The sequence below is a fragment of the Panicum virgatum genome, chromosome 8N (genome assembly GCF_016808335.1).
Source record: "Panicum virgatum strain AP13 chromosome 8N, P.virgatum_v5, whole genome shotgun sequence".
Lineage (NCBI taxonomy): Eukaryota > Viridiplantae > Streptophyta > Magnoliopsida > Poales > Poaceae > Panicum > Panicum virgatum.
In genome coordinates this window covers 49,066,315-49,138,403 of record NC_053152.1, presented here as the reverse complement: position 1 = coordinate 49,138,403, position 72,089 = coordinate 49,066,315, and the positions used below count along the sequence as shown (strand labels likewise).

The 72,089-nt window shown below is 45.8% G+C and overlaps 3 protein-coding genes and 2 pseudogenes across 3 annotated transcripts; 1 reads left to right on the top strand and 4 right to left on the bottom strand.

Moving 5' to 3' along the window:
* Window positions 1–21,048: 21,048 nt before the first annotated feature.
* Window positions 21,049–21,938, top strand: LOC120685585 (CASP-like protein 4U1). The gene is made up of 2 exons (XM_039967593.1): window positions 21,049–21,517; window positions 21,590–21,938. The coding sequence occupies exons 1-2, from the start codon at window positions 21,242–21,244 to the stop codon at window positions 21,776–21,778; spliced, it is 465 nt and encodes a 154-aa protein (XP_039823527.1). The 5' UTR covers window positions 21,049–21,241; the 3' UTR covers window positions 21,779–21,938.
* A 12,548-nt stretch (window positions 21,939–34,486) lies between these two features.
* LOC120685215 lies at window positions 34,487–35,793 on the bottom strand (annotated as a pseudogene).
* Window positions 35,794–37,129: 1,336 nt separating this feature from the next.
* Window positions 37,130–51,662, bottom strand: LOC120685214 (annotated as a pseudogene).
* An 8,121-nt stretch (window positions 51,663–59,783) lies between these two features.
* Window positions 59,784–60,665, bottom strand: LOC120685212 (uncharacterized mitochondrial protein AtMg00810-like). Its single transcript, XM_039967026.1, has one exon. The coding sequence runs from the start codon at window positions 60,663–60,665 to the stop codon at window positions 59,784–59,786; it is 882 nt and encodes a 293-aa protein (XP_039822960.1).
* A 2,268-nt stretch (window positions 60,666–62,933) lies between these two features.
* LOC120685211 lies at window positions 62,934–63,326 on the bottom strand. The gene has a single exon (XM_039967025.1). The coding sequence runs from the start codon at window positions 63,324–63,326 to the stop codon at window positions 62,934–62,936; it is 393 nt and encodes a 130-aa protein (XP_039822959.1).
* Window positions 63,327–72,089: the final 8,763 nt, after the last annotated feature.

The following is a 72,089-nucleotide window of genomic DNA, read 5'->3' as shown; positions in this document are numbered from 1 at the left end:
AACCACTACGAGAAGTTATGAAGAACATTGCCATTGGATAAATCAAGCCAAAGGAGGAGGAAGAAGAGAATGCAAATCCATCTACTCAAGTAGAAGCCTCTTCTAAGGATGACTCCAAGGTTGAAGAAGAGACTACACCAATAAATCATCATGATGAGTCATCCGATGAAGAAGATGTTGCTTCTCATCCTCCTTAAGATGTCCAAGATGGGCAAGTAGTTCAAGAACAACTTCCATTTGATGACACCCACATCACAAGTGAATAAGCCCAAGCTCAAGCTCAAGATGTTGAACCACTAGAAGATCCTTCAACTCAATCACAAGAGAGGCCAACAAGAACTTCAAGGAACCATCCCATTGACTTGGTCATGGGTGACCCTTCCGGTGGAGTAAGAACTCGTAGACATCAATATGCCTCTTTTTGTGAACATTACTCGTTTATTTCTTGCTTGGAACCCACAAACATAGATGAAGTACTTGAGGACCCGTATTGGGTAATGGCAATGCAAGAAGAGCTCAACAACTTCACCCGCAATGAAGTTTGGGTTCTTGAAGAGCGTCCTCAAGGCAAGAACATCATTGGAACCAAGTGGGTCTTCCGCAACAAACAAGATGAACATGGTGTGGTGGTTCAAAACAAGGCAAGACTTATGGCTAAGGGCTTTGCACAAGTTGAAGGGTTGGACTTTGGTGAAACATTTGCCCCCGTTGCAAGACTTGAAGCCATTCGTATCCTTCTAGCATATGATTCACATCATAACATGAAACTATTTCAAATGGATGTGAAGAGTGCTTTCTTAAATGGCTTTATTAATGAGTTAGTGTTTGTTGAACAACCTCCCGGGTTTGAGGACCCTAGATATCCTAATCATGTTTATAGGTTGCACAAGGCATTCTACGGGCTCAAGCAAGCGCCTAGGGCTTGGTATGAACGCCTTCGTGACTTCCTCCTCAACAAGGGCTTCAAGATCGGGAGGGTGGATACTACATTGTTCACAAGAATCATCAATGAAGAACTATTCATATGTCAAATTTATGTTGATGATATCATTTTTGGTTCAACTAACCCTACTCTTTGCAAAGAATTCGGAGAAATGATGGCTAGAGAATTCGAGATGTCCTTGATCGGTGAGCTCAACTTCTTCCTTGGATTTCAAATCAAGCAATTAAAGGAAGGGGCCTTCATCCATCAAGAAAAATATACAAGAGATATCCTCAAGAAATTCAAGATGGATGATTGCAAGCCGATCAAGACTCCAATGCCAACCAATGGACATCTTGACTTAGATGAGGGAGGTAAATCGGTTGACCAAACTCTTTATCGTTCTATGATTGGGTCGCTTCTTTACCTAACCGCATCTAGGCCCGATATCATATTTAGTGTATGTTTGTGTGCTCACTTTCAAGAAAATCCTAAGGAGTCACACCTTAGTGCCGTTAAAAGGATCCTTAGATATCTCAAACATACACCTAGCATAGGCTTGTGGTACCCCAAAGGCGCTAGTTTTACACTCTTGGGATACTCGGATTCGGACTTTTCCAGATGCTGTGTGGATCGCAAGAGCACATCGGGTGGGTGCCACTTGTTAGGGCGTTCCTCGGTCTCTTGGTCTTCTAAGAAACAAAATTATGTGGCCTTGTCAACCGTGGAGGCGGAATACATTGCCGCCGGGGCTTGTTGTGCTCAAATCCTCTATATGAAGCAAAGCCTTTTGGACTATGGTGTGGTATTAGATCGGATCCCGCTCTTTTGTGATAACGAGAGTGCCGTAAAAATTGCTAATAACCCATTTCAACACCCTCGCACAAAGCACATAGATATTCGCCATCACTTTCTAAGAGATCATGTGTCAAGGAATGATATCACACTTTGTGGTGTTCGTTCCGAAGATCAATTGGTGGATATCTTCACAAAACCTCTAGATGAGAGCACTTTTTGTAGGTTGCGAAGTGAGCTTAACGTACTAGATGCTTCTAACGTCATGTAATTGCCTTGTCATATAGATGCATTTCATATGTACATACTAGGGGATTGTCTAACCTTGTCAAGATAGTGATGAACATGGGTCATGCATGAGCCGGTGGTTCCTTGTTTCGCTCATGGCATGTAGAAAGGTTCATCATGAAGAAGCTTGTCGAGGGTTCAAACTTGACAAGATAGATTTAAATTTATGCAATGCATTCTTCTTGTCATATAGCGTGCATTCATGTTTAAATTCCCGCTGTGCATTGGCATTGCATCATGCTAGTAGCATCACAATAGAGCAAATCACACTTCGAGAATGATATTCATGTCATATATGATATATCAACTCCATAAGAGTCATAAGATCAATGTTGCGCTTTCATGTCTATTGAGTCATGTCCTAGCGAACTTAAAGTTTCAATCTCTAAGTTCATAGGCCGTATGACTCATACATTTCTTGGATCTTGTGTTTATCCTCACTTGGTTCTTAATTTGCCTATGTTAAGTAAAAGCTTGCGCTCATCTATAAGTATGAGTGTTTGAGGGGAGAGGTTGTCTCTCGAAAATGGTCCAATTTAAGTGTTTATGGCTTTGGTTCTTAAGAAATTGGATCACGAATAGAGTTTGTAGTTCAGCAAAAGCTTTCCTCTATCACCGGTTTAACCGACCTAGACCACCTGTCTATCCGGTGCCTCCCAGATGCACCGGTGCCTAGGGTGCGGTCCAACCGGTTCAACTTTGCATCTCTGGAGCCCAAATCATCGTCTCTGTACACAACCACGGTGTTTGCACCGATGACCACCGAATACACCGGTGACCCCGACCCTTTCATCCGGTGCCACTCTCCTTTGACTCGATTCGATTCAGTTCAAAACCATTCAAAATTGCACCGCGGCTCTTCACATCTGACCCACCGGTGCATCTGGTGCAGTTAGGGTTTCGGGCCGCACGTTCATTTTCATTTATTCTTTCTCGTGGGCTCCGCGCGTCAGTTATCCTTTCGCCCCACCTTCGTCCTCCTCCTGCAACCACCGCGCGCCACCCATCCACCCGACCACCGCCGCGCATCCACGCTTCGCCGCCGTGCCACCCCACATTCTCCGCCGCGCGGCTCCGCCACGCCTGGGCTGCTGCCGCGCCTAACCCTAGTGCTTCCCTTGCATTTGCCGCCAGCCCTGCTCCACCGCGCGCCACCACCACCTCTTAGTGCCGCCGCATGCCAGTGCGCCCCTGGATCGAGATCCAGTTCGTCCATCTCATTTCCACCCCGAGCTTCGCCCTTCAGGTGCTCGACAATTTGCCTCAAGGCAATTTTCGCGCCGTTCTCTTCCGAGTTCTTCGTGGTATGCTTTGCTCCGCTTCTACCTTCACATATTCTCTCTAGAGCATTTAGTGGACAGTAGTGCACACACACATCCATAATTTACTCACACATAGGCATTCTTGTGCACTTTTTGTTCACATCTCTGCACATACTCCTTTCACTCACACTTGTGCACATGTGTTGACACTAGGAGCTCACCCTCTCACACCTCACTTTAGTGTCACTCCACTAAACTCTTTGAGCTACAGTTCATCCACTCGATGCACTTTTTTAGGCTCAATCATATCCATGCTTTGCTTAGGATCTCTCATCTCTAGTGTATGATTCTAGTACTGTTATATTACTTCCTGCCTTAATTCTAGAATCTTCCACCATTCTCTCTGACAGATGGCAGGCGATAAGAAAGGAAAAGGGAAGGCAGTTGTTGAGGGGAAGAAGAAGAGATCTCGCGACGAACGCGAGTGGGACCGTGCACTAGCAGCAGTAGATGCAGCAGATCAGCCACAGAGGTCACTGAGGATCAGAGGCTCAGAGGCTGAGGCAGAAAGGCAGGGGGACCCACAACCCTCACCACAGCTACGCCGCACAGCGCGTACTCGCCCTACAGAGATAGCTCAGCCCACATCGCCTCCTCGTGGTGGTCCACGGACCCGAGGGGGTGCAGCTCAGAGGCGAGGGGCTCGCACTCAACCACAGCAGCAGTCCGAGCAGCAGTTAGGGGGTGACACAGAGGCAGAGGGTGACACACAGACTGGAGATCAGCCCGACCGTGACAGTTCCTCTGATAGTTACAGAGTTGATATCATTGATCTCAGAGGGATGCCGTCGCACAAGATCCGGCGCTTTCATTTTGTCACTTCTCAGGTCTGGTTTCCGGCGCAGAGAGAGCGGCTCGTTGACCACTGGTTCTTCACACGGATACAGATGGCGTTCTACTACACCTACTGTAAGTTGGGCGTCAAGTTCAACGAGCACAGGAGACTTCACTGGGGTTCTCTCAGAGTGTCAGCAGGAGGAGTCCCTATTCTCCCACTCTTTGAGGTGTACCCCGGACTATGTGCACTAGTCAGTGACAGGGACAGATATGTCCGTGAGTGGGTCCGGGTCTTCTACGCCACCTTGTTTGTTGACAAGGACCGTCAGTTCATCGAGTTAATGTTCCAGGGGAGGCACTGCACACTGACACGCCATATGTTGGCTACCTTACTTGGAGTTCCACACACCGACGAGCCCCACTCTCTACACCACCTGACTTACGGTGACATTGACCCTCCCCGTCACCCTCACCAGCCGTACCCACCTCCGGATGCCGAGGCCAGCAGACTGTTCGTTCAGCCGTTCCTGCCAGGGACACCGAGGGTACCAGACAGGCTCACACCACTCGCCAAGACAGTTCACCTCGTTCTTCGGTGGAGTCTGCTCTATAGGCTAGGATACAACGAGGGGATCACAGCTCTGCAGTAGTGGCTTCTTCTCAACATCTTGACATGCAGACAGTTTGATATAGTAGATCTCTTTATCTATGAGTTAGAGGAGGTGATCTATGACGGGATGACAGCTCACCGTCAGCAGCCGTTCGCGCACTGGATCAGCTGGATCCTAGCTCAGCTTGGGGAGAACGCCTATATGGACGAACTACAGCACTCGAGGTCGGTCTTCAAGGAGTACACACCACCTGCTCCTCGAGATGGCAGGTTAGGACCGAGGGGCTAGCGCCAAGCACAAAGGACTCTTGACGAGCGTGCTATTGCCGAGGGCAGAGTCCGAGATGAGGAGAGGGCTACCGATGACGCCGCTTTGGACGAGGCAGAGGCCCAGCTGCCCGGGTTCTTTACTTTTGACATGGACGACTCGGAGCACGACGAGGACTACACTCCCACTATCTCCGTCCCCTGAGCTACTCACGATGACGAGGCCGGCACCTCACATGGTCCAGCACTTGCTCCACCAGTTACAGCTGCCCAGGTGTCTCAGCTAGATTCACTTGCCGCTCTCCTCCAGGTACTTACAAAGGAGCAGCGCTCACAGAGGGAGATTCAGAACCGGGTGCTAGCAGAGCAGGCACGCCAGGCAGAGGCTCAGATGCTCATCTTCCAAGAGTTGAGGCAGTAGCAGGAGGCCATGAGGCAGCAGCTACTTCTTCAGTCCCAGCAGCAGCAACAGTCGGTCACGTTCTTCTCTGGCTGTTTTGGGACACTTTACCGCCGCTTGGGTCTGCCAGAGCCTCAGCTTCCTACTACACAGCAACTCCAGTTCGACCCGTCAGGACCTCCTCCTCTGATCGGCGAGTTCGTGTAGACACCCCTGGCCTCGTACCCGATGTCTCCACTACTTCAGACCGGGGTGTTTGCCACTCCAGCTCCAGCTCCAGGACATCAGCAGTATGGGATAACCGAGGAGCAGCGGGTCCTTTTTCAGTCACAGCAACAGTTTCTTCACAGCTTTCAACACCCGTCTGCTCAGTCTCTGCCAGTTACCACTCTCAAGTTCGAGCCGATCCGGCCGACAGCTGTTCGTTCTTCTTCGGCGATCACCCTTCCAGTCTCGTCGGCTCCTCTGATGGATTCCACCAGTATTGTCACGGAGGCAGCCACGTCTTCAGCTCCACTTACCTCTTCAGCTCCTTCCATGACTTCGACCGTCACGCCTACCATCTCCTCCGACGACTCGGACGCCGACCCCGACCGCTTCATCGTCGCGCCCAGCCAGCCGACTCCGTCCTCTCCACCCCAGGGGTAGAGCTTCAGCTTCGCCTTCCTTTTTGCTGCTTTGTTGCCAAAGGGGGAGATAGATAGGGGGAGCAGGGGGTTTGTGGCGTGATTTGGACCTTTCATGGCTTTTGATGTATCAGACATGTCGTTTGGATATTGTGTATGCTCTCGTGTTGACATGTTTCTACATGTGCCTTTATTTCAGTTATCGCATGCTTGTTTGTTTCCTTGCTTATCTCGTATCTTGCATGTGTTGTAGCGCTTTCGATTTCATATTTCGCTATCTCTAATTTGTATTGTCATCAATAACCAAAAAGGGGGAGATTGAAGCGCATCTAGGCCCGTAGATGCAATCGGTAAGTTTTGGTGATTAATGACGACTGTATGCGACTAACGTGTGTTTGGAAGGAAATAATCTTTGCAAGTTAAGTTTCATATGAAATGTGAAAGGAGACCCCTCAAAATTCATGATCAAACGATTCACGGACTCAAATTTTCAAGAATAAGGACCATTCTAGTTTCAAGTGTCACAAGGAGATGAAGGACACTTGATTTAGTTTGAGTTTTATAGATTTAAGTTAGTGATCGTACTATTAAGAGGGATTCTCGGGTTAGTAGCTTGACTCAAGTTGATATGGCCTTAGAAATAATGCACACTTGCTAGATTCAGTTCAAGATAGCTCAAAGAAGTCAAGAAAAATACTTGGAAGAACAACAACTCAAACAAAGAATCAACTTCAACTCAATTCAGCTGAAAACAGGCAGATGCAGTTGCACCGGATACACTGGTGCCTCAGCACTGGTCCATCCGATGGAAACTGGAAACATCGGTGACATGCCACCGGTGCATCCGGGCAGTGCAGCAGGAGTTGGGTGATAAATAGACAGTGTCACCGGATACTACGGTGACCCTGTGACAAAGCACCGGTCTATACACATAGTCATTACTCAGAGAGCTTGTTTTTGGGGTGACCTAAATGAAAGCACCGGTGACCTAAATGAAAGCACCGGTGCATTGACATAGCTATTCATCAGAGACACTGCAGTTGGATTTCAAGGAATCTCTTCAGCACCGGATACACCAGTGCATCTCTGATAGTCTGTGCACTGATTCAGATGTCAACGGCTACTATTTGGCTTCAGTGTGACCGGATACACCGGTGCTATGGCCTCGGTCTATTCGGTGCCTGCGACTTTTGTGCAGATTGTTCCCAACGGCTAGGGGTCCTCTCCACTCTATATAAGTCGACCTCCTAGCTCATTTGTGGTGCCTTTGACGCATTGAATACCTGAGGCCACCCTAGAGAAGAAGAGAGAAGTGTTTGGAGCCATTGATTGAAGATCTAGTCTTTGCAAGTGATCAAACAAGAAGAAATCAACCATTCTTTGAGTAGCAAGCGTGCTAGTGCTTAGAGCCATCTCAGTGAGGGTCAAGTGAAGCCTTGAGAGCTTGTTACTCTTGGTGTTTGACGGCACCTAGACGATCTTGGTGATCGGGTGTCTCTTGGTGAGCTTTTAGAGATTGTGGGAGCCCCAAGAGAAGGCGATTGTACATGGTGTGAAGCTCGCCATTCTGGAGATGGAGAAAGAGCATTCTTAGTGAAGACTTGCTTCTTGGTGATGCAAGAGAGCGATACCCTTAGTGGGTGCCCCAATGTGGATTAGGGGGGAGCGTCAACTCCTCGATACCACGGAAAAAAATCCGGTTGTCCCGTGTCCCTCTCATTTCCATTACTAGCATTTCATATCGCTAAAGCTTGTTCTTGTGCTTGTTTGATCTCTCATTGCCTAGATTTACTACTTGCTAGTTTGCTCTCTTGACTAGGTTGCATATTTGTTAGTGTGATCTTTCTTAAGAATGATGAACATGTTAGTGTTTTATCCTACCTAATTTGATTATGCTAGTGTGCTCTAGTTGATTGAATCAGACTTGTAGATTGGGCAACACTAGTCTAGGATAAAGACTCGATAGAAATTCAAAAAAGTCCCAATTCAACCCCCCTTTTTGGGCCTCGATCCTTTCACTGAATAAACAGTGTGATTCATTTCATCTTTTCATGTTTCAGTATTTGCCAATGGGCTGGTCACCCGTTATGTATGCAGCTTAATTTGATGTAATACCGTCCATTCGTTACTCCCTTTTAACTTGATTCTCCTAGTGAAATCGGTATCTCTTTTGTTGTTGTCTCTTTCAAATACACCACTCCATCAACTTAGCTTGTTTTTGGTTCCAAATTCACCACCATTCGATGATCATGCTTTTGGTTTCAAAGTCACCAACTGTAAAATTTTGCAGCTAAGTTTATTTTTGTATTTTGGGGATATAAAGTACTACTAGCTTTTTTGTGTGTTTTCCGATAATATAGATTGGTCTGCAAGCAACAAAAGTAAAGTGCAGTAAAGATTTAATTCGATTTTCACCCCAATAAAAACATAAAGTTAGCAAAGTAGCACCTAAAAAAATCTACAAGAGATGACAGGCTTAAGTCACTAATTCTTCTTGCTCTTATAGTCTTATAGTGGAGGAATAGGTGAATTTTTTTATTATACTAGTCCTTATCAAAATATAGTTAGCTATTCTATACTATTCCGTATCGAATGTTATATAGAACTTTCTTTGGTCGCATGTGAAGTATAGAGGCTCACGTGTGAAGTATTTGGACCTTTAATTAACTACTACTGATATTGGATGTTTGATTCAAGTGAAACGGTAATAGGTAACAAAGTCACCTTTTTTACCAGTAGGAAAAGGACATACGATATTTCTTCAGCTTCCAATTGATCAAGGTGAAGCACTTGCCCATTATATTATGGCTCCACACTTGCGCCTCCTGAAAACCTTATAATAATGTACCTATCTTTGTCATTCGTCCTGATCTTGAAAACATACACATCAGCAACGTGTGAAAAGTAACAAAATTAGAGAAATAACTAGACTCCAAAACACAAGCTTTACAATCTTTCGCTGACCCCAAAACGGCATGTTCTTCGTCCTCGACACCTATGTTATATAAAAAATGGCATAATAACAATTATGAATTTCGGAGTCGAAGGCCCCCCAAAAGGCCCAAATCTTGTTTTGCCATCATCTTCGTCAATGTCCGATCTTGTTTTAACTCTGGCGTCATGAACCATAAGTTCTTTTTATTTGTGCCAGCAGCACTGACTTGACCAGCAACACGTCCCATGCGTAAATTCTCTTTTGATAAGAGGATTTGTTGATTCCATTGGATAAAACATTTTGCTCTGTAACAAAATATTGCTCTTCATATCCATTTACCTTAAGCTAGTTATTACTAACAAAATAACGCTAGCTTGGATCATCGTGGCTGCTTGACAAGAGGAGCATTAATATTCCTTTTCTCTGTATAATAGCAGTGGGCTCTGACGGTCAAGAAGCCGACACGTCCCAAAGCAAGGCAAGAGAGGAGCCGGTTTGTGTCCAGTGATTTGCTCTCGGCATCATTGGAAAGGCCGATTATCTGGTCCGTAAGCTGACTTGTGTGATTAGGTGACAATTGCAGGCAGCAAACACAAAATAAAATTGAGAACATGCGAGGAGCATGGGAGTCCGAAAGGAGGACGAGCTATCACAGCATTATCAACGCCCAGTATGAGTTTTAGCATTGCTTCAGAGGCGCATTGGTGTTTCTTTAGAAAACAAGAAACACACGCAAATCTATGGAGTCAAGAAGTATTGAGGGCCAAAACCACATGTAGCTGTCACTAAACACTCCAAAAATTCTAGGGAGAGTGGGTGACAAGAGCTTGGTACCATTACTTACTCCTTTTTTCAGAAAATGAAAAACAGTAGCACCTATGTGCACAGCCCTGATAAACCAATGCTCTGATCATTCAGCACATTGCAATGGAGTAGTTTGCACTGAGAAACCTCACAATGGCCATCCAACGTCTGAAGCCACTGTATCACTCTACTTGTCCCTCCCAAAAGAAACACGACACGAAAACAAGGTTTACTTGCACCTGTCATTTCCCACTCCTTTATCAGCCCTGCATATAGTGGTAGAGGAAGAAGAACACCAAAGAAGACACAAGCCACGGAGTCAAATCTATCGCTCCAGCATGCCTGCAGGTCAAAGCAATGGTAGTTAGGGCGACCAGAACCATAACAAAATTTGGATATATGTGTCAAACAGAACAATAGCTTGCTAACTTGTTGTTTTCTTTAAGCTGAGCCTCCACTTGCTTAAGCAACCTCGAGTTCCTATCCATTACATCTGAAAGCCTGTCAAGCTTCATTGACACCCTTTGATAGATATCTCCTGTCTTCTCCTGGACTTTCCTTTTCTGCTCCCCCTGAGTTTCAGCAAACAATATTTGTAGTCATTGTTATATTGTGATCCAAATTCTGATGGGAGATTGTTGGAATTTAGGCTTGGCCCATTAAGGCCCATGTGGTGCAAACTTTTAATCCCACATTGCTAGTAGAAGTTGAGGAGACCACGTGAGTCTCCTATATATCTAACCCATAGGCTTCACCGGAGAATATCAATCCTATTATTTCTCTTGTAAGCCGCCGCTAGGTGTTGTACACAAACACCCGATATAGTGAAGTTCTTGCTGGCTGGCACCCGTGGTTTTTACCCTTCGCATTGGAGGGGCTTTCCACGTTAAATCCTCGTGTCTTTCTACGGTTTGATCTTTCTATTTTTCATCGTTTTGTTCGCCGTCGCTTCTAACAAGTGGTACCAGAGCCGTGGTTTCAAGTTAGGGTTTCGTGATGGCGTCGATGAAGTATGATCTACCGATGTTGGACTACAAGACAAGGTTCTCGCTGTGGCAAGTCAAGATGAGAGCTATTCTGGCACAAACCAATGATCTTGATGAGGTGCTGGAAAAATTTGGGAAGAAAAAGAAGGATGAGTGGACCGATGAGGAGAAGCGCAAGGACCGTAAGGCTCTTTCTCTTATTCAGCTTCATCTATCTAATGATATTCTACAAGAAGTGCTACAGGAAAAGACTGCTGCAGAATTGTGGCTAAAACTGGAATCGATCTGGATGTCGAAGGATCTTACCAGTAAATTGCATATGAAGTTGAAGCTGTACACGCTTAAGATGCAGGAGGGTGATTCGGTGATGGGTCACCTATCTATCTTCAAGGAGATCGTTGCTGACCTAGGGTCGATGGAGGTTAAGTATGAAGATGAGGACTTAGATCTTCTTTTATTATGCTCTTTGCCAAGTTCTTATGCAAGTTTCCGTGACACCATACTATTAAGCCGTGATGAACTAACCCTTGCAAAAGTTTGTGAACCACTCCAGTCTAAGGAGAAGATGAAAGGCATGGTGCAGACAGATGGCTCATCCTCTAGGGGCGACGCTTTGCATGTCAGAGGCAGATCAGAGCAAAGATCCTCAAGTGATAACAACGATCGTGGCAAGAGCAATGATGGTAGAGGCCGCTCCCAGTCCAAAGGTCCCAAGAAGAAATTCTGTAAGTATTGCAAGAAGAAATCTCATATGATTGAGGATTGCTGGAAATTGCAGAATAAGGAGAAGAAGAAAAATAAATCTGATGGTAAGGCTAGTGTTGCTTCTGCTGGTGAAAACTCTGAGTCAGATTGTTTGGTTGTCTTTGCTGGTTGTGTTGCTGGTCATGATGAGTAGATTCTTGATTCTGCATGTTCTTTTCATATCTGCACTAATAGAGATTGGTTTAGTTCCTATGAGTCTTTGCAGAACGGTGATTTTGTGCGCATGGGAGATGATAACCCGTGTGAGATTATTGGCATTGGCTCTGTTCAGATCAAGACCCATGATGGCATGATTCGCATACTGAAGAATGTAAGGCACATACCAGGGATGAAAAGAAATCTGATCTCGTTAAGCACACTTGATAAAGAAGGACTCAAATACACCGGTTCAGGTGGAGTTGTGAAGGTATCTAAAGGTTCTCTTGTATGTTTGCTGGGTGATCTCAATCCTTCAAATTTATATGTTCTCAGAGGTTGTACTTTGCATGGTTCTGTTTCTGCTGCTAATGTTGCTAATGCTGAACCTAGTAAAACTGACCTTTGGCATATGCATCTTGGACACATGAGTGAACTCGGTATGGCAGAATTGATGAAGAGAAACTTGCTGGATGGCTGCATTCTGAGTGGCAAGAAGTTCTGTGAGCATTGTGTATTTGGTAAGCGTAAGAGGGTCAAATTCAATACCTCTGTTCATACCACAAAAGGTACACTTGATTATGTTCATGCTGATTTGTGGGGTCCTTCACGTAAGCCTTCATATGGTGGTGCTCGTTATATGCTTACCATTATTGATGATTACTCTAGAAGAGTCTGGCCTTATTTTCTAAAAAGCAAAGATGATACTTTTGCTGCTTTTATAGAATGGAAAGTTATGATAGAAAGGCAAACTGAGAAGAAGGTCAAGGTGCTTCGAACTGATAATGGTGGAGAGTTCTGTTCGGATGCTTTTGATGATTATTGCAGAAAAGAAGGCATTGTTAGGCATCACACCATACCATACACTCCTCAGCAGAATGGTGTGGCCGAGCGTATGAACAGGACTATCATCTCGAAGGCTCGTTGCATGCTGTCCAATGCCCATATGAACAAGCGTTTTTGGGCTGAGGCTGCTAATACAACATGTTATTTGATCAACAGATCGCCTTCTATTCCACTCAACAAGAAGACTCCTATTGAGGTATGGTCTGGTAGACCTGCAGATTATTCACACTTGAGAGTTTTTGGCTGCACTGCTTATGCTCATGTTGATAATGAAAAATTAGAGCCTAGAGCTATTAAATGTCTGTTTCTTGGTTATGGTTCGGGAGTCAAAGGATATAAATTGTGGAATCCTGAAACTAGAAAGACTTTCATGAGCAGAAGTGTTGTTTTCAATGAATCTGTGATGTTTACTGACAGTTTGTCCACAGATGATGCTTTAGTTGAGAAATTGCAGTCACAAGTTAGTGTGCAGGTGGAGCTTATGGATGACCAGGAAAATGAAGTTGTTGGTAATGATGTTTCAGATAGTGTTCCTGATACTGTTCAGCACTCACCTCCAGTTTCACAGTCTGATTTGCAGCATGAGGAGGATGTATATTTACCTATTGCTCTTCGCGGATCAAAGAGGAGTTATGGACCTCCAAACCGTTTAATTGAGGAGTGTAATCTGACTTATTATGCTTTGAGTTGTGCTGAACAGGTGGAGGATGCTAGTGAGCCAGCAACATATTCTGAAGCCATTGATTCTGTTGATAAGGAGAAGTGGATCTCAGCTATGCAGGAGGAGATGCAGTCTCTTGAGAAGAATGGCACATGTGAGATTGTAAGCTTGCCTGAGAAAAAGAAGATTGTTCGCTGCAAATGGGTCTTCAAGAGAAAGGAGGGTTTGTCTTCTAGTGAGCCTCCAAGATTTAAGGCAAAGTTAGTTGCAAAGGGTTTCAGTCAGATTCCTGGTGTTGACTATAATGATGTGTTCTCTCCTGTTGTGAAGCATAGCTCAATTCGGACTTTCTTTAGTATTGTTGCTATGCATGATCTTGAGCTTGAGCAGTTAGATGTGAAGACTGCATTTTTACATGGAGAGCTTGAGGAGAAAATTTACATGGATCAGCCAGAAGGATTCATAGTGCCAAGCAAAGAGAATTATGTTTGCAAATTAAAGAAGTCTTTGTATGGTCTGAAATAGTCTCCTCGTCAGTGGTATAAGAGGTTTGATTCATTTATGTTGTTACATGGTTTTAAAAGATTTGAATATGATAGCTGTGTTTACATTAAGATTGTTGAGGAACCACCTATATACTTGTTGTTATATGTTGATGACATGCTTATTGCTGCCAAGAGTAGAAAAGAAATCACTACAGTAAAGAAATATTTTGTAGTGAATTTGATATGAAGGATCTTGGTGTTGCTAAGAAAATTCTAGGTATGGAGATTACTAGAGATAGAAAATCTGATTTATTATTTCTTAGTCAGCATAATTACATTAACAAGGTTCTTCAGCGTTTCAATATGCATGATTCAAAGTCAGTTAGTACTCCTATTGCACCTCACTTTAAATTATCAGCTGCTCAGTGCCCTAGTTCTGAGGAGGATGTTGAATATATGTCAAAAGTCCCATATTCTAGTGCTGTTGGTTCTTTGATGTATGTCATGGTTTGCTCTCGCCCAGATTTATCATATGCTATGAGTTTGGTTAGCAGATACATGTCTAATTCTGGTAAAGAACACTGGAAGGCAGTTCAGTGGATTTTCAGGTACCTCAGAGGAACAGCAGATTCTTGTTTGAAGTTTGGGAGAACTGATCAGGGACTCATTGGTTATGTGGATTCAGATTATGCTGCTGATTTGGATAGGCGCAGGTCACTCACAGGTTATGTGTTCACTGTTAGCAGTTGTGCTGTGAGTTGGAAGACTACTTTGCAACCTGTTGTTGCTATGTCTACCACAGAAGCAGAATATATGGCTATTGCTGAAGCGTGCAAGGAGTCAGTTTGGCTGAAAGGTTTGTTTGCTGAGCTGTGTGGAGTTGATTCTTGCATTGATCTATTCTGTGATAGTCAAAGTGCTATTTGCCTCACTAAAGATCAGATGTTTCATGAAAGGACAAAGCATATTGATGTCAGGTACCATTATGTTCGTGATGTTATTTCACAAGGTAAATTGAAGGTATGCAAGATCAGTACTCATGATAATCCAGCTGATATGATGACTAAACCAGTTCCTGTAGCTAAGTTTGAGCTTTGCTCAAGCTTAATTGGTTTGACAGTTTAGCCCAAGAGGCTATTTGGCGCCAGAAGTTCTGTTCTTTGTTGTGTTCAGGTGATGATTTTGATATGCTACAAGAAGGAATTTGTCTCAAGGTGGAGTATGTTATATTGTGATCCAAATTCTGATGGGAGATTGTTGGAATTTAGGCTTGGCCCATTAAGGCCATGTGGTGCAAACTTTTAATCCGACATTGCTAGTAGAAGTTGAGGAGACCACGTGAGTCTCCTATATATCTAACCCATAGACTTCACCGGAGAATATCAATCCTATTATTTTTCTTGTAAGCCGCCGCTAGGTGTTTTACACAAACACCCGATATAGTGAAGTTCTCGCTGGCTGGCGCCCGTGGTTTTTACCCTTCGCATTGGAGGGGTTTTCCACGTTAAATCCTCGTGTTTTTCTACGGTTTGATCTTTCTATTTTTCGTCGTTTTGTTCGTTGTCGCTTCTAACAATGTTTATGTTATATAAATAAAATCAGTCTGCATAACCAGATCATCACCTATATATTGTTGAGGTGCGCCCAAACAAAATATTCACCAATTTCAATCAAATTGAACAAATAAGGGAACCCCCAGAGAAAGAACAAACTTTCTGAAGAAAAAATAAAGCAGGTGGACGGACAATTCAGCGATTGCTTGCAGGTCCAACTCCAATAACACGGCCGATTAGTTTCGTGGATCATCATTAGATACGATGAGTAGACTCACAATTCTTGGTCCCAATCCAGCCATCCATGGCACTCAGGTCCGGTCGCCCAATTTGACATGGTCTGACCAGTCAGGTCCCAGAAGATGTTTCAATGTACATAGATAGGCACACTTTGCTATGCATATTCTCAGCACCCCTGAGTTCCAGAACACAAACTGTTTTCAGAAGAATCCAACCCGATCAACATGGCCGACTAATCCCGCAGACGGGCAAATAGCGCGGGCGGGCCAGTTATGGGAAAGAGCCGCCCCGTTTTGTTTGCTATGGCTGATCTTCTTTCCCTTTTTCTTCGCATTAATCCTGATGATGAGTCTATTGTACTTATTTTGTGTTAAAAAACTCTTGCATCGTTTCTCAAAAAAAAAAATTGTAACAATTTCGTAGCTAATATAGGAACATTTCCCGTATAATTTCGTTACTTCATAACTTCAATTTGCACCGTAAACATTTTTGGTGCACTCAACAAAAGATGCTCTGATTTTTTATGTTTAGACCAAGGCCGGCTTGTACTCCCATCCCATCATGCTCGATCGTGGTGATTCTTTTGCAGGTCCTAATGCTCACTGTCGTCGTTGGGATTACTGTATATTCCAATCGTCTCTCTTGGGATGGTCAAGCACGAAATAAAATGTCTGAATGCCTGAATCGTGTCATCTGCTGTTCTGGGGATTCTGTGGATGCCTTTGCCTTAAGTGCAAGTGGCAACACTGCAATTCGAGCAGAGAGTTCTCTCGCAGATGACAGAGAGTTGCTGTTAACTTGACAACCGAGCAGTGGCATACTTCTCTCATGAGTTGCTGTTCCAGTACGCCGGCGAGTCGGGGTTGTTATGGTCGATCGCCAGAGCGCCAGGGGCACCCGTGCCGCATCCGTGTGTTACGTCCGGGAGCGGGTAAGCCAGGAATCAGCAGGATGGCATCTGCGGCCTCCCGGCGACCGGCGAGGCCTCGTCGGAAGCCATGCCGGCAAGGTCTTCGCTCCACCGGAACGAGGACCTGTCATGCCATTGGGTGACGACCTCGGGCCGTCGAGGCGTGCGGCGGCGTCTCAGTGGCAACAAGACCAGACCAGCGCGGCCGTGTCTGCGTGGCTGCTCGGCGGGGACCAAGCTGCCGTGGCGGCGGCGTCTGGGCCGGGGACCTTGTTGCGGCGCATGCTGCTTTGGTCGCTGCAAGTAGCTAGGGGTCTGTCTGGGCAGGAACGCGGCGGCCCTGCCAGGCGGCGCGCGGCGCATGCTTTTGTCGCGCTAATGGAGCCAGCTAATCACGGCCACGCCGCCTTAGCTTGCCAACGAACGCGCGCAGTCGACGGCGTCGTGGTTCTCAAGAGGCCGGTTGGATGGATTGTGATCTGTAGACGATGCGTCCGTGAGACGAGCAGAGCAAGACAAGGAGGGGCCCGTGCAGGTGAGTTTGTTCCTTTCGAAATGCAGACGCGCGTGCGACTCTGAAGAAGCAAAGCCTCTGCACTGGTGTCGCTCTTGGAGTTCCTTCATTCGCTGCGAACGCGAGCACGTACGTTATTCAGAGTTTTTGAACATGACGCAGGCACTGCATCACTGTTGTGGCCTGTCGATGCTGCAGCCGGCAGCTGAGATCGGGTGTGATCCGTAGAAGATGCATCAGTGCAAGGACCCTGAAATGTTAGTGCTAATTACAAAATAAGAGCTCAATTTTCATGTATATCTATAATAGCAGCAGAAAGCATGCAACAGCAGATGCGGTTTCTTCATATTACATGTTCGCAAACTACAAATAGTCCAAGCTCATCACAGAGTTATTCCAGAAACTCAAGTAGCACACATTTTATTCTGACATGCACACTAGCCAAACGCTTAAACAAACATTAAACAAGCCTTCCCATAAGCAGAGGAAACATCAGCCCATGTTGTTGTTCTTGATCAAGAGATACAGTACCCTTCGCCGGCTCTAGACACAGACGTCCAGGTCTGCGATCTAGTAGCTAAGCAGTTCCATCTTCAAGAGATACAATACCCTTTATGTAAGCAAAAGGAAATAGCTTGTCAGTCAATCATGACAAGAAAACAGAGCACGAAAGGAAAACAGGGGAGAAATAAGTACGCAACGATATTCAAATGTCCAGCAAGTGGTCATACCTTGCGTAGTCACAGGAGTGTACAATCATCGCCAAGTGTAAACATCCAGGTCTTCTCCGTGCAGCTGTTGGTGCCGCTCTTGGAGTCCAGGCAGCCACTGCGAGGAGACATCTTGCATATCCTCTGTCAGAAACAGCTGGTGCAAGCTGTCCAGCCTCTCCACACACCTCAAGTTTGGACACCGCTGTGCACGCAGCCGTCTCACTTGGGGAATATTCGAGACCCTCTCTAGGCCTTTACATCGTGCAGCAATTACAAGCCTCTCAGAGAGGAACGGGAGGTTCTCCACCACCTTAATGCTGTCCATATTCAAGCTGGTGGCCTCCAGTCCAAGCTGCTGTGGGAGAGCTCTCAGCCTGGGGCACCTGTCAAGTACCAACCTCTTCAAACGTGGCAGCATCTGCATCCTTGGAGATAGGGCTTCCCCGCCCTTTTGCTTGGCAGCAACTCCGTCCTTTTGTAATTTTTTAATATACATTATGTTATAACTCATTTCATGTTTTTTCACTTTTTAATATTGAACCGTGGAGTAGGATAATTTCTGTGTTATATAACAGTAATAGCTGTTGTAGCTTTTTCCAAACCTCGTTATGAAGTCGTGAAATTTATAGGTTAAAATCTTGCTATATACTTACCCTATTCTCAAATACTCACTCCATCCTAAAATGCAAGGCATTCAAATATTTAAAATTTATCCTCAAATATAAGGCATTCTTGGCACATTTAAACAATCATTCATTTAATTCTCCTGTGAGTTGACATCATTAGTTTGGCTGATTGGTGGATTAGTTTAAGTGGGCTTCTAGTTATCTGCAAGAGTCATAAAAAACAACTAGGAAACAAAATACTCCATGTTAACTAACGGGTACATGCTTTTGCCAGTCTACCTAATCTGTCCTAAAATCTAGAATGCCTTCTATTTCATGATGGAGGGAATAACTATATCATTGTTGACCTTACTATTTAGATTTTGACGGCTTAATAATTTCAAAAATACTTAGTTACGTAAGATGAACATGTGATCAATATATTTGGCATAGATAACAGTTTTGAAATATTGTGTATTTATAAAGCATTTAAATAAGCATTAACAAAAAAGTGATCAAAGGTACGGTGGAATAGTAAAAAGTCAACAGTGGCAGTTATTTAAAAAAGTAGGGAAGTACTTATACAATTGGAAACTCAGTAGCTGTAGAGCTATTATTAGTTCTCTCTTCTCTCTGGTTGACCTAAGGTGCAGATTATACAAAAGCACAAAGCCAAGCTGTGTAGCTATATGCAATTCGCACGAGATGTTTAGCATGCAAATTTCGCATAGCAAACGCGAGGTTGAAAGGAATAGGTACTCATACGAGCCTTGGAGAGAGGGTATGAATTAGGCAACTTAAATACATAGCCTTCGGTTTTCACTATTTTGCATAAAGATAAACTAATCCATGCTAACTAGATATGCTTCTGGAGTTTATCTATTGTGCAAGCATTCCCACCAAACAAGTTTTGAAACCTAGAACTAATCCTCGCAAGATATACTATAAGAAAGTAGACACTCAATTTGAAAGTACGAAATGCGAAACGCAAAGATAAGGGAATGTAAACTCTCAACATGATGATTTATACCTTCGTATCGGTAGGCAAATGTTACCCCTTGTCCACGTTGGAGCTCCACTAAGGATTTGCTCCTGGTCACCAAGTCTCTCCCGGTTAAGGTCTTGGACTCGCCACTAAGACTTTCGCCAAGCCAGATGAGAAGGTTGCCACTAAGACAAGGCACACCACTCCCTCGTTTCTGGTCACCTTGACGCGGTCTTCACTATGGAACTTCTACACGGACTAAGGGATCTCCTCATCCCACACACGCAATCATTGTCGCCGCTCCACACCAAGCCGGAGGGTCAAAGACTAGTCGATGAGCTACTAAGGCCCCAAGGTTCCGGAGAACCAAGCTTACAAGGTTGGTTCACTCCAAGAACTAAGCACAAGGCAGCAACACCTTGATCTCACTCACTCTATGCCTATTCTAGCACTAATTATTCTTCTAAGCTTATGCTAATAGCCTTAAATGTTCACTTTAGCACCTTGGTGGCTTGAATGTGTTCTTGATGTGTCTTGATCATCAATGAATTTTGGCACACTCCAGCAACTCCAAATGGGTGAATGGGGGAGGTATATGTAGCCCAACAACTCAGACTAGCCGTTGCTCCAATGGTCCTCTGAAGCGGTAAAAGCCGTATGATATGGCATAGCCAAAGCCTCCATCACCGTATAACATGGCTTGTAGCATTTTCCAACGGCCAAATTCAACTTTTGAACTTGGGCCAGACAAATACTATGCCGTTCAAGCACACAGTACCACCATTTCATATGGTGTGTAGAATTTTCCTGAGCCACCCAATGCAATGCCGTTCAAGTCAATACTACGGCATTCATTTGAATAGTAGCACCGTAGTTTCCTCCAAGCTTATGGAGTTCGCAAAACTCTCTAGAAGTCTCTCGGTTAATTTCGCAGTTGGCTTCTTCAATACTATGGTGTTCATTTGAACAGTAGCGCCATAGTTTCCTCCAAGCTTATGGAGTTCGCAAAACTCGCTAGAAGTCTCGGTTAATTTCGCAGTTGGCTTCTTCAATACTACGGCGTTTCATTTGAACAGTAGCACCGTAGTTTCTTCAATGTGACAGCGTTCACAAAACCTCTTTAGCAGAACCCTTCAACTAGATGTCTGCTTCTGTATTACTATGGCATTCGCCAGAACAGTATCGCCATTTCATACGGCATGTATGATTCCTCTGTGCGACCCTAGCCTTCATACGCGGTATGCTTCTTCAATATTACGGCGTTTGCTTGCACAGTATCGTTGTATCATTTGGCATACAGAAAAACTGCAGGTCTTGTCTAATTCAATCAATTTAACTCCTTGCTTGACTTTGACTATGAGTTGAATGCTCTAGAATTTGACTAACTATACTTTTCATCATGACTTGAACAACATGATTCGGATTCATGCCATGGTTTGGAATTAACTCCTTGGGACCTAAAAAGTCTAAAAGATACAAATTGACAAAACATTAGTCTCAATTACCAAAATTACAATTAATGACTTAACGGGACCATTTTCCTTACAAAGGTTTCCATGTACTTAGCAATATGCTGGTTTGCCTTTTTTTTTTACGACATGTACATGCATGCACACTCACCCTTATAAATACACACACGCAACCTTATGAACATCTCTGTGAGACTGAGTCGGCAGATGTGAGATTGATGCTGTAGACGGGCACGTCACCTACCACTAAAAGACTAGCGCCGATTAAATCCTAGCATAAATCTAGAAAAATGCGAGCATCCGGGCCAATTTGAGGTCTCAAACCCAGGTGGGCACAGGGACGGATCTAAAGGGGGGGCTAGGAGGGATTAAGCCCCCCTACCTCCCCAAGATCCATAGATACCCCTCTAACCCCCCCCCCCCTCCCTTCAATTTTGGCATGAAACAATGAAGAAGAAGAGGGGAGGAAGAAGAAGAGAAGAGGAGGAAGAAGAAAATAGTAGATATGAGCCCCCTCTAAATATTGAGACTAGATTCGCCACTGGGTGGGCAAGTTCCACCACAAGGAACTTTACCGGCTGCGGTTTGCAGGTTTGCCTTGTCTTTCAGATTGCACAGGTCAGATGCCATGCGGCTAGATTCTGCCACCAAATGCTGTACTACATTTCCTGCTTTAAATTCAGCACAAACTGAAAAGAGTTTCCCGCGAAGCTTCTCCTCCTATCATGTTTTATGTAGCAAGCTAATTCTTTCGCCTCAAACGCACCATGGCAGGTACACCGTCGGAGTGAATGTGATCGTCAGCTTCTACTCCATCGCGCAAGCTTTCGTGGAAACCCGCCGTCTGATCTCACCGTGGCTGTGGAGCACCTCATGCTACTGCATCAGCCTTGTCCTCGATCAGGCAAGCCTAGCTAGCACATTCTACCAGCGAAATTCGCGGGCGCCGTGGCTTATTGGTTTGGTTTCGCTGCAGGTCCTGGCATATCTCCTGATGTCTGCGTCGTCAGCGGCCGCATCTCGCAACCATCTGCGGGCGAACGGGTTTGCCATGGACCGGTTCAGGCGCAACATCAACGCCGCGGTGTGGTTCTCGTTCCTTGGATTCCTTGCGCTGGCGGCGCACTCGCTCATCTCCATGGCTAATCTCTTCAGCAGGATCTGAATTTGACTGACGATACATTGAGACTGTGGACTGTGGATTACTATTCCTAACATTTTCTTGTATATGTTATACCAGTACATATTGGTGTGAGTTAGTCGGAAACACAATGAATAAAAGATATCAAATCTTGGTACGTTGGTACCAACTACCAAATTAATAATTTGGCACAGGAGCGAGGTACCAGAATTTAGTACTAGATATTATTTTATTTTATTGTACCTATCAAGTTATAACTTAGCAGTACTCTCTCTGTTCTTAAATATAGGATGCTGTTAACTTTTTCGGTCTTCAGTATTCAACTTTGACCACTGTTTTTATTAAAGTATAGTTATAATATCTAACAAAATCTCTACCTAATAATAAAGCAAGGAAGAAATCCTTCATTAGTTCTACCTTATTATTATCCAATCTTGTCCCAGTGTACCATCTATGTCTTCAAACTCTTTAAACATCCTTGAACTTGTCTAAGAATGCCATCTGAGTCTCTAAACTTTCAAAATACATTTTTAAGGCCCTAAAACTTGTAACATGCTACTGGTGGTACTACTTATTATTCCTAGCTCGCCATTTTTGCAACCACCTTGTGGTAGTGATCACATGGGAAGAATGAAAACATTGGAACAGGAGATGGGAATTGGGGACGGACGAACGATGACTAGAGGCTCAGGTCCAGTCGTGCACCATAAAAGCGTAGGCATGAATTTACGACCAACAGCTGCGACTTGGTACGGTTTTGTCTGACGCTTGAAAGGCGAAGGACTGTTGCAGAATGGTACATTGGTACCAGCATGTTAGTGCCGGTCAAATAGGAGCTGGCACTAACGTGCATGAACCGTACAAAGCGGGCACGTTAGTGCCGGCTAGAAACTCCAGCCGGCACTAACGTGCCATCCCCCAACGGTCAGCCCGTCTGCCACAACGGTCAAAAGACACGTTAGTGCCGGCTGGGAATTCTAACCGGCACTAACTTGGTCAATTGCATGTTAGTGCCGGCTGGTAGTTCTAGCCGGCACTAAACGTCCACACTTAGTGCCGGCTAAAGCCACCAACCGGCACTAACTTGCCCCGTATAAGCCAGGCACTCATTCTTCCCCAGCCCGACCATTTCATTTGGCCGAGCTCCTCCTCTCTCTCAAGGCGTGAGGATTTGTGAGGATTTCACCCATCCAAGTGCACCAAAGGTTAGTAGCTTCTTCCACTCTTCTTTCACGGTGTTTATTCTTTGTTTCATGCTTTCTAGATAAAGAAAATAATGATTTTAAAGTTGAGGAAAAATGAGCATAATTTTCCAATTTATTCATTAATTTGAGTAAAATAGAATCGATTTGTTACTTTTTAGAGAAGGTTTTCTAAATAGTTTGACTATGACACAGTTAGAGTAATTTTTTTGAATTATTTCACGGGGACATGTGTATATGTTATTATGCAAAATTTTAAGGATTTTAAGGATGAGGAAAAATGAGCATGATTTATTAATTTGTTCATTAAATTGAGCAAGGTAGAATTGATTTGTTGCTTTTTAGAGAATGATTACTATATAGTTTGACTATCACACATTTAGAATGAGTTTTTTTGGATTATTTCATGGTGACATGTGTATATGTTATTGTGCCAATTTATTTTGCTATTTAGTTTAAATTTACTAGATAGGTGGTCTATGACACATTTACATTTTTTTTGAATTACATCATAGTAACCTGTTTTTAGGGATAATGAGCATGATTTTTTTTTAATTTGTACAGATGGACCGGCAATGGATGCACGGAAGCCGGAGCACCTCGGCGTGGATTCAGGGTTTAGATTCTTTTCTCAAGGCGGCAATGGCAAATAGGTCGCCAAAGGGTTTAATGTGTTGTCCATGCAGTGTTTGCGAAAATAAAAAGGAATTCCGAAAAAGAGATACTCTATGGAATCACCTGGCCTTGAATGGTTTCATGAGTAACTATAGCCTTTGGACTAAGCACGGCGAAGTTGGAGTTATGATGGAAGATAATGAAGAAGATGACGATGGTGATAACAATCTTCCAGATTGGGCATGGGTTCATGAAGCAGGTGGCTTTCAAGATGAACCAATGGACGAGGGTGAAGCAAATGTTGCACAAGAGGGGCCACCTGACGAGCTAGGTCAGGCGTTGCTTGATGCACAGAAAGACAGTGAGACTATGAAGGAGGCATTAAAGTTCGAGAAGATGTTGGAGGATCACAAAAGGCCGTTGTTCCCTAATTGCAAACCGGAGCAAAAGAAGTTGGGTACCACGCTGGAGATGCTGAAATGGAAGGCAACTAATGGTGTAACCGATAAGGGATTTGGTGAGCTATTAAAGATTGTAAAGAACATGCTTTCTGAGGGTAATGAACTGCCGTCAACAACATACGAAGCTAAAAAGATGGTTTGCCCTCTTGGATTAGACGTGCAGAAGATTCACGCATGTCCTAACGACTGCATCCTGTATTGCAGCGAATACGAGAACTTGGAAGCTTGTCCTGTTTGCAGCTCATTGCGGTATAAGATCAGGCGAGATGATCCAGGTGATGTTGATGGGCAGCCGGTAAAGAAGAGAGTTCCCGCAAAGTTGGTGTGGTACTTCCCTATAATACCACGTCTGAAGCGCTTTTTCAAAAACAAGGATAACACCAAGTTGATGCGGTGGCACAAAGAAGACCGTAAGGAGGATCACATGATCAGACACCCAGCAGATGGGTCCCAGTGGAGAAACCTGAACCGAGAGTATCCTCAATTTGACAACGACCCAAGGAATATAAGATTTGCTCTAAGTGCGGATGGAATGAATCCGTACGGTGAGTTTGGCAGCGCTCATAGTACATGGCCCGTGACCCTATGTATGTTCAACCTTCCTCCTTGGTTGTGCCTGAAGCGTAAGTTCATCATGATGCCGGTGCTTATAGAAGGGCCAAAAGAACCTGGCAACGATATTGATGTGTTCCTGCAACCCTTGATGGATGATCTCTTACTGCTCTGGAAAGAAGAAGGTGTACGTGTATGGGATGCGTATAAACAGGAGTCCTTCAACCTCCGAGCTTTACTTTTTGTATGCATCAATGATTGGCCTGCGCTTGCAAAACTTTCGGGACAGTCGAACATGGGATACATGGCCTGCACCCACTGTTATGATGAAACCGATAGCATTTATTTGAAACACTGTAAGAAGTGCGTGTACATGGGCCATCGCCGATTCCTTCCTACCGATCACCCCTTAAGAACCGAAGGGAAGCATTTCAAAGGAGAGCCGGAAACTCGTCCTAAGCCTCTGTTCCGTAATGGAAAGCGTGTGTTCTCGATGATCAAGGATGTGAAGGTAGTATTTGGAAAGGGTCCCGGTAGCCAACCTGTTCCCAAGGATGACCAGGGACATGTTCCAATGTGGAAGAAAAAGTCTATATTGTGGAACCTACCTTATTGGCAAGTCTTACAGGTTCGCAACGCAATTGATGTGATGCATCTGTCGAAAAATCTTTGCGTGAACGTATTAGGCTTCTTGGGAGTGTATGGTAAGTCAAAAGACACATTGGAAGCAAGGCGCGACATGCAGCAGCTAGCTGGACGACAAGGCTTGCAACCCGAGAAGAGAGACAAAGGATGCAACTATTTAAAACCTGCCAGCTATAATCTGAGCAAAGAGGAGAAGGAAAGTATGTTCGATTGCTTGAACAGTATCAAGGTCCCGTCTGGGTACTCCTCAAATATACAGGGCATAATAAATGTGAAAGAGAAGAAAATCCAAAACTTGAAGTCCCATGACTGCCACGTCCTGATGACACAATTACTTCCGGTTATACTGAGGGGTGTTCTACCAGAAAATGTGAGATTAGCAGTTGTAAAACTTTGTGCGTTCATGAATGAAATTTCGCAGAAAGCAATTAACCCAAATAATCTAATAAAACTGCAGAAAGATATTGTCGAATGTCTTGTCAGCTTCGAGATGGTCTTCCCACCTTCCTTTTTCAACATTATGACACACCTTCTAGTTCATATTGTGACAAATAACTATCCTGGGTCCTGTTTTTCTACACAATATGTTCCCTTTCGAGAGGTTCATGGCAGTATTGAAGAAGTACGTGCGTAAACGTTCTCGTTCAGAAGGATGCATTGCTAAGGGCTATGGAACAGAGGAGGTCATTGAGTTTTGTGTTGACTATCTTCCTGATCTCAATCCGATTGGGCTCCCCGTGTCACACCATGAGGGGCGACTAAAGGGAAAAGGCACACTAGGAAAGAAATGTAATGTGAACATCCCTTGTAGTGAATTTAGCCAAGCGAACTTCATGGTTCTTTAGAATTCATCCAAGGTGGCTCCATATATTGACGAGCACATGAATATTATACGGTCTGAAAATCCACAGAAGAATCTTGCTTGGATTACACGCCAACATATAAAAAATTTTGACGGCTGGTTCAGACGAAAATTATTGGGCAACAACACAGTTGATCAGGAACTTCAATGGCTGGCTAGGGGACCATCAATCACCGTCCAGCAATACCAAGGGTACGAAATCAATGGGTATACATTTTACATGAGAGCTCAAGACAAAAAAAGAACCAACCAAAACAGTGGTGTCCGTATGTGTATAGTAAACAGTAATGGAGAAAAGAACAACTACTATGGTGTCATAGAGGAGATATGGGAACTTGAATATGGACCCATAGTTGTCCCTCTGTTTCGTTGCGAATGGGTGGCTGGAGGAGGCGTAACGAATGACCGGTATGGGATGACCATAGTCGATTTTAAAAAGATTGGATATAAAGATGAACCATTCGTTCTAGCCAAAGATGTGACACAAGTGGTCTATGTCAAGGACATGTCGAGCAAACCGAAGAAGAAGTCGGATAAGACGCCTGAAGCAGACAAGGCTGGAAATGAGCCGAAACGACACATAGTTCTTCCAGGAAAAAGAAAAGTTGTTGGAGTTGAGGATATTTCGAACAATTCGGAAGATTATGACCAGATTGATGACCTTCCTCCATTCTCAGTTGACATTGACCCTAGCATCCTCTTATCCAAAGAGGACACACCTTACTTACGCCGTGATCACGCTCAAGGCACTTTCGTCAAAAAGAAGATTATCAATGTACCAGTAGATAATGAAAATGAGTAGTAGTTTTATATAATTTATATATTAATTGAATTCTCTGAATCAGTGATGTAATGTAACGCACCGCATCGTATTTATCTCAATTCTCAATACTATTTGTCCAATTATGACACAATATCATGTTCATATAATATTATATTTTTGCATGGTAGAAATATTTTTTACGCTACCTAATTTTGCATTACTAGAAAAATTGAAACATTAAATTACAAACAAATAATCAAGTAATATGCGAATTGATTACATCATTGTATAGGCTACTATTGAAAAGCTTTTTGAATATTTTTGCATGGATCAAAATGAAATTTTTTCGATTTATTACGAATTAAAGAAACATATTCACGTATAAACCCTATAAGCTACACATAATTGATAATGGTTGCATATTCGTTAAATTACTTCGATTACTATTATTAGTGTGTAGATATAATTAACAATATGCTAAAAAAATTAAATATATCATTTTTTGTTATATTATTGTAATTATTAAGCCTATTATGAATAGGTTTTTGTTATATTATTGTAAATATTAAAAAATTAGGGTAAAATGGAATCGGCGCGGGCAAATTTGGTTTGGCGCCAGATTGGAACATGTTAGTGCCGGCTAGTAAATCTAGCCGGCACTAACTGCAGCACGTTAGTGCCGGCTAATATTTCCAGCCGGCACTAAACTACACCATCTGACGTCACGGGGTCAGGTTAGTGCCGGCTGGAAAGGTCAGCCGGCACTAACGTGTTGCTTTGCCCCCAAAACAGAGGTCCGGCACCCACACTTAGTTATTTCTTCAGATCGACGTGGAGCGCCGCCGCCGCCCTCGGCTCATCCTCGCCGCCGCCCTCGGCTCGTCCTCGCCGCCGCCCCGGCCGCTTCCCCGACCTCGCGTGCCGTCGTCCTCGTCCTTGCGCGCCCGCGCCGCCCCGGTTCCTCGCGTCCCGGCACCTCGTCCCCGGCGGCCTCCCCGACCCGACGCCTGCCCCCGCCGCCCCGGCTCCGCGAGGTCGTCCCCGCGCCCCCCCTCCGCGCCGGCACCCCGGCCTCGTCGCCACCGTGCCCGGCAGCCCAGCTGCCCCCGCGCCGCCGTGCACCTCGTCGTCGTCCAGGCCCTGCGGCCACGCGCCTCCTCGACCTCGTCCAGTCCAGTCCGCGCTGCCACCCCTCCTCGTCCCCATCGACGTCCCGGCCAAGGTCCCCTCCTCATCTGAATAATAGTCCGATCCCAATCAAGTGTTCAATGGCTCGATGTGTCACCTCCCTTTAAATTCAAAAGTGACATCTATAGCTTTCTGCAAACCAAATTCTGATCCTTTCCCAAAGCACTGAACAATTAACGCTAATACAAGTTAAATTTTTGCCCTGGTACTGATCCTTTCTTCTTACCTGGTTTGTGGTTGGGGAGCATAACTATTGTGTCCACTAAATATTTAGGGAAAATAGTCAATTCACATATTTATACTTGCATGATCACACGTGTAGTTTTAACTGAAACTTGTGTGAAATTAAATCCATATGTTATTAAAAATAATCTCAATTTATTTGAACATATTCATACTTAGTGTATTAGCAATTTAGCATCTTCTAGCAGAGGCTATGCAGAGCTGTACTTCTCTCTTTCCAATAGTTCAAAGTATCTACCTTACTGCTGTGTACTGGAATGCTGTCTTTGTTATTGAAGTACACTCACTGATTGTGGAAACTATGGTGCATATCAGCTCACTCAGACTTCAACCTGGGAATGGTTCGGTCCAAAACCAGTTTGCAACCGCGTTTTATTCTTGGGCTCTGATATAATCTCAGAACAAACATATTGTCAACAATTGCTAAATGTATGAGCATAAGCTGATATTTTCTTAGCACAATGTCATGATGACGCCTACTCATTGATTTGTGTAGAGAAACTTCTTTAGCAGCGGTGCTTGCAAGTCATAGCAGTATGGAAATTTGTTGGTGTGGTGCCCATCAATTGGCACAGGGAGACCACATTACCAATGTTTTAGGCAGCCATGGGCTTTGATTAGAGGTTTTGTGTTTATGTAGTACTCTATAGTAGCTCCTTGACCTTTGTACAATATTCTCCAAGACTTCATTGCATCAGCATAACATGAGAATACCTTTGTAAAGATTTGAAGGGATCATGATTTTTGTAAACCACCATTTGACTATCTGAGCCATCGCTGCATCTTTGCAATGCTTCATCAAGTGGAACAGCAAAGGATGCATGGTCAGTGTTTTACTGAAGGACTGAGAAATGTTTTAGATGATTTTTTTTTCTGGTCAGCAAACAATATCTTGCACATAAGCCACACTATAACATTCTATGTTAAAACTAGTGAAAATAGATAGCACGCTGATAGCATGCTGATAAGCACCTTAGTTTGTCAGTGATATTTTTTTCTCCGAAATTACAGACTCTGTCATTTTAGTTTATGGCTTACATCTATGTGCAAAATAATATTTATCACAGGTATCAAAGAGTACTAGTACTAGTTGAGTCCGACCAATCGACAAACGTGGCCTGGCTGCTATATATGCTCCATGCTTTTTACGCATACCTGCCGCGACGTCCACTAGTTGCTAGCAACCCGCTTGATAAATTTGCGATTCTTTCAGGCATCAGGATCGACGAAGCCTAAATGGAAATGTGACTCCAAGAGGAAGATGGTAGGATGTACGACCATCACGGAGATCAACGAAGCAACCGGCGAGCCACTAGCCCCTGGTCAAATTAAGACGACATTTGTAAATCAATTGGGATATCTTGTTAGGGAATCCGTCCCCATAAAGTACAAGCTTTGGAAGTGAAATAAAGTCTCTGATCGACCTGAAGATATCGTGCCAGATTCAGAGAAAGATTTGTTATGGAAAGAGGTATTGTTGCACTTCAACTTTCCCCCAGGCAAAGCTGACAAAGTAAAGGGATGGACATTTAAGAAGATGGCAACTCAGTTCGGCTCGTTCAAGAAAAAATTGGTGGCAAACTTTGTCAACAAGGGCCTCACACCAGATTTTGATAAAGTCTGGAAGAAGCAATGAGAGTGGTGGAATGAATTCGTGAATTACAAGCACAGTGCTGATAGCATGGCAGCCTCGATTCAAGGCAAAATGAATGCTAGCAAAAAGAAAAACTTCCATAGACTTGGGCCTGGAGGTTATAAGGTTGCTATTCCAAAATGGGAAAAGATGGAAAATAATTTAATTGTAAAAGGAATCGTACCACAGACCTTGAGTTGGCCCAAACGAGCAAGGTATTACTTCTATGCTCATGGAGGCACACTAGACCCCGACACTGGAATGTTTGTGACTAGCGACGTACTAAGAGAGGCTGCCCAAAGGCTCGAGGACGCAATGAGGCGTACCGAAGAAGGAACCTTCCAGCCCAACAGAGAGAACGACGAGCTGACTTACGCTCTTGGGAATGCGGAACACACTGGACGGACCCGAGGCGTGGGCGTAGTTCCATGGAAATATGGCTTTTCCGGAGATCTCGAAACCTACCGAAGCCGATGTAGAAGCAAGGCAGTAGTGGCAGAGAAGATCTATAGCCTAGAAAACCGGATAATGTCACTTGAGGCAGCAGTTGGGCAACGCTCGTACCAACCAGCTGCCAATGTGGAGATCAGCCCCCCTTCTCAGCGTCGTAGCAGTGTTGCTTCTATGGAGCACCCTAATTTGGGTGCCGACAGGCCGAGGGACCCCATTGACGACATCACCGTTAGGACCCAATGTGAGCTTCTGGTTCTTTATGGGAAAAAGCTCAAAGTTTGTGCTAAGGGTTATGCGGAAGTCCAAGAAGAGGGCGGGACAATACATTGCCAGCCGATTCCTGAAGGATTCGCCAGAGTCTTTGTTGACCGAATTACTGAAGAACGCTGGGAAGACATGGACCTCCCGATCCCTATAAGTCCTGAAGAAACAGAACTACAACATGCCGTACACACATGGATCGCGTGGCCAAAGTGCGACATAAGATTGGTGCAAGCAGACACAGATTCCGCTCGGTGCTCAAGGCAAAGATCACCAACGCCAGCTGACAGGAATCCTAGTGTTGGCCCACCTTCTCCACCGCCTGCACGGGACCCCAGCATGGATCCGCCATCACCAGCCGCACAAAGCGAGCCAATTCCGGCATCATCACCAGCCGCACAACAGAATCAGAGTCAGCGACAGAAGGCATACACGGTACCTTTGGTCCAGCCATCTCAAAAGCAGCAAAGAAAGAAGAAAAAGAAGGCTCCAGAAGAGGAAGAGCCAGAAGAATCGTTTCAAACCTTCTTGCTGAAGCGCAAGCTACTGAGGGAGGCTGCGAACAAGAAGCCAGAAATAGATCCGGTTGCAAAGGCACACTTTGTTAAACACTTCATTAAAGATCCCACCAAGGAGAAAGAAAGAGAGTCAGATTATGATCGGCAGATCAGAAAGTGCTACAGCAACCCCAAGAATCGCCTGATTAATGCAAAGACCATTCCCCAGCTCGGAGAGCAGTCCAAACAATCGATCCCTCCGTTGATAGTGCCGCATGAAGACTGTCCCGATGAATCAAGAGATCCATTGACCATGGCTGGGATGATATTGCAAACTGATCTAACAAGGGCTCAATTGCTTGGGGAGGCCCTACAGAATGCCCGCGGCAGGAAAAAGTTTGTACTTGGTGAACCTTTGATATGGCCAGAGTTGCTACCATTCCTACCAACGAGAATGGCCAAGTTACACAAATGGTATGCCGTGCAATCTAAAGCTAGTAAATTAGAGATGTTCCCAGCTCGGATTAAAGATGAGCATTTCTGGCGGGGGGGCAGATGATGTATATATCGAGTTTGCATCACTCTACGATTTATACCATCAAGATGCCCTTCACAAGTCCCTCTTCAGTGTATGGTGCATGTAAGTATTGTCTCTTGTTTCATTATTTTAGCCTTGTGTGTTGACTAATCCCCGTTTTTCTTGTGTCCCGTAGGTCAAAAATTCAAATTTGCCGAAAGAAGAACTTCCATAACGTCGGGTTCTTCGACCCCGATATTATACACGAGAAATCGGTAGCGCTAAATCCTGGAGACATAGTCAATGTTATATACAGGGTGTTGCGTAAGAATAGCATGTGTCCCTTCATTCTCTTGCCATACAACCATCAGTGAGTCGTTCTTTGTTAGCCTTTTTTTCAATCCCTTCGTATTAATAATACTGTTTAATAACTATTATAATTAACATTAATTGGTTATGCGTATGTATATGCACAGCTTTCATTGGATATTGCTTTGTATTCGGATTGAGGAGCACAAGGTCTTGGTGTACGACTCGTTAAGGCAAGATAAATCAAAGTACCAAGATATCATCGAGGTGGTAAATACTGCATGGAGTCGCTACCTCCACAAACACATAGGCTTGCCCATAGGTGAAATCGAGCCTCTTCATTGGGTGACTGATTTTCCGGTATGAATATACTCTCGCTACTAATGTCATTCGCAATAAACATCAGAAAAATTCTATATCGTAACCCACATTTGTTCATAGTGTTGGAGACAGGGACAAGGAAACAACTTATGTGGATACTACATATGCGAGTGGATCAACTCTTTTGCAAGTCAAAAAGGGCAAATGACAGTGGAGGCATTCAATGTACGTGAGCACAATCACATCTGCTCATTATTTTAATTCATTATTTTTTATTCTCATGTTTTTATCGAAAAATGTGACAGCGTTGGCGGATGAAAGAAGAACTCATTGAAATCGCTCGGATCAGGGCAATTCAAGAAGCTATATGCGGATTTCTACTCGATGAAGTCATAAATCCTAAGGGCGAATTTCATGGCGATCTCCGTATAAGCGTCGCCAAGAAGATCCAACGACGAGGAAGCTGATACGTTACTATAGTTGATGTGCTTAATAATTTGTAATATCTCATGTACTTTTGAACTCCTAAGTGTTCCATACATGACAAATATATATATATATATATAATATTAGTGTAATATGTTGTTCTAATAATACTGTGCAATGCAAATAGTACGACTATATAGTCACATACGGTAGAAATACGTATAGCCATACGTATAAAAATGAAAAGAAAAGAAACATAAAGAAGAAAAAACATTTAGTGCCGGCTAGTTATACCAGTCGGCACTAACCTTGCTGTCAGGACTCGGGCGGGGTCGGGCACGTTAGTGCCGGCTGGTATTACGGACCGGCACTAACATACGCACGTTAGTGCCGGTCAGAGTAGCCGGCACTAACGTCTGTCACGTTAGTGCCGGCCATTTAGTGCCGGCCACAGGGACCGGCACTAAGCCGTCCTGTGACCGGCACTGATGTGCCTTTCTCCAGCAGTGGGAGAAGAGAGTACGGGGAAAGGCATGATGTGGTTGGAAGGGAGAGATCTATAGTGGGATCTAGAGGAGATCTCACCCGTTCTGCCGTTTAGACCAGTAATAATGCGTTATATGTGGTTGGAATTAAGGCGTCATCCTCATTAGGAAGTGTTATAGCCACTTTGACTTGAAACCTTAGCGGATTGTCATAGGTTAGGGAATCTTTGTAAAGTCCTCGTAGCGTCCCTATGCAATCACACCTCGGAAGTGTGGTATTGTGCCTGATCAGCACAGCATGGTTGGGTTCAAAGTTCTTTGGAACTTCTACGCGAATTGTGGGGAAAGTGTACAACCTCTGCAGGGTGTAAAACAGATATATCAGCCGTGCTCACGGTCAAGAGCGGCTTGGACCCTCACATGATTAATTTAACTTGAAGATGGATTTTAATCATATTCTGGTTATTTCTTGTGGTCTTGCTGAGTATCAACCATAAGTATACTCACCCTTGCTTACTGCTGCTCAGAAGGAGAAGGTGTATGAAGTCTGTTGAAGATATTGCTGAGTTCTAGACGTACGCAACCCCCAGTCGATTGCCTTTGAAGTTTGGAGTCTTCATTTCGAGGATAAGCTGTATAACTCTAATAGTCTATAATTGTATTAATTCTCTTTTTCGTGATACTGTTACTGATTATTCACTTATAATGTCTCTATATGTATAAAACTTGATCCTGACATACATATAGTTATACATTCGGTTTTGTCCTTAAAACCGGGTGTGACATTCTGTACAATGAAAAGATAGTCCTTTGAGAAACTGTGTGTCTAGTAACAATGAATCTATGCTGCAAGGAGATGCTCTCTCCAATTTAATCATACCAAGGTTCCTCATCTGAAAAAGATGACCCAGCTCGTCTAGGTTCCATCCATCTTGCATTCTAGCACTATTATCACTGCCACCACCAACTGGAAATTCTTGTAAATCATTGAGGAACTTCAATTTAGCTATCCCTTTCGGAACCTGATTTATTGGTGTTCCATCAAGACCAAGGCGTCTCAAGTTGCATAACTGAGTTATTCTTAAAGGTAGACTATACAAAGCATGACACCACCGCAAGTTCAATATCTGAAGGTTTTTTAATGAACCAATTGACTCAGGAAGGCAAGGAATACTAGTATTATCAAGATTGAACAAGTGCAAATGAATCAAACTTCCAATATAATCTGGAACGGTCTGTATACTTGAACCGCTAAGATCCAAAACACGAACATACAAAAGTCTCTTGAACATTGAAGGTTCAACTGTTAGTGAATTGCCACAGAAATTTATCAGAGTTCTGACTCTGAGTTGTTGCTTTTTCAAACTAGCCAAAACAACCATATCCTTGTCTTTTACGACAGACAGACGTCGTACTTTAGATATGTTTTTATCCCCTAGCAACTGTGGGTCTCCAAAAAAACACTCTTCTCTTGATAAATGATGAGCAAGTTGTCTTATGAGGTCTTGTATTTTACACCTGTCTTGGTCATCATACCGAGGATCTGGCAGGAGGAGGTTCCTCGAAATCAACTCGTAGTAGTATTCTTCTGCTATATCTTCCATTAGCAAGTTTTCTCGTTTTTCTACAAAACCTTCAGCAATCCATAGCCTGACAAGATCATCACGATGCATTACCCAATCTTCAGGATACAAAGCAAGGTAAATGAAACATTGCTTCAAGTTCGGTGGCAACTGATCATAGCTCAAGTACAAAGCACCACTCAGTTCTGGAGGGAGTTTACTCATAGACCAAGCATCACTGCTTAGAATCTTCCGCCATTCACTCTCTGTTGTTTCCTTCGTTGCTAGAACACTAGCCATAGTCCTAATTGCAAGAGGAAGGCCACCACATTTTTTAACAATCTCCATTCCTGTGCCCTGCAGGTTATGCACTTCTTTTTTATTAGAGATGTTCATACTTTTCCAGAGTAGCTCCCATCCTACTTCCTCTGACATCAATTCAACTCGATGCATATGTTCCACCCAATTGCCTTTGCAGCTGTATCATGTCGAGTTGCTGCCACTATTGTTACTTGAGCTGCAGCATCTAGTGGAATTCTTAGATACTTGGTCCATACATCAGGCTCCCACAAGTCATCCAATACAAGGAAAAAGTTCTTTCCTTCAATCGTTTCTGCAAGTTTGGATTGGAGCTCTCCCACACTTTCACCTTGCCCTTGGTTCACTCTGATGTTTAGAAGTATTTCTTTCAACAGAACAACTGGAGAGTAGTGTTGGGAAACACAAATCCATGCCTGTTTCGAAAGTTACCTTTCACTCTTCGATTATTGTATAATTTCTGAGCTAGTGTTGTCTTTCCAACTCCTATTCCAACAATACCAATCTTGTAAGCCTTCTTCTCCCTGTGGTCTAGCACCACCCTTACCAATGTCCCAGTAGCATGAATAATCTCCTTTCCCACAATATCTGGTTCCACAAGGTGGAACGTTTTTCTCATATCTGAAACGCTGACAACAGGTTCTGCTTCAAACTTGAATTTTGTACCTAATTCTGCAATCCTCTCTATTCTTCTTTTGAGGCTTTTAATCTGAGCAGCAATGTCACGACGTGTCAAAAGATATAGCAGAAAAACAAGAGATAAGTGGAAAATCATTGCATGCAGTTAATTTTCTTGATGATGATGAAGGCTGTTCTCCTAGTAGCTTCCTCCCTTTAAACCTGGCCATGTCAATGATATCGTCAGCGTCATACATTGCATCTTTCAGCAAACCAAGCCAATTGCTAACAGCAAAGTCTTCAATCCTCCTCCGATCAGCATCTTTGAGAAAACACTGTATTTGCATCATTGTTTGCTGCAAGTCACTGAGCTCTTGTTTAACTTGTAGTAACTGTGTTGCTTCGTCTGCAATGATTTCTTGGAGCTTCTCGATGCATGATCCGGCGAAAGAAAATAATATGGTTGCCATTAGTTGAATCCCAGAAACAGACCCACCAGCAAGAAGAGAAAGTTGGTAGTGAGATTTATTGAACCATCTTGCACAGTGTCAATCCATAAATGAATGAACTTACTTAGATCTGAAAGTGCCAAGTTTAAAACAGTAAGTCTTGTCTGAATACGCACTTGAATGATGCAATAATTTATATGCTCTGGTTAGTACTCGTACATGTAAACTACTATGCATATGATCTCACTCTAATTTACAAAGCAAAGGATATGTACATGATGACAGCACCTAGAGAAAATTCATACCATGCAAGCCGGAAGACAGACACAAAAAACTATATTGGGTGAACTTAGGTGCATCCGTGCATAAGTACTTTTAGGTTCCCCTAAACATTATAGGCCCAAATTATGCCTTTGCTTATAATAACGACTGACTGCTAATATCAAGTTTATTTACATGGGCATGTAACATCAAGGTCTATCTATATTTTGCCCTACACTTTCCACATGCTAGAAGACTGCGCCTGCCAGAAACTTTATTCAGGCTTAGAACCAGTTGAAAGTAGAAATGAGCCGAGCATAGCCCTAACAGCCTGATCTGTCTTCTGCCTGGATATAGACATATAGTTGACTTTACTTACATGTACTTTTCACACGATTATACTTGTACGTGTAAAATATGCTACTGTTTTCTGAAATTTACTTTTTTCTAACGAACTATTAAAAAGAAGAAACCCATACTTTTTTTAATTTACTTGATACATTATTCATCTCTGATTTGACATACTAGTGCCTGCTCAGCTCAAATGAAGATTAAAGAAAATAGAATTCAAACCGAGTGTTGTGCAAATTCCACCTTGGTTTTCCTTTTAGTGATCTAACCAGTCAACCTTTCCTATCAACTTTTTCTTAACCGCACAGAACTGTGTGTCTTTGTACTAATAAGATTAAAATGCGCGTAAGGTCCCCAAATTTGTCTCTGTATAAGTATGCCATTCAGGTCCTAATACTTTCAAAATCCACATTACCACCTTTCAGATCTTCTAGAACTGAAAACAATACCTGAATACCGAAAATGGCTTCGTTGTTATAAGACTGATCAGAGTGTTGTACACGGAGATAAGTATGTGTCAATGAATATTGTTTTTCCTTTTTGCTCCCAACCATATGTAATCAACCAGAAACTGTGCTCTGTCTAGCCTTCTGCTATCTCTGCATGATCAACATGTTCAAATCAGCCAATCAGGCATGTGCAATGAGAAGAAAAAGTGAAAACCAGAAATCTATCGTGGCTTAAGTACTATGAGTCAATGAGCTTAGGCCAATGTTCAATAATAGGCGGATGTCAGTATGTGTGACAGTCCCCTTTTAAGTTTTTGCTCAGCTGTCCATCGAAAATAAGAAGAAACAGGTGCACAATCAAGAAATGTAAATCAAGCATAGCTTAAGAAAAGAGAGGGGAAACAAAACATCCGAACCCTTTATCATCCAGACAATGAATTTTTTGCTTACCAAACTGAAAAGATGCAGAAACAGAGGAGCCAGTTGAAACCCCAAAGAGCGCTTCCTACTGAACCACCATTCCAGTTCCTCCTCTTATTGACATCACTTCAGCAGCGAGGAAAAGGATCTCGGTCCCAGCAGTCATATGTACCACGAACTCTGCTCCGTTGCCTTCGTTGAATGGGTGAGGCTGGTGCAACTTAGACTCCATGGCTGCGGCGGTCAAGGTCTACCCCCAAATCACGGCCAAATTAGACTCATTAGATTCGTCTCGTGATTTACAGTCTATTTGTGTAATGCAATTTTTTTACTACATTTAATACACCATGTATGTGTCCAAATATTGATGTGATTGATGTGTAAAAATTTTAACAGGTAACTAAACCAGGCTTTGGCTGAGAATTGGCAGTGCATCTTAATCAAGGTGACCAAGATGGATTGGCAGCTGGCACGGTAGTAAAACTGTAATGAACATGACCCCATTAGGCCATTGTTTGTGATTTTGGTGATTGTGTGACAACATAATCAATGGGACTAACAAGTTTGTGATATAACTTTTGTAGAATTTTTAGGTCCCATGGATGAAATCAAATGTGTCCAATTCGCCATAGAGATGCCCAAACATAGTGAAAAAACAGAGATAGAATATATTTAAGGTGTTCAAATGACCGCAACAACAAATTGGACAAGTGGCAGCAGAATTGGTTGCACCGGTTAAACAGGTACCTGGTCATCGGCTAAACCGATACTCACCAGTTAAACCGATGGACCCCCCATTGGTTCAATGGACAGAGCTTTGCCGATTCAACTGAAGAAACTCAGCAGCACCGGTTAAACCGACGGTGCACAAAAGGGGCGTCGGTGCATTCACCATACCATTGTTCAGAGAGCATGTCAGGGCACAAGGAAACAAGTCTTCAGCACCGGTTGAACCAACGGTGCATCGAAACAAGGCGTCGGAGCAATGACGTCAGCGCTACAGGAAACCGAGGAGAAAGATCTTCAGCACCGGTTGAACCGATGGGCGTCGGTGCAATGCACCGGTTTAACCAGTGATAGCCACGTCAGTGGCAGGCGCGTGTCAGGACTCAACTTCTATATGCAAGGGTTAGAGTGACCGGTTAAACCGACGGTCCAAGCATCGGTTTAACCGGTGTCCTACGCAAAAATTGGATAACGGCTACAAAATGGCTAGTTCAACTTGGGTGCCTATATAGTATATATACGCCTCACCCCGGCCATTTGGAGTTGCTGGAGTCCCTAGAAGTCACATACACACCTAAGAAACATCTCCAAGCCATCCAAGAGCAAGTTGATAAAATTCTTAGGTTTAGCACAAGCTTTGTGAGTGAGAGTGCTAGGCTAGCTCAAGTTTGAGTGTGAGAACAAGGTTGTGTGCCTTGTGTGCTGTGCTTGAAAGCTGCTCAAGCTTGTATCTTGGTGTGCCAGTCTACTTGGAGTCTTGGTGGCTCGCCGGCAAGTCTACGACCCTCTGTCTTGGTGTGGAGCGGCGTGGACGGTTTTGTGCGGGGACGTGGAGACCCCCATCCTTTGTGAAGAAACTCCTTAGCGTAGAAAACGGGATCATGATGGCCATGATGACTTGACATAGTCTTGGTGGCAAGTCAAGAAGAGTCCCGGAAGAGACTTGATTACCGGGAAGCGATACTCTTAGTGAGTGCTTCAACAACGTGAAGTAAGAGTGGCTTTGTGCCTAACCGAACCACGGGATAAATCTCGCGTCAAGAGTTTGCTTTCTCTCATCCCTTTTTAAGTTTCCGTATTTTTTATTACAACTTGTGTGCCTTTACTTTCTTAGAGTAGCATCTTGATAGTATTGGCTATAGGTTGCAAAACTCTTTTGGGATTATGGTTTCACACTAGAGGAACCATAGTTGCACATCTAGATAGCATATTTTAGTTCAAGTTTATGTGCAATCTAGTTGGAGCCATAGGTTAAGGTTTTAAGTCGCCTAATTCACCCCCTCCCCCTCTTAGGCTACGAGCACCGATTCATTTCAAAAACTTTGGACGAGGTAAAATGAGCATGGTGTGGACCAACTTTGGGTGCATTTAGCACCTAGTGTGCTGCCTTACAAGAGAAGGAAGAAGCCTCTGGAGACAGGGAGAGAGGGAGCTAGCGGATTTTAGAATAGAGCCTACAAAAGGAGAAGAGAAGAGAGGGAATAAGAAGGAGATTGGAGAGGAGATCTTGCAAGGGAAGAATTTTTTTTATTTTTAACCTATTTTTTAATTTGATTTGAAAAATAACCTACCCGAACAAATATTTGCAGATCTAACTTTTTTGGCCGCGCCGGTCTGCGTGGTGTGACAAAAACACGCTGTCACGCCACATGCATTGGCGTAACATGGTGTGCCACGGTGGCATGCTTCGGAGTGCTCGGAAGAGGTCTGCCAGCACATATTTCACATGTCAAGCTTGTCACGCCACTCCCACCGGCATGATAGTACAATCTTAAATTAAGTCCATATTATTTCATATATCAAACATTATATAGAACTTAATTTGTAGAACCAAAATAAACATATCAAGTTAGAGACAATCCGATAGAGGTACAAGTTCTTAATATACTGTCAAAAACTTAAATCAATTATTTAAGCAGCATAGTGACTTCAAATGCAAAAACTCAAAACCACAAAGTTGTAGATCTCGTTGAGAGCTACAATTTTTATATAAAAATCATCTCCATCCGAGTTCATATGAAAAAGATATGATTTTTCTAAGATCAGACATCGTCACGCCAGCGGGGTGGCGTGACAAGACTGTACTGTCACGCCGGTGAGAGTGGCGTGACAAGCTTGACACGTGGAATATGCGCTGCCAAACCCCTTCCGAGCGCTCCGAAGCATGCCAACGTGGCACCTTGTCATGCCAATACATGTGGCATGACAGCGTGCTTTTGTCAGGCAGGACCAAAAGGGTTAGATCTGCAAATATTTGTTCGGGTGGGTTATTTTTAAAATAAAATTAAAAAATAGGTTAAAAATAAAAAAATATTCGGAGAGATTCGTCCTCAAGATTGTGAAGCTTCAGATCCACATTCTTGGTGCCTCCAATCTGCTGTTCCACCATTTTTTGGTGAGGTCATTCTATACTCGAGCTTGCAGTCCCAAATCTTGTTGTTGTCCAAGATGGCAATGCATCTTAATCAAAGGTGATCAAGATGGCTCGGCAATTTGAACAGTGAAAACTGGATGAGGGTAAATGAGCCCTCGCCTTGGTGGAAGTAACATGCTTCTGAGTACTAATTTTTCCTGAAATTTTATCTATCTATCTATCTATAAAAAATTAAAACAATTGAAACTCTTTCTCACCAAGATTAGGTCCACCTTACCCCTCACGTAAACCCCAGTTGTTAGGCAAAAAGATTTAATGAAAGAAAGGGAGAGATTGGTTTCATCAATATTTTCCACTAAAATCCTAATACTTTTTACACCACCAAAATTCTAATACTTTTTACACCAGTAATTTCTTATACGCACCTCTTGTACTCACCAATAGTACTTTAAGTTACCTTGTATGTTTATCTATTTGTTACAATTGTTTATAAAAAAGATGAATAGTCAAATGAAAGAGTTGGTGTCAAATATTTAAAAATGGATGGAGTATTAGTGCAATTGGATGTAGTACCTTGTAAACAGCAATGTCATTGATGAAACGACCAATTTCTCCAGTGGCATGAGACATGTCAGGCATGTTATGTGCCCACTCGAACGCCTCATTGTTTACCATTTGGCCTGCGCCCATCAGTACCGCTAAGAACAACCACTGTACGCCCGCGGCCATAACCGCCACGTCTATTTGTTCTTTGAAGCTCGGCATGCAGTTTTCATTTAACCATTTAGCCTGTTGGATGGAAATTTTTTAATGCAATTGTAACTGCACAATTACAAAATATTGTTAAGCATACAAAGATATACCAAGCATGGAACAAAAAGCTACACAAACAAGTTGAGATGTATACTCATAGATTAATAAAATTAAGGAATTTCATAGCTGCTGGTTGGGTTTCCTGACTATAACTCCGTAAGATAACTAGCTAGGTATCTGTCTTCATACGTAAGCCATGCGGTGCTTAACGGACTGTTCCAAAATATCCTCAATGTCATTGAAGTTACTCAATAATTTGATGTAGTACATGCGCAGGTATTCTGGTAGAAGAGAAACTGCGCTCTCATCCCATCTACAAATATTAAGATAAACAAATAAATTAATTAGTTTGATTGTTTAAATCAACCTCTAGTGAAAAACTGAACCACGCACAACCATTTTGTACAGCTTCCTTGTAACCGTAATTTTATTAGCTTCTTTTATTCATACAATATAGGTGAGTCACAATTCAAGTTACTTTGAGTCCCTTAGCTTGTTCTTTTTAATAAGAGAGATATATGTTTTACTATTACAATATTACTATTACTAATTGGAGGATCCTTTTAAGCCTCTATATGAAGCCACGTAGGATCCTATGTGAACACTCTAAAAATAGAGAAGTCCTAGAAACTCTCACAAAATTCAGAAACATCCAACCATCCATCTGACACCTCTAATTATAATAGTCATTGGATCTATCATCTTTTCTAATAAATTACTATATGCCATTATGAAAATAGACAAAAGTAACACCCTAAATATGTATCTAAATTACCCACCTCTACCATTATAAAAAAATATAAAGTAACCGCCTAATCTTCATGTAAATTACCCACCTATGTCATTATAAAAATAATGCAAATAACCTCCTAAATTCACATATAAATTGTCCAATTATATCATTATTAAAAGTTAAAGTAAACTTTAAATCTAAATCTAAATTCTATAATTAAAACAAAATATTAAAGTGCACCATTATAAAATTTTGAATTACTATTTCTATTATTATTAATATATTATTTATGTTATTGCTTATATAAAAATACTACCCACAATATGTGTCACCATTTATTCATGTATGATGGAAGAGATAAGAATACCAATTTAAAAATAATTCAATTAAATATATATCAAACACACATGGAGGTGTGATGCAAAATAAAATCTATTGCAACTAGATAATGATAAATATGTATTTTAGAATATGTGTTAGAATATATAATAGATGAAAGAGTGCGTGAGATAGATAGTTACAATTATTAGCTATAAGTCTTATTTTTATATTAATTCTAATTAGTCCGTGCGAGACCTCGGATTAATAGGCTAGCAAACATATAATTGAGGTGCTGCACAAAATAGGGGGATCACAAGTAAGCTAGGAAGTGGAAGAGACAGTTTTACAGCCGCACTAAAATCGGTAAGAAGAAGAAATGAATAAGCGTACCTCTGTAATGCCTCATCCAATATTTGGGACTCCTCAAAGGTGGCACGCACATCGAAAGTGTCATCCAACAGGACAAACAACGCATACAACTTGCCAAGTACGATTCGGGCAACGGAGCTTTCCTCCCTGTGAAACACTGTGATGCAGTAGATGTAGCACTCCACGATTCGGTCCCGAGTGTATGTTAGCTTCACATTGTCATAGAGATCCCTCCACCATCTTCACAAGAAATTGGTTAAACCACGTCATTGTTGGTAAAAAAACGAAAATGAATAATGAATAAACCGGGTGTGAGAACTAATATTTCAACTTACAGTGAGAGGGACTTAAGCTCCTTGAGATGGACACTCCTAAGAAGGTTGAAGTTCAGCCTCGCGAGCTCGAGAATCATGGCGTCGTGTTCGTCTTCTTTCTCGTACTCAGTGATATAGTGCACAGCCTCTATTTACCACATAAATCGAGGGAGCGGAATCTCAAGGCTGCGGGAAACCTGTTCCTCCATGGGAAACATAAGCTTGCCTTTTGCAGCCTCAAGGTGGCGCCTGGTGAAGGTGATAGCATCATCTAGGTCCATCTCACCAGGGACCGCCATGTGAGCAGCATTGTACAAGCTAAGCAGGCCCCTTGGGTCATTGCTTAAATTTATGTTGAAACTACCGGTGTCATCTCTGAATTTGACAAATACATCTACATGATGCATATATTCATCAATTCAAGCTCATATATCAATGACCTTTTTTATAACCTCTATTGTAAAATAGTATATAGACGCATTCAAATTCTATAAGAAGACTATATGACGATAAACGCTTTTTAGAGTATTGTTGACGGTCACTAACGACCCATTTTGACCGTCAACTATCGTGCAAAAGTCGAGCATCAGAAAGAATAAATATGAGCATAGGATAATTATTTGACGAATTCAACAGATGCTGGTCTGAGAATGTGTGCAGGTGAATTTGGGCCAAAACTGCAGGTAACGAGTATATTATCCAAGGCATAAATTCTTGGACCAAGCACAAGCAAGCCCAAAGACCAAAAGGGCCCACTTGGCAGCTGCACATGCGAGGGGAACTCAGCCCACACGCGTGACACGTCATCAATCCAAAGCAATTCCACCTCGACCAATCAGACGCGAGCAAGAAGATCCATGGACCCACCAGGGCATGCAATCGACATAGTTTCGCGCCAAGTCACCAAGAACCGACCTAAGGGCCCACTCATCAGTCACGTGTCCAAAATTGGGGGCGAAAGGTGGTGACCAGAGGTCGGCCAACCTCTTGGTCGGCCAACCTGGCACTGGGCCCTCTCACCTCCAGCTTCCACGTGTCACTTCCCTATTGGCTCTAGAAGGCGGTTTGAGGAGGATTGGCTGCATTCCCGGGGTGGCTCCCTCCTGTAAATACAAGGGGAGGGGGTGAGAATAGACACACCACACTCCACACCACACCATCTCTTTTCTTGAGTTCTCACTTGAGTGAGAGTTGTCTTAGGGAGTTTAGGAGTAAAGGTACTCAGGAGGGGCCGGTAACGGCGCTCTTCTCCAAATTGTACCTCTACGAGAGTGAGGGAGATAGTCGGGGGATGTGCCGGGCTTGTCGGCGATCTTCTCCGCTTGTACCTCGATGGATGCTTATTCGGTTGTAAGTGTTCGAGACTTTCCTTGTTTGTTTATTTAGAATTAGAGTCTAGATCATAAGTTATCATCTCTGCTTTATATTAGTTGATGTGTATGATAGCGAGTAGCATTTGACTCTAGAGTGGGCTCCGGATAGAAAATGATAACCCTGTACGCCTCTAGAGTTAGTAGGGAAAGGCGTAGACGTGGTGTCTAGGCTGGACTATACCACTCAGTTGTTTGATAGTCCCACGGTTTGTAGAGGTAGCCGGCAGGTGGTGACAGCCCTGTTCGAGCCCTAGTAATCCTCCACATTCAGATATTGGACAGAGCATCATATTAGAGCTATCGGCTTGTATAAGCCGGTCGATACCTTTAGCTCGAAGTATAACGGCGACGTGATCTCTTCTTCTAGGCATAGATTCTAGATATAGAAAGTCCTCTCTTTCCTATCCTTCCCACACTAGTGTATGTGTCCTTGGACTGTCTGAACCCGTAGATAGTATACTCACGTTCCTCAGTGGATATGATACCCTGGAATACTCTTGGGTGCAAGCTACAGCGGTATCCGTGCGCTTGCGGATTTTATTCGTGACGTTACAAAATACCAACAATCTTTCTGGCGTTGTTGCCGGGGAACGGCAGCTACATTATCTTCGGACTCAGTCGTCCTCGTAACTTTTTCATTTTCTTTCCTTCTACCTCTACCTCCGCTACCCATAGAGCAGCTATCCTTTCCACAGCTCTCTACCCCAATGGGTGAGTTCTCTGAGCCATTATCATCTCCGTCATCTAACCATGAACTCGACCCTGGCTTTATAGCCATGGTTCGGAAGCGACCCTTCTCGGGGGAAATTCATGAAGATCCCTACAAGCATTTGCTAGAATTCGAGGAACTGTGTTCGGGTCTAGAAATCCTAAGCATGACACAGGAAGCCTTGCGGTGGAAATTGTTCCCCTTCTCTCTTATAGAAAGGGCGGAGCAATGGTACACCCGCATGATAGGAAATATGAGCGGTGATTGGGAGGAAATTCGAGATGACTTTTGTTACTCGTTCTCCCTCACCGAACGTATAGACTCCCTATCGACCGACATCCTCGATTTTGAGCAATTAGAGAAGGAGTCCATAGGTGTAGCATGGGCTAGATTCTCACGCCTTTTGGCATCTATCCTAGACATGTCTATACCCAACGAAGCATCGTTGGAAGTTTTCTACTCGGGTTTAGACATGGAAACTGCTCTGGAGCTTGACGACGCCAGCGAAGGATGGTTCATGCACACAACTCCGGAAGAAGGAAGAGACATCCTAGATAGTTTCTTAGAAGACTCTTTCTTCTCTACCGACCATAGTAAACCCCGCCGGGAAGAATCCGCGTCGAGCCATGAGAGTCTCTCAACACCCGAATCTGAGCCTTCATCTTCCACATCCCAATATTCGTTTGTTGAGCCCTCTCCCGAACCACGAACACTGAAGGAAGAAGAAATTCAACCTTCGGAGTTCTCTTCCCGATTCGAGGATGATCCTTCAGGAAACATCAGAAACACCTCGAATTATAAGCACAATAAATCTACAGAATCATTGTGTCTTTATGAGACCCTCGATAAAATTTTCCGCCATACACCCACAATGGATTGGTCAAAGGAGGCAAAGCGTGCTTCCAAAGCAATTCGGATTAGCTCAACCTCTGCAACCATCCCTTGTTCTACGAAGGGAAATGCCGTAGAAGATCTTCATGACCCTTTTGCTAAGGTTTGCATCATACCCGAGTGCCTTTTGGATACTCTTGTGGGTAACAAACCTTTAACCCCGACCGACAAATACTTTAAAAGTCCATCCGGACTGTACTTTGAATGTCGGGAGATTGCAAGGGACGTGCCTATCGCCATAGATAAAATCGAGGTGCATTTAGATTTTTACATCTACGATATCCTCGATTTTAATCTTCTCCTAGGCCTCCCGCTAGAAAGACTTATGGCATCTCATGGGAGGCTAGATGAAAAGCTTAGGAAAACCGGCTTGGCCACTGCTACTCCTCATCTAGAAAATCTTCTGGCCAAGTCTCTTCCCGAGCAAAACCTGCTCAAGGAGATGATGTATACATCTCCGTTCATATCATCCGAGCCCGTTCTCTTGGGAGTTCTAGAATCCTCTGAAGAATACGACTCGGAAGATAGCCTTCACTTTCATGAAGATGAACGATCATCATCATCCTTGACCGAGTTTGAACCTCTTCGCGATGGCCTAGAATCTGTTGTTCTCAACCTTGATCGAGATACGACTATGAGCTTTCATGATGAATCTCTTGAGATGGAGAATCAATGGGCCATGGAATTTTGTGAGGCGCCGACTCTAGAGTCCAATGAAAAGGATTCCTCAAATGAGCATGGGAATTTCACTTTTGACATACCCCGTAAACCATGCTCATTCAATACAACTCCAGAGTCAGGCATGCTTAGTGCCCCGTGCACACACGAGGACTACAACCACCTTATGGTTCTCTTCTGCAAAATTTTCAGAAGGTTGGTTGTAGATGTATATGTTTATCGTAAACATTGCAGATTTCGTGCATGCACCGTGACACTAACCTTGTAGCTAGCTTCAACGATTGGTGGTAAAACAATGACCCATCACCAATGATGGCTGCAAGAGTTATCATGGTCGAGCTTATGACCAGAAACAAAACACTACCAGGAGATAGCCCGGACTATTATTTATATATTTACTTATTTATTTCCTTTTAAATAAAAAGCAAGAGCATGTTCTAGGATATAGTTTTCCTTCGAGTATTTTTGGTCACTAACCATTCCAGGGGAAGATCAAAGAGAACGGCGGACAGACAACGCCTACGAACATGTGAGCTACACCGACTACAACGCCTCGATATGTCTTGGTGGAGGAACAACTACTGAAGGAGACTTGAACTCCATACACTTGAAGTTTTACAAACTCCAAGTGTGGGGGAGGTATGTGAGTGTCCCGAAGTAAGTTCTTTTCTCAATCCATATCTTGTCTTGGAATTGGTGTATGTCCTCGTATCTTGCTCTATAAAAAAATGAATGAAAAAAAATGAGAGGAGTTGCCATGGTGACAACATTGAGTCTTCATCAACAAAATGCCATGGTAAGTGCTCTCAATGTCCTGCTTTTGACATTAAACAAAGCCCTGCCGGGAGGTCGCCCGAGGATCACCAGGTTCATGCTCATACTTATCTCCCTTTGAATAATGCTCAATCATGCTTCGTGCTCCCTTTATCTGTCCTCGTACGCTCTAGTTTGAATGTGTGTCATGAAACACATTCATAGGCATTCTAAATCAAGCATGGTGCTTGGGTTAAAATGTCTTCTTCGGTCAAACTGACATGGTGTCAAGTTTGATTGATGTTCTAGAGTTAATACCTTTATAGATATTGGTTGTACATGCGGACTAACCCATGCAGGAAAAATTTCAAATCCAATTGGGTGAGTCATCGAGCTGAATTCAAATGGAAAGGTAAGACAAGGTTTTGGATTAATGTTGCACAACATACTCATGTTAATGCAATCTTGATCCAGCCTTGCTTGAGTAAGTATCTTAGTGAGATTAAATTTTGGTTTCAATAAATTTTAGGAGCTCCCTGGTTCTTAAAACCAGTAGAGCTATTAGTTTATTTCCACATTTCTATTTTTGAATAAGAACCAGGTACAAGGACAAGTGTGGGGGATATCTCTCGGAACTCTCATGCATATACACTAGAGATCTCCCACAACACATGCACGACACCGAACGAACCAGAATGCAAAAAGCCAAGACGAATCAGAGCTAGTATTGGGCAGTGAAACCTCAGGTTTGGCTGACTAGCACTAAACTCCGATCATCTTCATCGCGACGATTTGTGCACTCTACCCCTCATACTCTCCCTAACCTATGAGTTTAAATGAAATCTTGGTTAATCATTAAAATTAAACTCAAGGTATCCTCTGGTTCTGTGCTTCTCTATGATTGGCTTGCATACCTTTTATTCTTTGCTAAACCTGAGCTTGTGAATCATATCTTAGGGAACCCATGATTGTTAAGTTGTTGACCAGTGCGATATGGTTTGATGGAAGAATCCTTGCTTTATCTGCTTATGTGTCTAGGAAACTTTTATCAAAAAGAAAAACCTCCATAGCTTTACAACTCCACGTGTTTGTCCTACCAAAGCCATATGTTGACCTTCATGATACAAAACTTTACACATATATGCCATGTTGTTGCATTGAGCTTCATCAAACCTTGTGACATTAGTGAGATGTCTTTCATACATGTTTGATCAAGATCACGTGCACTCCATCAGCTGAACTTCTACACTGGCAGTCAGCTATGCCATTCCATCCATCCACAAAATAAAACTCCATGTTTAATGATCTCTCTCTCTAGTATCTTTTAAATGAGGCATGGCTATCAAAAAAAAAGAGAAAAGATGGCATGCCCAAGAAGCATGACCAAAAAAAAATCGACACATCAATGTTCATGAAAAAAAAGAGAAAAAAATATATATAGACATGACCTAATGTTGTCCAAATAAAGGAGAGAGAGATTCATAAGAGGAGTATTTCATTTCCACCATCCACCATCCACCTTCCACATATGTGCACAATCTTGATCAGCTTGTTTGATTTGACATCTCCATGGATCCTTTGTTTGATTTTGCAATATATGTGACACAAGTGCATGCTTCCTTTTTCCCTACCATGAGCCCAACATAAGCTATCCTTAGAAGTAGGGTGAAAAGAGGCAATGCCTTGGTGAGGATATATATACACAATGAGCGACATGAGAGATCCTAGGGAGAAGTAAAGCTATGGTTGGTCTGTGCAAAAATATTTTCAAAATCCCAGTCATATGGCAGGAAAGTAGAGGAGACTGAAGTCAGCACCATTCCACTCTTTAACTTCCCAAACAATTCATGGTAGACACATCAAAATTCACAGGTAAGGGTGAAGTTCGGAATAATCTGTATGCAGGTACCATATCATATGAAGTCAGGGTCCGCCTTTGTTCTTGCCTTTACTCGAGGACGAGCAAAAAACTAAGTGTGGGGGATCTTATTGACGGTCACTAACGACCCATTTTGACCGTCAACTATCGTGGAAAAGTCGAGCATCAGAAGGAATAAATGTTAGCATAAGATGATTATTTGACGAATTCCATAGATGCTGGTCTAAGAATGTGTGTAGGTAAATTTGGGCCAAAACTACAGGTAACGAGCATATTATCCAAGGCATAAATTCTTGGGCCAAGCACAAGCAAGCCCAAAGGCCAAAAGGGCCCACTTGGCAGCTGCACATGAGAGGGAAACTCAGCCCACATGCGTGACACGTCATCGATCCAAAGCAATTCCACCTCGAGTAATCAGACGCGAGCAAGAAGATCCATGGACCCACCAGGGCATGCAACCGACATAGTTTCGCGCCAAGTCACCAAGAACCGACCTAAGGGCCCACTCATCAGTCACGTGTCCAAAATTGGGGGCGAAAGGTGGTGGCCAGAGGTCGGCCGACCAAGAAGTCGACCGACCTGGCACTGGGCCCTCTCGCCTCCAGCTTCCACTTGTCACTTCCCTATTGGCTCTAGAAGGCGGTTTGAGGAGGATTGGCTGTATTCCGGGGGTGGCTCCCTCCTATAAATACAGGGGGAGGGGGTGAGAATAGACACATCACACTCCACACCACACCATCTCTTCTCTTGAGTTCTCACTTGAGTGAGAGTTGTCTTAGGGAGTTTAGGAGTAGAGGTACTCAGGAGAGGCGCCGGTAATGGCGCTCTTTTCCAAATTGTACCTCTACGAGAGTGAGGGAGATAGTCGGGGGAGGTGCCGGGCTTGTCGGCGATCTTCTCCGCTTGTACCTCGACGGATGCTTATTCGGTTGTAAGTATTCGAGACTTTTTTTGTTTGTTTATTTAGAATTAGAGTCTAGATCGTAAGTTATCATCTCTGTCTTATATTAGTTGATGTGTATGCTAGCGAGTAGCATTTGACTCTAGAATGGGCTCCGGATATAAAAGGATAACCCTGTACGCCTAGAGTTAGTAGGGAAAGGCATAGAAGTGGTGTCTAGGCTGGACTATACCACTCAGTTGTCTGATAGTCCCACGGTTTGTAGAGGTAGCCGGCAGGTGGTGACAGCTCTGTTCGAGCCCTAGTAATCCTCCACGTTCAGATATTGGATAGAGCATCATATTGGAGCTATCGGCTTGTATAAGCCGGTCGATACCTTTAGCTCGAAGTATAACGGTGATGTGATCTCTTCTTCTAGGCATAGATTCTAGATATAGAAAGTCCTCTCTTTCCTATCCTTCCCTCACCAGTGTGTGTGTCCTTGGACTGATTGTCTGAACCCGTAGATAGTGTACTCACATTTCTCAGTGGATACGATACCCTGTAATACTCTTATGTGAAAGCTACAGCAGTATCCGTGCGCTTGCGGATTTTATTCGTGACGTTACAAAATACCAACACGTATATAGGGTGGCTACAGGAAAAGAACGAGAAACATGTATTATGTGATTATGTGAAAGAATGATTGATTCGCTCAGCTTTTTGTTTACCTGCCGATACCCAAAATCCATGTTGCCTAAGGAGACGAAACCGGAGGGCAACCACATGCAGGTCATTGGAGTTGCCAAAGTCCAACTCTTCATAGTGGACACGATATAAGGCCTCATCGATCTCCTTCACGAAATGGTTATCTATGCCAAGGCGTTCAAGCGTGTCCACCAACTTCACCGTGTCGGCCATGCTCATGGCCTTTGCAGCCTCAAACATCCGGCATACTTCCCCTTTAAGTTGTTCCCTCCTCTCTAGCATCCACTCCTCCGGCCTCTGCTTGTGCACTCACATTATTACATAATAAATTAATTAAAGAGATAAAAAAATATAGCATGCTGGCAACTAATAAAATTACAAATGCATGCCTGTAAGGGAGGAGAAGTATAGGTCACAAAAAAGTCACCCCACAGACTGGGTTCAAAGGCACTGATGGCCTCCTTGTTAGCAACAATATCCTTGCTCGCAGCCATATGAGCTGTGCGCACGTTACTGACTAGCAGCTCCAATGGTTAGGCCCCGTTTGGGAGGGCTTCACCGGCGGCTTCACGAGCGGCTTCAGGTGAAGCCCTCCCAAACGTTTGTTTCAGGACCGGCTTCACGTGTGAAGCCGGTTCTGAAGCCGTCGGCGGCTTACACAGGCAAGGTGAAGCCATGAAATCGTGGCTTCACGCGGCTTACACATCAATCTAACAAGTGAAGCTGTTTTGCCAAACATTTTCTAAAACGGCTCCAACTCCACCAGAAAAGCCGCTCCATCTGAGGAGCCAGAGCCGGAGCTGTTTTTGGAAGAGCCGAAGCCCTACCAAACGGGGCGTTAATCAACTACTTGCACAGCTTGCATTGCTCTGTGCCCCTGTATTGATATCCATTTATAGGGCCTGCTGCTGGACCGCTGGTTAGCCGAGTAAGCTACCTAGCAACAGAGCACGTCTTAAATGCCTGAAAGTGTTTTAAAAATACACAGAAAAGGAGCCAAAGGAACCTGTAACTAATAAGCAGCGGTTAAGGCTTCGTCATGTCTGTTAGTGGTTTTAAAGTTAAAGTGACATGGTAGTGCTTTTCCTCTAAGGGCCGGTTTGCATTCAGTAGAGCTAACAGTTAGCTGGCTAATGGCTAATATTTAGTTAGGAGCTGTTTCGATTCCAGCTGCAAAAAAAAGCACACAGTTGAGTCCTCCTAGAACCAAGATTCTGGGGATTGATTCTTCGACCTGGAAAAAAACGCTCCCCCCCCAGGCGGCTCCAGCGGCTAACCCTAGCGCCGCCGCTCCTCCCTTCCCCCTCCCTCCTCCACCTCGCCGCTGCCTGAGGGGCCGCCGGAAGTTCATGCGGGCCTCGAGGAGGGCGGTGGCAAGGCTTCCCCACGTGGTGGCGCGCGGGATCTCGCGCAGGCGAGATCTCGAGGGTGCCTCGGCTCGTTGGCGTGGGCCGCCCCCGCGGCGGCAAAGGCTCTGGGCCTCAGATCCGGCGCCGTCCTAGCCGGATCGGGGGGCGCGCGTTGGTGAGTGGGGTGGGCGGAGGTCGGCGCGGGGCGGCGGCGGCGGCGGCTTCGGCGAGCACGGGCGGCGGCGGCGGCTGGGGCTGCAGCGGGTCACCGGCTGCGGCGGTGGCCAGTGCAGGGCGCGGGGTGGCGGCTGCGGCCAGCGCCGTGGAAACGGCGGTGGCTGTGGTCGGGCCACCGGTTTCTGTCTTTCTCGGCCATGATGGCCGGGAGATGGTGGGGCCGGGGGTGAGCGGTGCGCGGGCGACGGATACTGTTGTGAGAGGATGGTGATCCCCCTCTCCTTTCCTCGTCGGCGATACTGGTCCGGCGCCACCTTGGTGGTGGGGCTAGGGGCTGGCTGGTGCTTGCTGGTGGTGCCGAGGTGGTGCTTTCGGGCTGCGTCGGGCTTCTTCTGGTAGAGGCGGTGCGGAAGCAACAGGGAGTAGGCTACTGCCATGGCCATATGTGTGCGGCAGGCATGGTGCTGAGTCGAGCGAAAGCCTTCACTGACGTGTTGATGGTGGGCATGGTGGCGGTGCCCTTGGGGCGTCGTTTCCCCGCTGTGGGCACCATGGCGAGGCACCATGATCTCCGCAGCGCGGGGCTCTTAGGGTGAAGACCCTGTCCATCTATGGATGTGCGACGGCGGCGCCTTGGCGTCGTGCCCTCGTTGGAGGCGCCGCATCTGGAGACCCAGAATGGCTTGTGGTAGTGGGGGTGGTGGTTTGGTTGGTGGTATCGTCTGTGCGCTGCTGGATGTGTGCACGGTTTGTGTTGGCAGAAAGGTGCAGAGGGCCCATGGGTGCTGGAGGACTTGAGCTGGCGAGCAAGGTGCAGTGGTGAGCTCGGTGACGGCTGGGCGGAGGTGATGCTCTTTTTGCGGCTTCAGATATCTGAGTCCTTGGCAGAGGAGTGTGAGGCGGTGAGAGAGGCGAGGCCCCCACGTAGAGTGGTTAGGATCAGTGGTGTTCATTGGTGCTGCGACGGGAGTTGTCGGTGTTCCGAAATCACCGGCTAGTAAACTTGTCCGCCCTTCCTCGTGAGCACCGCGAGCCTCGCCGTCTTGCGTCTAGCCGCCGCCATGCTAGCTCGTGCGCCTGGTGTGGCGTGATAGCCGGAGGCGATCGAATCGAAGGGACTGACCGCGGTGGGGTCGGTGCTGGGCGCGCGACAGCAGGACCGCTGGCATGGCCGCGTTGGAAAGAGATGGCAGGAAGACTGCCATGGAATCCGGCCGGATGCTGCTCCTGCTACCGTGGCGCACCGCGGATCACATCCTCCGTTGTGGTGGCAAGGCCGGCGGCGTACGGGCTCCGGCGCCCATGCCGGCCACGACGGCAAGTCGGCGTTCCGCAGTGACCACGGAGGAACGCACGACATTAGAGAGCCCATGAGAAAGAGGAGCTCACAATCAATCCAATCCATTTGTGGGGGCCACCTGCGGGGAAGGAGCCCGGAGGTGCGTCGGCGGCGATCAACTGGTCCAACCGTCCAAGGGCAGCACTAATGGTGTGGTCGGCGGCCCGGGATTGGAAAAATCCTCGGGCGAGGAGCGGGATACGGCGCCACAGCGGTCGAGGGAAAGTTGAGGAGCAGCCTACGGAGGCGGCCGGAAGGGATTTGATTTTGGTGGAGGAGATCGCCGAGAGTTGTAGTACAGGCAGTTCATGAGAAAAGGACGAGAGGGAGAAAACGTGAGGCGGTGAGGGAGAATGTGGCTGCGGCGTTCAGACACCGTTCGTCAGCTCCGAAACTCTCAGAAATCGTGTATAAGTAACCCAAGTCATCTATATAAAAAGTTGTAGCCCTAATAAGCCTCTACCTAGGAGTATTTCAGTAACGATGCTTGGATCAAAAATGCAAGTTTCGAAAGATTTAGAGCTTCAAATTTCGACAAAAATATGCCTTTTACTGAAAATTCAGAGATGAGCAAAGGACGAGTTTTTGGCAAATTCAGAGATGCTACTCTTTTCTTGCTATTGTGAAACTTTGAATCTGAATATACAGAAACTGAAAGATTAAATGACAGTTTTAGACTAGAGTTGTTGTTAGACCACGAGACAGCTTTTTAGTAGTAAATTGTCCAGTTAAGTACCAGAATGATTGCAGCATGTTAAGAGACACTGAAGCTTTGTGATTCTCATGGAATAGAATTTAAACTTGCGGTGCAAGCAGCACATCCAACTGTCCGAACCAAAAAACAAACTCATGAGTGTTGGCCAAATGGTAACTCTTAGCCATGTTTTCGGTAATGAACTGATGTTCAACTGAACTTGCAAGCACTTACATGATGCGGCATTGTGAGAGAAACTGAAGTTCACAAAATATGGTCAAGCAGCAACAACATTTTGTATCCCAAGGAGGACAGGGAGAACAAGGTGCTTCTCTATGCCTACAGGAACTGTGACCATCAGGTTACTCGACTCGCCGTATTCACCGTTCCTTAATCCATTATTACTTGCTTAAATTTGAAACTGCCTTTTAAATTCTGCCGAAGAAAGTACAGCATCTGTATGTAAGGGCACCTACTCAGTTTTCTTTTTTTTTTCGAAAGACCAGCCACTCAGGTTTCTTGTTCTGAAGTCTGAAATTGCGAGGACCCTGCAAGGCTGGAAGTACCTCGTCTGAAACTCAGCTTTCTGCACTCTGCAGGAGGTGTTCGACAGCAACTGCGGGTACTGGAACTGCGAGTTTATGCAAGTGCTCTTCGAGGACGTCGCCTCTGACCCCACGCTTTCGCGCACCAAGTCCGTCCACTGCGCTGCCTGCGGGCCCGGCGAGGTCTTCTTCCTCGGGTGGCAAAGGGCCGTCAAATTTGACATAGATAATTTAAGGAGCAAGCTCTAATTCTATACAATTTTGAGTTAAAAAATTAAAAGGTCAAATTAGACTGTGAAATGACCACTAGGGTCATGCCCATTACCACCAGGTCAACACACCATGTCTGATGCATGTCTTCTTCAGTTGGTTCAGAGATTCGGAGTCCGGGACAGCGACCATGCTTGAGTCTGGGATACAAAATGTGGACATTTCACAACCTTGTTTTCCAGATATCGTTGCAACATTGTTTTCCAGGATCTCTTCTACACGAACTATTGCAACATTGTTTTCCAGATAGCAGGAAGAACCCAACCAAAAGTGTTAAATCAGACGGTGTTGTAGGCCCTGAATAGTAGCACACTGATACTGTGAATATAGACTGCACCTGCCCCCTTCGCAACAGGATGCGGACTTTCAGAGATGCTGGCAGAAGGCGTCGGCGTGTCGCGCAGGGTGTCCAAGTCGTCGAGGAAAGGATAACTCCCAGCGCCGCCGAGCGCCTGCCGCGGCCGCCTGTGTCATTTGCGGCGACCCAGCGCGCTGCTGCTGAACGCCGGCAGGCATGAACTCTGTTCCGCTCCTTGCCTGCTGCCCGTGGCCATGGCCAGTGAGATCCGAGCCGATGTCGTCACGCGGTCATGGGAGGGGGAGGGGGACCTGGACGGAAGGGGGGCGGTCCTGGGGCGCCGCGGCGCTCCGGCGTGCAGCGGAGGCGGACGTTCCAGGGGGTGGACGGTGTTTCAAATACCGTCCACCCCTGGGGTGCCTGGGAGCTTGTGCCTGGTCGCCACCTTTACCAGTGATGCCTCTTGTTGCAAACTTGCGACGCAGGAGGATCAGATCAGGCAGCGCTGACCGCAGAGTGTTCTGCATGTTCAGACTCCAGGTTGCCTTATGCATTGGAGCATTGCAGTTGCAGCATCAGGCAGTCCTATCTATTATCTTATTATTTGGCCAACAAACGAAGCCTCCACGTTCGCTCTTAAGATCTATTATCTTATTATTTGATGAAGCCTCCACGTTCGCTCTTAAGGTCTAGAAATTTCCACGTTAATAAAAAAAATAGAAAAATAAAAATTACCCACCACTGTCATTACGATAAAAAATTAGCCTAAAATACCCCTGTGCCTAATTAAAAATCACCCACCAATGCCATTATAAAAAATTAAATATAAAATACCATTTAGCTATGTATTAGTTACAAATATATACTATTAATAAAAACTAAAGCTAACACCAATCAATCAAATTAAAATTAAAATAAGAATAATTATCTGCATAATATTATTAAAGCTCAACAAATCAAATTGTTATTATAAGTATATCATAGTTGAATTGTTTTAATCAACAATAAGACATAATTTACGATAATGAATAGGATGATGTATGGTAAAAAATAGTATAACCTTTAAGTAAGGATACAACGACATGCAAATTTTTAAATTTTCAATACTAGCCGCGCAAATGCGCAGCCTATATGCCTAGTTCTGAATACCAGACAATACATTGTTTTGCAATTTGCAAGTTCAGGCTTCAGATTGGCTACTTTTCGAGATTGTATAGTGTCAACCCTGACCTAGGAGACCTGAGAAAAGTAACCTTTTGTTGTTGCTGTTGTGGACTGCGGTTTTGGTCTGAGATCTGCCTGCATGGATTGAGCACAAAAATCTCGGCGAGTGGAATCTTGTTTGAGCGCAGAAATCTCAGCGATTTCCCTTTCAATAAAAAACGTGCTCACGGTCCCACCAAGGAACACACAATGCTGCGGTTAAGATCTGAATGTTCGTATCCATTGTGTTGGGATCTGAATTGTATGGGTATGGTAGATGGTACTCATTTTGTTGATAAAAGGATTGATAAGCTAGAGAGAGTCGTGCTGCTCCGAGATCCTGCAGCAAGTCTAGAGCGCCGGACAGCATGAACACCGAGCACGCCCATCATCACTTCACCACGGCAGGCAACAGAGCTGCAGCAGAACTACCAGCACCAGACTCTACAAACAAGGCCACACATTGGCCAAAGCAAAACATGATGGAGCAGCCAGCCATTAGCCCTAGCAGGCAGATGAAATCACCCAGCAATTTTTCCATTGAGAGGAAAACACAGATTGATTGTTCCAGAATGATCCAATCTTCCAACAGTAATTTCCATGAATTTTTATTTTTTTAATACAAAATTATACTTTAATTACAGAATAATATCCTGGATATGTGGAATTTCAAAAATATACCCCTTTCGTCTCCCCAGTAGATGAAATCTAAATTTTATCTACCCAGAGGACGAAAATACGGTATTTTCGTCCGATCGTTAGACGAAATAATTTTCGTCTACCCATTGGATGAAAATACGGTATTTTCGTCCGATCATTAGACGAAATAATTTTCGTCTACCAGTTGGACAAAATTTATAAATTTCGTCCAATGGGTAGGCGAAATCTAATTTTTGTTTACCCATTGGGCGAAATTTAGTTGTCATCGGAAATGAGCCACTTGTAATGGCAGAACGTAGACTTATTGTAATGGCAGAACGTAGACTTACCACTAAGTACAGGGAACATTGGACTATAAAAATGTATGATTTATTTTTGTGCAAAACATCAGAAAGGTGTTCAAATATCTATTCAAAAACAGGAACTCGGAGCTGCTGATGACAACTAAATTTCATCCAATGGGTAGACGAAAATTGGATTTTGTAATTCATAAATTTCGTCAAACGGGTAGACAAAAATTAGCAGGCCCCACAAAAATTGTCCTTTTCATGCATTTTCGTCTACTAGTTCGATGAAATTAGAATTCGTCTGACGATAGGATGAAAATATTGTATTTTCGTCCTCTTTTTGTTTAAGAAAAACTGCGGGGGAGATCCCCATAGCGCTTCAAGATTTTTATATTAAAAACAGGAACAAAAACTGTACAAAGGGAAAGAAAGCACTTACAACAGGTTCAGGGAGGAAGGAAGGACAAAAAGAAAATGAGCAGAACTAAACAATTGTATCTAGCCATTGAACAATTTGGGGGTGGAAACAATCCTTCACTCTTAAGAGCTGAAGGTGAACTTGCTTTTTGAAACTAAGAAGGCAAAGTCTTCTGCTAACATTGCCATTGTTAAAGATTTTGTCATTCCGTAGCTTCCAAAGTTCCCAGGCAGCAGTTGGGAAAATCTCCTTGAAAAAACCATGTGTACTATTCGCCCGGCCAAAAGAAAGCTTTGCATATATATCAGGATCATCTGGCCAATGTATGTGTAAAGACTGCCAGCAGGAGGCCGCAAAAGGGCAGTCAAAGAAAAGATGCAGAATGTCTTCCTCTGAACCAGAGTTGCACATAACACAACTATAGCCTGAATCAATATGGAGATTGCGCCGTCTGAGCATATTCCTGCTGTTGAGCCTATCAACAAAGAGTAGCCAGCCAAAAAATTTGATTCGTGGGGTGCATTTCGATTTCCACAGCCAAGTAAAAGAACTTGGCACTTGCATAGACTGGAAAGCCAAAGCATAAAACTTCCTTGAGGAATAGTTCTGTGTTCCCCAAATGAAAGACCAAACATCATTTTTTCGTCCTCTGGGTAGACAAAATTTAGATTTCGTCTGCTGGGCAGACGAAATGGGTATAGTTTTGAAATTCCACAAATCCACGGTATTATTCTATAATTACAGTATAATTTTGTATTAAAAAAATTAAAAATTCAATTTCCACAGCACTCTTGTCAGCAGCATACCACGAACAAGAGACCTGACTGAACGAGATTGGAATGCAATGCCCGAGTTGTATTGCCATTCATGTGTTCAATAAAATACACAGGGCATGCGGCCCGATCGAGTGCTGCGAGTGCCAGGCAAGGCGGGGCACGATGTGCATGCTGTGCATGGCGAGCGCGAGAGCCGGGCAGTGCGTGGAGCATGGGCTAGTGTTGCTAGTGCTGGGCGGCGAGCGGCACGCAGAGCAGTTACAGACCGAGTCAAGCCAGAGCTTGAGACACACGACATGACACAAGTGCTAGCCACTTTGACCCCCCCCCCCCCCCCCCCCCCTCCCTGCAGTGTGAGCGTTGTGCATGATGCTCAGACTGGAGCAGAAATCCTCAAACAACGCCGTCGGCAGTCCCTTGGTCATGATATCTGCTAGTTGCTGCCGAGTTGGGATGTGATGAACACGAACATCGCCCACCGCCACTTTCTCCTGGACGAAATGGACATCGAGATCGACATGCTTCGTGTGCCCAAGATGAACAGGATTCTCTGACAGGTACACATGGAGATGTTGTCGCAGTAGATGATTGTTGTCGTGTCGATCGGAACTTGGAGTTCGCCAAGAAGGTGTCATAGACAGCAGCATTCGGCCATAGCGTGGGCGACACCCCGGTACTCCGCCTCGGCGCTGGCACGTGAGACAATGGCTTGGTGCTTGGAAGACCAGGACACCAAGGAGTCACCAAGGAACACGCAGAAGCCCAACGTCGAGCGGCGCATGTCTGGGCATCCAGCACAGTCGGCGTCGGAGTAGGCAACGAGCAGTGGCAGCGTGGATCTCCGAAGCTGCAGGCTCTTCCTCCATGATCCGCGAACGTACCAGAGCACACACTTGACGAAGGTCCAATGCACGTCGCGAGGGTCGTGCATGTGAAGACAGGCTTGTTGCACAGCGTAGGAGAGGTCGGGGTGCGTCAGGGTCAGGTACTGGAGCGCACCGACGATGCTCCGGTAGAATGTTGGATCTAGAAGCGGTGTGCCAGCAGCGCTAGACACCTTAGCCTTGGTATCAACTGGAGTGGGCGCCGGCTTGCAGTCGCTCATGCCTGTGCGATCGAGGATGTCGTCCGCATACTGTGCCTGGGAGAGGAAGAAGCCGGCCGGCGTGCGCCATACCTGGATGCTGAGGAAGTAGTGCATGGGGCCAAGGTCCTTCATCGCGAACTCATGGCGAAGCTGGTTGATGATGTGTTGGAGCAGTGTCGTGGTCGAGGTTGATAGCACGATGTCGTCGACGTATAGGAGGAGATGCGCGGCATCAGTGTCTCGATTGTAGATGAAGAGGGAGCTGTCGGACTTGGAGACCATGAAGCCGAGGCGCTGGAGATGCGTCGCAAACCAGTGAAACCACGCCTGTGGCGCTTGCTTGAGTCCATACAGGGACTTGCGCAAGAGGCAGACATCATCGGGATGAGCTTTGTCGACGAAGCTGGCGGGTTGTTGATAGTACATTGTCTCCGTGAGATCGCCGTGGAGAAAGGTGTTCTTGATGTCGAGTTGGTGAACTGGCCAGTCGCAAGCAGTAGCCAAGTACAAGATGGTGCAGATGGTCGCCTGCTTTACAACCAGCGAGAATGTTTGGTCGAAGTCGAGGCCGGGCGTTGAGAGAAGCCTCGGACCACCCAGCGAGCCTTGCGGCGCTCCAAGGAGCCGTTGGCATAGTACTTGTTCTTGAAGATCCACTTGCCACTGATGACATTGGCATTGCGTGGACGAGGAACTAGCTGCCAGGTGCCGTTGTGCTGGAGGGCGTCAAACTCGTCGGCCTTGGCAGCTTGCCAGGCAGGATCGCGGCTCGAACCGACCGTGGCACGTCGTCAGCCGAAGCGATGTTGGCGTACCGTGGATTGGGCTTGGCAATACCAGCCTTGCCACGGGTGACCATCGGATGCCGGGGTGGTGACGATGTCGACATCGAAGGTGCAGGAGCGGCTTGAGGCGTTCGTGATGGTGGCGACGGCGTGGCTGAGGAAGAAGCCGCATGGTCCGTCGATTATGCCGTGGGGAGCGGTGTTGGCCCCACAGAGGATGCCATTGTGGCTGCTGGAGATGGCATAGGCACCACGGCACCAGCAGTTGTGCTCGATGCAGTTGGTGTGGCGGCCATTACGCCGCCGGCTCGACGACGTGGCCGTGTTGCAGGCACCGGGATCTGTTCGATGATGTCGGGCAGTTGATGCACTGGCGGTGGAGCAGCAGGTGTATCCTGTCGAAAAGGGAACACAAGCTCGTCGAAAGTGACATGCCGGGATGTTACAACGCAGCGCGTCTTTGGGTCGTAGCAGCGGTATCCCTTGGTGTTGTCGGGGTAGCCGAGGAAGACGCAGGGCAGCGAGCGTGGAGCAAGCTTGTGTTGGGAAAGCAAAGGCACCCGAACTCGCGCAGGTGTTCATACTCTGAAGCATGGATGAACAGGAGCAAGAAGGGTGTTGCATGACTGCATGGAGTGCATGGACGGCGATTGAGAAGATAGCTGGTTGTCTGGAGGGCATCAGGCCAGAAGCTAAGTGGCATGGCAGCGTGGAAGAGCATGGTGCGCACGCTGTCATTTAGGGTGCGTAGGATGCGTTCGGCGTGGCCATTCTGCTGCGAAGTATAGGGGCAGGTGAGGCGCGACACGATGCCGCGCGCAGCAAGGAAGGAGCGAAAGGCCTTGTTGTCGAACTCACAACCATTGTCGGTCTGAAAAGCTAGAATGGGGCGCCCGAATTGTGTTTGGATGAAGGCATGGAAGGAGACGAGTGTAGGGAGCACATAAGACTTGTGGCGCAGCAGGAACATCCATACATAGTGAGAGTAGTCATCAAGCACAATGAGATAATACTGGAAGCCTGAATGGCTCAGCACCGGCGAGGTCCAAACATCACAGTGCAGGAGACAGAAGGGATATGGAGAAACACATGAAGATTCATTGAACGGTTGGCAAACATGTTTGCCTAAACGACATGATGTACATGTGTGTGGACTGGATGGAGTACAATTAAAACTAGATGAAGATAAAATGCGTGAGAGTGCAGGTTGTCCCGGGTGTCCAAGTCATGCGTGCCACAAGTCGACGGATGCATGGAGGGCGCGATGAGGCTGTGGTGAAGACAGACAGTGGATAGAGATCACCACCGATGTCACTGCGGAGAAGAAGCTCCTTGGTGCGAAGATCCTTGATTGAAAAACCGAGAGGGTCAAATTCAACCGAAACATTGTTGTCACGAGTAAGTTTGCGAATGGAAAGAAGATTTTTAATCAAGGAAGGACACGCAAGGACATCATTGAGACGAAGAGGGGAGGAGGAAGTGGGCACTACGGCAGAACTAGTGCACTGAACCGGTAGAGAAGCACCATCGCCAACAGTGATGCTAGAGGAAGAAGGGGAAGTGGAGGTGAGCATACCAGTGTCGGCAGTCATGTGAGTCGACGCGCCGGTGTCGAGGATCCAATCGCCGAAGCTTGGTGGGGAGGGCTGGAGGGAGAACCCAGTGAGCGCCTGATAGAGTGCTGGAGGGATCGAGGCAGGTGATAGAGCGCTGGAGGGATCGAGGCAGGTGTGTGCTGCGCCGTCAGCGACTGCTGCAGCATCACGCCCGGTCGGGAGCCAAGAACACCGGCCGCAGGCGAGTTGGTGGGAAGCTGGCTGATGGGCCAGGCTTGAACGACACCTGTCCAGGGGTTGACCCAGGATGCCACCGGGCCACCACGGGATGCAGTATTGTTGTTGCCGTTCTGCTAGCCGCCGGAGTTATCACCAGAGCGCCGGGGCTGTTTCTTGCGCTTGCGGGGACGCTCGCTGGAGCTGCCGGTGGTAGGTGGCGTGGAAGATCCACTGGAGGGAGCGGCGCTCGGAGCAGAATTGTTCTGGGACACGGAGAGCAAGGCGGTGGAGGTCGCCTTTTGTGCACAATCGGCGATCCAGACCTCCTCCTGCTGGAGGAAGGAGCGCGCCTCGCTGAAGCGCATGGGGGGCTTGGACGCCGAGATCGTCGGAGCACAATGGGCGAGCTTGTCGCTGAGGCCACTGAGGAGGCAGATCACCATTTCTTGATCGGTGAGGGGGGAACCAACGTCGCGCAGCATGTCGGCTAGGCGCTTGATCTTGCTGCAGTAGTCCGCCACCGACATGTCGCCCTGACAGAGAGCATGGAGCTGCTGTCGGGCCTGAGCAGTGTGTTGGACGATGTAGTCCAGGAACTACGCGCCGATCGCAGACCAGGCGGAGTAGGCGTCGTGATCAGGTTGGTGCACGGCGGAGAGGAGATCGTAGGTGAGCGTGGTGTAGAGCCAGGAGACGAGCAGGTGTTGATTTGAAGCCACTCCGGGTCGTCGATCTTGAACCGCGCGTCGGTGGTGCCGTCGATGTGGTCCATCAGGCCGAACTTGCGGAAGGTGATCGTGAAGAAGACTCGCCAGGTGGTGAAGTTGGCGTCAGCGACGTCGAGGGTGATGGGGACATAGGACTTGATGTTATGAGCTGCGCTGTCATGGCGGTGATGGCAACCGGTCCGGCGGTGAAAGGATGGGTGCCGCTGGAGCTGGAGAGGGAGGAGGGGCTGTGCGCCATGGCGAGGTGGGGAGGAGGGGAGCGGAAGCGAAGCTTTAGGATCGAAGGAAAGCTGATACCATGAACGAGATTGGAATGCAATGCTCGAGTTGTATTGCCATTCATGTGTTCAATAAATACACAGGGCATGCAGCCCGATCGAGTGCTGCGAGTGCCAGGCAAGGTGGGGCACGATGCGCACGCCGCGCATGGCGAGCGCGAGAGCCGGGCAGCGTGTGGAGCGTGGGCTAGTGCTGCTAGTGCTCGGCGGCGAGCGGCGCGCGAAGTAGTTACAGACCGAGACAAGTCAGAGCTTGAGACACACGACATGACACAAGTGCTAGCCACATTGCCAGAACGGAGCGCGGCGCGGTGTCGCTCGGGCTCGTCGGCGAGCGCCCGCCGGCCGTCGAGGACCCCAAAACCTCGCCGGAGCTCTCGCGCTCCGTTTAGGGCGAAAGCGTCTGCTGGCCTGAGGAGACGACGGCCCGGCGGCCGGGCAAGCTTTGACTTGGCGAGGTGCGTGCCACCTGCCGTGCCGCCGTGCCACCTGAGGAGACGACACCTAGGGCGGCCGCCACAGAAAATCGCGCCGCTCGTCTCTCCCTGCGTGCGCCGCCATGCTGGGCGTGGTGCCAAGCGCCTGCCGCGACTGCCTCGCCTCCCGTGGTTCCGTCCGGCGAGAGGCTGCTGAACCGCGGCCTGGCCTGGGCTCTGTTTCTTGCTTGCTGATGCGAGCTGGTGGCTTCGCGGGCTGTGGGGGGAGGGAACTTGGACGAAGGAGACGGCAGCAATCGAGTCCCCGCAGCGCGCGGTGGAGCTCCGGCGTGCGGAGGTGGACGGGGGACGCGAGAGCCATGTGGACGGGGGCGGACTGTATTTCAAATACCGTCCACCACTGGGGTCCTCGGGAGCCATCGGATCAAACACTTGCGGCTCAGATCATTTGGGGGTTGCGGTCAGCGGCACGGTCGTTCAGGTCAGCACGGGAGCGGGAGCTGGCGCGGCGCGTCGCCGACTCGCCGGTCGAGCACGAGCGAGTCGCGGGAAGGAGACGGCCAGGCGGCCGGCTTCGGCGGATGCCCGCGTGCGCGTCCGTACTCTCCACGCCGGCATCTCCGCCGCCGCCACTGCACAGGGGACATCATGGACGGTGAGCTCTGCTTGCCGGATCGTGCAGTAGCAGAGAAGACGCATCCGACACTTGTGTGCCCGAAAAGTCGCAACTGGAACCTGCTAGTTGAGTTGGTTTCAGGCCTGGATGTGAGTGTGCCTGCCGGACACTTGTGCTGCCGGTCAAAACAGAGAGCTCATTATCTACTGCGCTACCATCCCCTAAAGCTGGAGATCAGTAGCAAGGCCACTTGTCTGAATGCAGCAGTAATGTGCTTAAAACATGGAGCAGCCAAAGCTCAGAAGGTTATCGACCAAGAACTGGTACAGATAGAAAAATAACCGACCTTGGGGCCAGAATAAAAAGAGTCCAAATAAACGAGCTTTTGATCCTTTTGCTAGTGCGCTGGAAGATTGAATTGAACAAGGCGGCAGCTTTACCAAATTTCCAGTCTTTGCTAGTGCCTTTGATCTGTTAATCCAAACTTCCAAAGCAACAATGCGAGGTTAGAAATTCTGAATCTTTTATTTTTTTTATTTGTATAAGCAAGCATCAGAAGGACAGGTGGGTTCTCTTTTCAGAGTAAAGCGTTTTCAGCCTTGTGGAACTGTACAATGCTACACTGATCAGACAAGTCCCGGCCATGTACTGCGTATGTATGTGACTACGCAAGCTATGGATTTTGCGGTGCTGTTCAATATCTTTATGGAACATTTTTTTAAAACAAATATCCCTCGGATAGAGCTTGGCGAGTTGCATCAAACACATCATTATTCCAACATACAGTCATCTATCTATCTATTATATATATATTTGAGTGTTAGAAGAAGCCACCACGTTCATTGAGAGAGGCTAGAAATTCCCACATTAATCTAAAAAAGATAAGGATTTGGATCGTTGGATTTTATGAAGATCTAACAGTCTGTAATAGCCTAAAGAATCCATGTCCATTACGACTAACCAGTAGACTACAACAAAGAGTTCATGTCCGATATAACAAATAGGAATATAGAAATTCGTTTGTATCCATTATAGTCGTTACAAATAGACGAATTTTGCTCCGGCCACAAGCCCACTCAACTATGTTCTGGCCCGACCGGGTGTGGTTGATCGATCAGGAGTGTCGTGCAGCATTAGTTGTGCGGCTGCAACTAACAAGCAGGATTTTACGAATGCAAATTGAGTAGCATGGCCATTAGGCGGCAAGTCTCCGCATGCAAACAATTGAGCCAAAGTGATTTCTACGAGCAACACTAGAATGTGCGTTAAGCCTCATATTTGTTTGAATTTTGCTTCAAAATAGCATGCTGTGCCGATGTCAAGTGACGTCGCTGTGGACATAACGATGACTAATCTCAAACCTAGATAGTGTATTTTACAATTGATTTTTTCTCTTGATAAATAACACAACCATTGATTATATATAATCTTGATCCATTAATTTTCTACTAATGTTAAGCACTTCACCATAATTAAAAATAGAACATTTTTTTACCAACAAATAAATAATATCATGTTTACTATTCCCAATTATTTTTGCCAAGACATCACTTTGAGATTCTTGCTTCTAACATCTACGAATCCAAAGGAAAATAAAAACAGATTGAAAATGCATAATGACTATACACAAATTGTGCAATTTTGAAATGTATAGCCCAATGAACACAACAATTGAAAGGGGGAGGCTGCATTTGTTGCAAGCTCCATTGAACAATGAACAGCATAAAACTTGCTAACCCACCTATATCTTCTGATGTAATCTTTTATCACGATGATGAACGTGATACCTTGGTGAGATTAAGAAAATACAATTACAATAAAAACATACAAAAAAAATTTGAATGGAGTTATTTTTAAGTAAAAAGATATCATAGCATAAAAAACTAGGTACCCCCGCTATTAGCGTGGGCCACCTTGCTAGTTATATATATATTTGAGTGTTAGAAGAAGCCACCACATTTACCGAGAGGGCCAACAAATTCCCACATTAATCTAAAAAAGATAAGGATTTGGACCGTTGGATTTTATAAAGATCTAACGGTCTGTAATAGCCTAAAGAATCCATGTCCATTATGACTAGCCAGTAGACTACAACAAAGAGTTCATGTCCGATATAACAAATAGGAATATAGAAATTCGTAAGTTCAAACAAGGACATCTCAATGAGGCCCTGATGATTACAAAAGGGACCTGACCAAGTAGGTTAATGGGCAAGCAAATTTAATAGTGTGATGATGTTTGTCACCGAATGCAGTACTCCTCTGATCAAATGCAGAATTGGAATTGTGACACAAGTGTTTATTTTCCCCTACATTCATTGTGCAGTTTGCTGGTGTTCATACAACTACAGCGAAATCAATTAACCCGTTCAGATAATTGATTTCAGAAAACCAAGGACATCCAGAATAATGGGCAATCACCAACTGAGCACTTTGAAGAGTAGAAAGGTGATGTTAAGCCTCGGATCCGGCACCACCGCAAGGAATTCAGATTTCCTTTTCACTGAAACAGATATAATCCTGGCGCGATTCAGCTTTAGCACGCATGGTACAACAGCGCTAAATACCTGAACAAACAATGTGTGAATGCTATCATCAGGGGTCCAAGATGCTTCCTCGGTTCAGACTTCAGACAAAGATAACTGTAGCAGCAGTAGCAGCAATCGTGATTCCAGAGAAGGGACTCTCTAACATGACAGTGGAGGAAGCTGTAGAAGTGAATGCATCCGGACTCTCCGCGCTGCAGCAGGTTAATTTCTGATAAGTGAAAAGTGATAAGCTGCATGCCGAGCTCGTGTGCTCAGTCGGGCTTCACCACAGCAAACCACACAGGGATTGGGAACAGAAACCATGGAAAGAGAAGAGAATCGTCCGACGGCGAAGTGACCAAGGAGTCCATGACCGACCAACCTCCTTGTAAGGTGGGCAGACCGCCATGGCCTCTGATCTGACCCTGAGAACGACCAGTCGATTGGTTCTATTTCATGATGCTTCATCGCAGAGGTACAAGAGAAACAACCATATTTAGCTTCTGCGCGGAACCTGTCGCATCAATTCGCCGGTCGGAGGCACGAACACGTCTTGTCGTCGGGCTCGCGCCATGGTCGGCCGCCTTCCGCGCCCAGGAGAGCAAGTTGGTGCCTGAGGAGGATGACGGTGTTGGGACGCGCCTAATCTTGGCCGCCGATCACCGATCGAACGGATTAGAGGAGCTCAGGGGGTGGACGGTATTTCAAATACCGTCCACCCTTGGGGTCCTGCCATCCTGTCAACAGCCGCGGCGCGCCGGAGCGCCGCCCAACTCTGGCCGTTCCTAGCTTCGAGCCCCTTCCTCGTGTGCACCTCGGAGCCTCTCCGTCTTGCATATACCACCGCCAGATTCGTACACCCTCCGTGGGCGGTGGGAAGGCTGGCGGCGTACGGGCTCCGCCGCCCATGCCGGCCACGATGGCAAGTTGGCCTTCCAGAGTGACCAGGGAGGCACGCGTGACATTAGAGAGCCCACGATCAAGAGGAGCTCAAAATCGATCCATTTGAGGGGGGCGGAGGGCGTGAAAGGAGGATGGAGGTGAGTCAGCGGCGATGAGATCCAAGGGCGTCACTAATGGTGGTGGGCCGCCTGACTGGACAGCCACCATCCTTGAATAGTTGGCCCGGAGGCTCTCGTCGCCGTGCTCGCTTGTCGCGCCAAGAACTCCCACGCCGCCGCGCCGCGGACTTGGATGGAAGGAGCGGTGATCCGCGGAGCTCCGGTGTGCAGCGGAGGCGGACGTTCCGGGGCGGACGGCGAGCGAAATAACGTCCAGGGGCGGACGGTATTTGAAATACTGTCCACTCCTAGGTCTCTTGGAACCGTCGGATCAAACATGGGTCGTGGACTGCGTCAACTACTCGGTCGTCCTCCTCAGGCAGGCTCGGGACGGCAAGAGTGCGACGCGGCGTTGCTCGGGCTCGTCGGCGAGGACCCGCCGGCCGTCGAAGGGGCCGACCGCGATGGGGCTAGGCGCGCGACAGCAGGACCGCTGGCATGGCATGGCGGCGTCGTAAGCAGCTGGACGGACGCCATGGAAAGAGGTGGGCAGGCAGACCTCCATGGAATCCGGCCGGCTCCTGCTCCTGCTGCTGTGGCGCGCCGCGGATCACACGCACACCCTCCGTGCTGGTTGGAAGGCCGGCGGCGTACGGGCTCCGGCGCCCATACACAGGAAGTTCCTGGGAAAAGAACGAGAGGGAGAAAACGTGAGGGAGAAGGTGGCTGCAGCGTTCAGACACCGTTCGTCAGCTCCAAAACTCTCAGAAATCGTGTATACGCAACCCAAGTCATCTATATAAAAGTTGTAGTTCTAAGAAGCCTCTACCTATTTCAGTCCGGATACTTGGATCGAAAATGCAAGTTTCGAGAGATTTAGAGCTTCAAAGTTTGACAAAAATATGGCTTTTACTGAAAATTCAGAGGTGTGCAAAGAACGAGTTTCTGCAAATTCAGAGATGCTACTCTTTTCTTGCTATTGTGGGACTTCGAATCTGAATATAGCTTTAAAAATCCTCTACATGTTTTAGCAAGTTTACTTGGATAAAAATCCTCGAAATTTGGGCAAAAATATGTCTTTTGCTGAAAATTCAGAGATGTGAAGAATGAATTTTTGCAAACTTTGGGATGGATTTCAAGGGCTAATATGTTGTATATTATGGTCAAACTTGCTGTGAATGTCAAGTTGGAACGTAGGAGTATAAGTTCCGGTAAGAAATTTTGTAGAGTTTATGAGCAAAGTTTGAAGAGAAACTAGTGTCAATGGGTGGGTTCAGGCTGTTTTCCAGACTCAGGACGAGCTAGCAAAAATGCATTAACAAAGATAAACTAACTAAAGTATAAAAAGTCCTAGGAAAAATTATAGAATGCAATTCATGATTAGCACCTAAATTTCAGGCCGAACACTAGAAGTGTTACAGAGAGTAAATGCTAAGTGGATGTCTGAACAATCTGTATGTGCTTCATCTCTGAGCAGCATGTACTGAACTTGCAGCCATGGTTTGAATAAAATTGTCTTCGTGCAATTTTTGCTAAATTTTGCACCTAAATTTTGCATTGGCACAACCAGCAAAGCCTCTTGCACTGTGAAGTCGGGAGAAATCTCGGTCGAGCTTGAGCACTGCCGGCCATTTCTGCCATGCCCTATCTGGCTCCTTGCTAGCAGCCGTTCTTCATCATTCAGCGGGCGAGCAGAGCAAGACAGAGCCTCGTCTCCATCTGGCACACGTCCACGTCCGGCTGCAGACCCATTAATTGGGAAGGTGCAGCCGCAGCAGAGTTGCAGCGGAGCTACCGGGAAAGCTAAGGAATAATGGCGTGCATGGCGCAAGCTTGGGCGGCGCGGCACGCCATGGATGGCAGGAGCACCGGCATCGCGCCCAAGCATGTAAGTTTTGTGCCTGAGTGATGTCTTGCCTGTCACGCCGCCGATAACAACTCGCCGTCGAGCAGCTCGCATCCAGTGCTCGCCGGGGGCACGAGTGCGTGCGGCTGCATCGGAACAGGCGTGGTCTCGCTCGCGCCATGGTCGGCAGCCTTTCGCCGCCCAACAGAGCAAATAGGTGCCTGACAAGGATGACGCCTGTAGCAACGCACCTAATCTTGACTGCCGAACACCGTCCACCCTTGGTGTCCTCCGTCCTGCCATTCCGCGGCGCGCCGGGGCGGCGCCGAGCTCTGGCCGTCCGTAGCTTGCAGCCCCTTCCTCGTGAGCACCGCGAGCCTCGCCGTCTTGCGTCTAGCCGCCGCCACGCTAGCTTGTGCGCCTGGTGTGGCGTGGGTGATAGCCGGCGGTGATCGAAGGGGTCAACCCAATTGCGACGGGACGGCCGGCATGGCAGGCATGGCAGCGTCGTAAGCAGCTGGACTGACGCCATGGGAAGAGGTGGGCAGGTAGACCTCCATGGAATCCGGCCGGCTGCTGCTCCTGCTGCCGTGGCGCGCCGCAGATAACACCCTCCGTGCTGGTCGGAAGGCCGGCGGCGTACGGGCTCCGGCGCCCATGCCGGCTACGACGGCAAGACGGCGTTCCGGAGTGACCACGGAGGAACACGCGACGTTAAAGATCTCACAATCAATCCATTTGAGGCGGCGGACGGCGGGGAAGGAGCCTGGAGGTGCGTCGGCGGCGATGAGGTCGTCCAAGGGCGGCACTAATGGTGGTCGGCGGCCTGGGATTGGATCGTGTATACGCAACCCAAGTCATCTATATAAAAGTTGTAGTTCTAATAAGCCTCTACCTATTTCAGTCAGGAAACTTGGATCGAAAATGCAAGTTTCCAGAGATTTAGAGCTTCAAAGTTCGACAAAAATATGGCTTTTACTGAAAATTCAGTGGAACTTGGAATCTGAATATACAAAAACTGAAAGATTTCTCGCTTCGGCCTGCCCATGAGCTCGGAATGGAGAGAGTCTCCTTGAGCACTCCAGCGAACACCGTTGACCGTCCGGTGACTTGCCTGAACACAGCTAGTGCGTGGCTGCGTGCGACAACACCTTCAGGCTGTTCCAGACCGTACCATCCCCTGAAACTGCAACTGAAACTGAATCTGAGAGCAGCATGCGTTTGTGATGAACCGGCCTCTGATCTGTGCAGCTCATCTTGCCGCTTCGATTTATCGCTGACAGCAAATACGCTGCTCTACCAAACCAAGCACATATTGGTGCCAAGTGGAAACCATAACAATGCAGAGAACACACAACCTCTTTCTCGTTTTGTGATCGACACTCACCAAATGAAGTTCAGGTCGACAGCAAAGAGTATTCAGTACTTGTGCGTGCAAAGCACTGCATGTACCATATGCAGAGCTAAGACAGGTGTTAGACTGTGCAGCTCTTAAGTAAGCAACAAGAGGATCCCACAAGGAATCTCGTCAGCGAGTCATGGATCGGAGGCTAACTGACCTGGAACAAGGAAATCGTTCTTGTGACCTCGTGCTCTCATGTTCCTTCAGAGGTGAGGGTTCTTTTAATTTAATTTAGGCGATTCAGAGCATTGCAGGATCGGCTTTTCAAAAAGAAAGCATTTCGGATGCTTTGCAGGTTCAGACTTCAGATCGGCGATGCACGAGTCTGTAATCGTTTTGGTTGTGGGCGGGGCTGCGGTCGAGATCTTCAGAAATCACAGAGTCGGACTGCCAGAGTCAGGGCCTTAGGTGCCGCGGAGCAACATCGGTATCGACCAATTACAGAACAAAATTGA

Bases quoted from the DNA above. Each gene is read 5' to 3' on its own strand.
- LOC120685211 (XM_039967025.1), bottom strand. From the start codon at position 63,326: ATGTCGGTGGCGGACTACTGCAGCAAGATCAAGCGCCTAGCCGACATG.
- LOC120685585 (XM_039967593.1), top strand. From the start codon at position 21,242: ATGCGGCTAGATTCTGCCACCAAATGCTGTACTACATTTCCTGCTTTA. The intron at 21,518-21,589 runs GCAAGCCTAGCT...GTTTCGCTGCAG, and splicing joins TCAGCCTTGTCCTCGATCAG to GTCCTGGCATATCTCCTGAT.
- LOC120685212 (XM_039967026.1), bottom strand. From the start codon at position 60,665: ATGTACTATCAACAACCCGCCAGCTTCGTCGACAAAGCTCATCCCGAT.